We start from the raw sequence: 66,658 nt of genomic DNA, 5'->3' as shown, positions 1-66,658 counted from the left end.
AGGAGGAGAGGAAGATGAAAGGGAGAAAGAGAGAAGGAGAGAGGGTAGGAAGGGGAAGAGAAAGAGGAGGGAGAAGTAAGGGAAGAAGGAAGTGAAAGGAAGAAGGAAGGAAGCAAAGAAGGGAGAAAAGAAAGGGAAAAGAAGGTGGTGTCAAAGCAGGCGAGGGATGGTAAACAAAGCAACCCAAATGGAATATTATCATTCTATAAATGGAACGACAAACGTATAAGAACCATGAATGTAAAAAAGAATAATAACTATGTGAATATATACCTATCGTATATAGAGAACAAAAAAAAATATTTTTAAAAAAAGAAAACAGCTGGGTTGGGTTTGGAGTTGGGAGTCTGGTGGGGGCCACATGGTGGTGCAGAGGGAGCGGTCAACCTGCCCTCATAGTGAAGGCAGAGAAACCGGAGAGCCCCCTCAACTGCCCATCAGCTTTGCTGAGGCCACTGGGCCAGTGGGCAATCAGATCCCATCCTGGCCCAAGTTGGCATTTTCCCTAGGCTGGTCACTCCCCTTAATCTTCCGAGCAAGGAAGAGACCTTTGAACGTTATGCTCCGATCTTCCAAGGAAGAGTAATTCATTAAATGTACAGTAAATATACCGATAACCAGGAATCGATAGCACCCTCTGCTTCAGGGAAGGAAGAGGCCACTGGGGAAAGGTGTGGCCCCTGAGTTCCCAGGGTCTCCTTTGCGTGGAAACGTGTGGCCGCCTGCTTAGGAAATCTGGGTTTCTAGGGCATGCCAGGGTTTGTTTGTGGAGGGCGGTGACCCACACGGCTCAGGGAGCTCAGGTTCCCTCTCTTGGCACCGCTGCAGGGATGGGCAGGGGAGCTGTGCACGTCGAAAGGCCCCACGGCTCCACTCTGTGGGATGGCAGCTACCCCCGTCCCAGGTTGACAGAAGCCCAGCAGGCTGGTGGAAAGAGTGGCATGTGCCTCTTGTGGGAAGACATGGTAGAGTTTAGAGGTTTATTTCATTTGTATGCCGCCCTTTTCCCTAAAGGGACTCAGGGCAGCTCACAACTCAAACAAGGGAAGGGGGATACAGACAAATTAACAACAACACAAAACAATACATAATTAAAAATGCGCAACAATCATACCATTCGAGATAGGGGCAACGGTTCTTTAGCCCCAGGCCTGTCGGAACAACCAGGTTTTAAGGGCTTTGCGGAAGGCCTGGAGGGTGGTGAGGGTGCGAATCTCCACGGGGGAGTTCGTTCCAGAGGGTCGGAGCAGCCACAGAGAAGGCTCTCCTCCGGGTAGTCGCCAGTCGACACTGGCCGGCGGATGGAATTCGGAGGAGGCCTAGTCTGTGGGATCTAATCGGTCTGGTGGAGGTAATTGGCAGCAGGCGGTCTCTCAAGTACCCAGGTCCAATACCATGAAGGGTAGGAGGCAAGGAAAGTAGCCACTCTCATGGGGCAAACACCCCCCCCCCAAATTAACCAATGATGAGAAAAGCCCGGCCACCGATGAACAATGGGGCAGATGAGCTCAGGGATATTCCAAGCCCTCCTCGGATTCCCGTTGTGGGTGCCAGGAGGAGCAGAGGAAGACCTGAGAGAGTCGGGGAGGGGTCCCAGAGGGAGGACCCAGGCACACTGCTGGAGCAGCTCCGAATCCTTCCGTCCTCCCTTGGCTGCCCTCGGGCCTAAGCAAAGGGCCAGCCAAAACCATAAAGCCACAACAGAGCACAAACAAGTCTGGGAGAGTTCCTCTCTCTTCCTGGAAACTTGCGGGATGCTGAGCTTGCAAGAGCAAAGGCTGAGGCAGGGGAGGGGAAGGGCGCAGTTTGGATGGGGGAGATTTGCCCAGTGGCTGGGTGGGTGGGCTCCCTTCATTTTGACAAACAGGCAGCTCCTTGCTGCAGCCTTCCCCCCCCCCCGGCTCTTTGGGCCACCCCTTCCTGGAGCAACCAGGTGTAATCTTGGCCGAGGAGAGCTTCTTCCCTGCACCCAAAACTCCTGGTTGGGGGGAGCTCCAAAGCCCCCCACCCCACAAGGATGCCTGTGCAGGAGGAAAGGAAGTACCTGGGCCCGTGGGACGCCCTGCGCCCTCCATCCAGGGGGCTTCTTCCCCAGTAAGAGCACGTGCTCTACATGGGGCTGCCCTTGAAGAGCATTCGGCGACTCCAGCTAGTCCAGAACGCGGCCGCGCGAGCGATTGTGGGTGCACCTCGGTTCACCCACGTAACACCTATCCTCCGCGAGCTGCACTGGCTACCTGTTGATCTCCGGGTGCGCTTCAAGGTGCTACTACTTATCACCTATAAAGCCCTTCATGGTAGTGGGCCTGGGTACTTGAGAGACCGCCTACTGCCAATTACCTCCACTAGACCGATTCGATCGCATCGATTAGGCCTCCTCCGAATCCCATCTTCTAGCCAGTGCAAACTGGCAACTACCCGGAGGAGGGCCTTCTCGGTGGCTGCTCCGTCCCTTTGGAACGAACTCCCCGTGGAGATTCGGACCCTCACCACCCTCCAATCCTTCCGCGCTGCTGTAAAGATCTGGCTGTCCCGGCTGACCTGGGGTTAAGATTATAGCCCCACTCGAATGGTGTGATTGTTGCGTTTTTTCTCTTTTAATATGCTGTATTGTTTATTGTTTGTTGTTTCCCCCCTCCCTTTTGAATTGTGAGCCGCCCTGAGTCCCCTTAGGGAAAAGGGCGGCATACAAATAAAGGCAAAAGTAAAAGTAAAAAAAGTAAAAAGGGCTCAGCCATGTTTACCCAGGAAGGCGAGTCAGATTTCTGCTTACATAACTGTACTGCTTGTGCTGCCATTTGGAGCCGGGGAGGGGGGGGGGAGAGAGAAGGGGGGGGGCTGGTCTGGGGAGGCAGATGTAGGTCACCAACAATCTTGGGCTGGAGACTTTTTGCAGCCACCTTTCCCCACCCCTTGAGCTGACTGGGGTTCAAGGTGTGTGTGTGTGTGTGTGTGTTGAATGGGCCCAGGCACTTGCTCTGCAGTCTACTTCCTTCCCCGTGTACAAAGCCCAAAGCTGCTGTGTGTGCACCCCGCTGCGTTGGGGGGGGGGGAAGGCAGGGGGGGAAGTGGAACAGAAATATATGACCAAGATTTTCCATGCCTTCCCTTGCAGAAGACTTCCTGACGGGTGACCAGGGACAAGAGGCCAAGGGGTTTTGGCTTCCTCGGAGTCCACCAATTCTTTTCTGCATACCATCAGGCAGGGGGGAAAGCTCCAGGGGAGCTCGAAAACGGCCCAGAGCCCAAAGCCTTTGGCTGGATGCTAGAGGTCATCCAGGGGCCCGGGAACGTTCTCCTTCCAGCTGGCACCTGGCTACACTGCGAAGAGCGCCTGGTTAATCAGCGACCTGTTTCCAGGCGCCTGCAAACAACTCTCCCTGCCTTCTCACCCAGCCCCCCCACTAAACCTGAAGGGGGGGTGGCTCAGAACCAGGGTCCCAAGGTCCCCTCTCTATGGCCAGCTTTGTGGGACTAGAAAGCACCAGCAATGGGAGATTGAGATTGAGAAGTTTATTTAGATGCCGCCCTTTTCCCTGGGGGGACTCAGGGCGGCTTACAACTCGAAAAGGGGGGGGGGGAAACAAACATTTAACACATAGGACAATACGTCATTAAAAAACACAACATTCGTACCATTCGGGTGGGTTTCAGTCTTTAGCCCCAGGCCTGACGGGATAGCCAGATTTTGAGGGCTGTGCGGAAGGTCTGGAGGGTGGTGAGGGTACGAATCTCCACGGGGAGATCGTTCCATAGGGTCGGAGCTGCCACCGAGAAGGCTCTCCTCCGCGTGGTTGCCAGTCGACATTGACCGGCAGATGGAACTCGGAGGAGGCCTAATCTATGTGATCTAATAGGTCGCGTGGAGGTAATTGGCAGTAGGCGGTCTCTCAAGTACCCAGATCCACTACCATGAAGGGCTTTATGGGTGACAAGTAGCACCTTGAAGTGTATCCGGAGATCGACAGGTAGCCAGTGCAGCTCACGGAGGATAGGTGTTATGTGGGTGAAGCGAGGTGCCCCCACAATCGCTCGCACGGCCGCATTCTGGACAAGCTGAAGTCGCCGAATACTCTTCAAGGGCAGCCCCATGTAGAGCACATTGCAGTACTGGATGGAAGCTGAGATTATCAGCAAGTCTAACCTGAGTCTTAGGAGGGGGAGAGGAAGAAGCTTAGATGGGTATGGGTACTATGGCAGCTACCCCTTCCTAATGAATCTGGTTCTTCTCCACTAGGTTAATAGCAGGTGTGTGTGTGAGAGAGACAAGAGACAGAGGGAGGGTTTTTATCAGAGGTGGGTTCCTACCATTCTCATCTATTCGGTAGAACCGGTTCGTCAAATCTACCGAACCGTTTAGAAGAGGTTCCACCAGTGGACCCGGAAAGCAGGCCACACCTACAGAAGAGGTTCCAACATTTTTTGAAACCCACCACTGGCAAGGATCTTGTAACTTGACAGCTTTAAGACTTGCATGCTTCAATGCCAGAGTTTCTGAATAGCTACTTGGACCGACCTAAGTACTAATTCATAATTTCATATCCGGTCACATGGGCGGCAAGCCACTCCCACAAAGGAGGCCACACCCACAGAGTAGGTTCCAACAATTTTTTGAAACCCACCCCTGGTTTTTCTCTCTTCATTCTTAAACATTGTTATGCAGCGGAATAGATTTTAATGTGACACTATTCCCAAGAATCGCTTGGATCAGATCACCCCGGAAAAGTGATCGGCCTCCCAACTGGGGTGGGGGCAGGGTGGGGCGCTCTGGAACTTAACCAGGGTGTTAACCTAGCCATTGGCTAGAAAGCAGAAGCCGAAAACAGGAAATAGAAGTCTTTGATGGTGTTTTCGGTTTCTTTCTTCTTCTTTTTTCCCCCAACTAGTATTGAATAAAAATTAACCAAAGTTACTAATGAGTATCAAACTTAAAAGTACAATGTAAATATAATGGCGATACGTACAATTAATATGGTTACAAGGGTTAGTACTACTGTTATTACATTATTAGAGAAGTTAAAAGTCTATCGGGATGCAATGGAGAATGACGAAGGCTGGAAGAATCGATTTATCGACCACTTCTGGCAAAAGCTCCGGCGCTTCTCTGAATTGTGCAGTGCACAATGTCCAGTCGGAGGCAGGGTGGATGGGCAGGTGGGAGGGGAGACCTGACCTTCTCCAGCACAGGGTTCCAGGCAGACCCGGATTGTTGTTGGGGGCAATATGCTGACTCTGTAAACTGCTTAGAGAGGGCTGAAAGCCCTATGAAGCGGTATATAAGTCTAACTGCTATTGCTATAGACCCACCGTAGCCTTTTCGCTGCATGCAAAGCCGGGCTAAAGGGCTTTGGATACTGTAGGCAAGCGAACCCGTCCGCTCCTACCTCTTTAAGCGCGCTCTCTTACCGAGTGACCAAACGGGGCCATTGCGAGCAATCCTAAGCAAGGCCCAGCTGTGCGCTCCCCAAAGGATGCGACTGGGTGGGGCTGAGATCGTTATCTCCCAGGATGCCCCAGAAGAAGCTGCAACTGTCCGAAGAAGCCAGCTCCTTCCGTGCGTGGGGGAAGCGAGCTTGGTCCGCCCCAGCATCAGGACGCGCCCTCCCCGCTCATGGCCCAAAGGACCCGGAAGGCAAAAGAGAAGCTGCCCCCGGCGTAGAAGAGGGTCGGCACAACCGCTCGCAGGAGCGCTCAGCCTCCAGCTCAAGGAAGCTGGGCGGCCACATCAGATCCCTTGCCTTCTGCCCTATTGGCCCAGGAAGCTTCTTGCCAGCTGGTTGCTGCGGCGACCGGCCTTTCGTTGGCAAAACAAGCCGGCAGCGGCTGAGGGGGCGCCGTCGCCCAGTTCCCCAGCGCTGCGGAAGGCGCGCCCCCGCTTGGCTCCATGGAGCCGGTAAACAAACACGCGCCGCGCCCATGGGCCCGGCGGATGCGTGGGGAAGTGGAGTAGCGAGGCACGGAACCCGGGGCTCGAAGGGGCCACGCAGGAGCGGCTCGAGAAGGACCGTTTGTAGGGGGCGAGGTGGAGATCGGGGGCAAGCCGCTAGTTCCCAGGGCGTGGAGGAGATCAGCCTCTATATCTCCCAAGAGGAGAAGGGGAGAGGAGAGGGGAAGAAGAAAGGAGGAAGGAGAGGAGGAAAGAAGAAGGCAGAGAAGGGAGGATGAGAAGATGGAAGGAGGAAAGTTGTTGCAAAATAAGATGGAGGCAAGTAGGGATCCAAACTCTTATTTGTGTGTGTGTGTGTGTAAAATGAGTGTAATGATGAATAGATAAATGTTAAATAGCAATTTTAAGAATGTATATCTGTGAATGAATTTAAAAGGGAAAAAATAAAACTATTTGCTTGTAAAAAGAAATTTAAAAAGCCTCTGTATCTCCCAGGCGCCATTCCTGGTCGCTGTTTATAGCAAAATGTGTTTGATGATGTGTGGAGATGCCCGGCTTCCCCAATTTAGCCATCCCGAGCAGGGCACGGGCTGCCTTACACCACACACAGCTGCGGATCTTGCTCCATGGGTGGTCAAACAAGCCGTCCCATCTCTTTCCTGGGCACCAAGCCTGGAGCCCCCCCTTGGCAATCAGAAGTGCTCAGGGCCCCCCCAGGGAAGCGCCTTTCAATCTTCCCCATCAAAGCCAAATGCTGGGATGGCCTGAGTTTTGCAAACCACCAAGCGGTGAGCTTGAAGGTGTGCAATCCGGCCACGAAAGGCTGAGCTGCTGGAAGAGGGAAGGTGGGTTTGAAACTGCCCATCAGGATCCCCGCCTCTCTCTAGAACCCACCTCTCCAGTGGGAAGTGGGCTCAGAGATCACCAGCCACCCAAAAGAGTGTTCACAGCCAGTCTTTTGTGAGAAAAAATGCCTTTGCAGCTGGCAAGGCCCTACCTACAAGCATCCAGGTGCCCATAGCAACCTGGCTGGCTGTTTCCATGGCAGCGGTGGGCCAGCTGTACGTAACCCCCCCCCCAACCCTTGAGCCTGCAGGATGCTGGCCTCTGCCTCTCAGCTCAATTACCCTTCAACCCAGCTATGTGACCAAGATCAGGTGGCACAGTGGTTAGAGTGCAGCACTGCAGGCTACTTCAGCTGACTGCAGTTCGGCTGTTCAAATCCCACCGGCTCAAGGTTGACTCAGCCTTCCATCCTTCCGAGGTGGGTAAAATGAGGACCCGGATTGTTGGGGGCAATATGCTGACTCTGTAAACCGCTTAGAGAGGACTGAAAGCCCTATGAAGCGGTATATAAGTCTAACTGCTATTGCTATCTTGTCCTGGGGAGTCCTATTATTATCTGTGTTTTTGCAGGGACTGAGGGGGGGCATCTCAGCTTGGGGCATCTCTGATCCAGCTGCTGCCTCGGTCCCACCTCACCCAACCCAAAATGGCAGCGGGCTGGTTACAGCAGCTTTGCAGCGGCGCATATCCAACTAATTCCACTGAGCAAGCCAAAACTGGGTTGAGCAAACCACAGTCACATTAATCATAGCCGTTTCCATGAATACAACTGCTTGCACGAATGCTGAAAGGTGGCTGCTGCTCTGCACCAGCCACCGAAATGTGTGCCAATTGTACATGCGCGGCACACGCAAACACAAGGTTTTCAAATGGGGAATGGGGCAAGCTGGGGCCTAATCAGGCAGATAGTCGTTGGGAGATTCTCCTAGTCACTGGAGAAACTGGTTTCTTCCCAGCCACACAAAGCTTGGTGGTAATGGGGAGATGGGAGAAAATTGGGATGCCTTTCCCAAGCGATGCTTCTATTGCTCCAATCCACAGCCCTCCCATGCTTGGTCCCACTGCCACTGTCTAACTACACATTTATGCACACCCCCACGGGAAAGACGACCAATTGGACAGGTGTATACAACAAAATTTATTGCGTTATCTCGCTATGCACCCATCCTCAGGGTGCACTACATAAGCAAGCTTCCCCACTCCAGGTGGGATGCGAGAGCCCACCTCGTCTAGCTCCCCCTGGTGATCCTCTTTTGGTGCCCATCAACAGATCCAGGGGCTGCAGGGAACATCGATAAAGTGTCCCCCCACACACAGGGGAGGGCTGTCGTCAGTATACAAAAGTCAGTGGACACACCCCAGCAGGAGAAGCCCCCTCCCTCCTGGCTTACAATACTCATTCTAGCTTGTCAGAAGCCTGCTCAGGCGGTCTGGGAGTGAGAGGGCCAGTGAGGCACAAGGGTGAAGCCTTGCCAGCCCACCAGGAGCTCCTGTTCCTATCCCAGGAGAGGTGGGGGGGGGGGCTGCCTTTCCTCTGCGCTGCTTGAAGAAAACCTCCAGCGGGGGTTCTTGTAAACCAGCTGTCTTTGCCCCCCCACCTTTAGCAGAGTCTCTCCTCTAGGGGGCGCTCTCGTGGGGAAGCCAACCCGGGGCCTCCTGCAGGAGCAGCCCCGGGGCCCATTAGCAACTCCAATACAGCCTTGCTCCTTTTTTTTCCTCTCTCGGGAGAGTCTCTGGGCCAACCCAAGGAAGGGGCCCGCAGGTGAAGGGCCCCCTCTGGAGTCCTCCAAAGGAGATGCCAGGAAACCACATTCGCTTGGAGATCAAGTTGTAAGAGTTCTGTGGCTCTGCCCACCCCATGGACAGAGCCACCTTACACCGCAGAGCTCGCCCTGTGTTGGGCCGGGGCAGCGGCCCCTTGGCTCGTCCTGGTAGACGTCTTCATCTCGGGGGTCCCTGGAGCCTCCAGGCAGGGCAGGTGGGAGCGGAACTTCTGCAGCTGCTCGGGGCTAGCCAGGTTCTTCAGCAAGTGGTTCTCCCGCTCCAGGCGGGAGTTCTTCTCGGCGAGTTCTTTGATCTGCTCCTTCAGCACTTCCACCTCCTCCCGCACCGCGAACATCAGGTGATTCTTAACCAGGTCCTGGAAAGGAGGAGGAGGAGGGACACAATCCCCGGTGAGTAAACACCAGTCCAGCTTCTGCGCCAGGTCCGCCCACCGCCGCGGCGCTGCCAGACAAAGAGCCCGGAGCGGGCCTCGACGGCTCGAGTCCCTCCCGAAAGCGCCGGGATTCTTGCATCAGAGCGCGCGCCCGCGAGAGCCGCGGCGGGTCTGCAAGAAGCCCCCCACCCCACCCTCCGGGAAGAGGGGAGGCCCGTCTCCTCTCGCTAGCCCTACAATTAGCCTCCCTCCCCAAACTGAAAGGCTGGAGCTTCTCCGCATCTGCTCCGTTGACTTCCTCCCTGCGGAGCCCCGTTTCTCTCGGGGCAGAGCGAAGGGAGCGCGGCGCCCCCCAAGCCTCCACCAAGGCGTGTCCTGGCCGCCCCTTCTTCCACCCCACCCTCCCGAGACACTCACCATGGCCTGCTCGATCTTGTTGTCGATGGCGACCACACTGGCCCCGGACGCGCTGCAAGAAACAAGAGAAGAGCGCCGCCGTCAGCATCCCGGACAGACGGGCCTGCCCGGCTCCCCCGCTTCCCCAGCCCCGACAGCTCCTCTCTCTCTCTCTCTCTCTCTACCTGTTGTCTAGCTTGACCGACACCACGTCCGCCCCCAGTAAGGAGGAGAAGAAGGAGATGGAGAAGTTGTGCAGCTGGTAGACAGCCACCTCCATCGGGAGCGGGTAGAGGCCTGTGCTCATGGCGGGGGAACGAGCGCGCGGAGAGCCCGAGGGAAGAGGACGGACCAACAACACAACAACGCCGCGACGGGGGGAGAAAGAGCTGCGGCTATTTCGGCACCCGCCCGCCTTATATAGGGCGGCGCTCCCCACGTCACATGGGCTCAGAGGTGCTATGCAAATGAGGCCACGCCCTCCTGCCGGGACCGCGCGCAGCTGCGCCCGGGGGCTTGGCTGCGATCCAGACGCTCCGGCCCCGCCCCGCATTCGCCAGCCCCCCCCCCCCCCACCCCCGCCGGAGAGACGCGCAGCTCTTTCCAGCTGCATCAGCCGCGGGGGAGCTGCAGTCCCCGGCGCAAGTGAGGGGGGGGCGGCTGCAAATTGGGGGCCAAAGCATCTGTGGGGCACCCGGTTGAAGACCCTGCTTGGCGCTAAGCTGCCCCGCGACGTTAGCGGAAGCAGCGCTGCTTCCCTTTTCCCGTTTCTGCGGCTGCAGACCGGGCCCCGCTTGGCCTTAGTCCAGGAAAGCGGAGAGCTTCTTTTGCAGGGCCGGAATGGGGTGGGGGGCGCAAGATGGCTTCAGCCTCCTCCCGTGTGGACTAGGGAGGCATGTCCCGCGCTTGCAGGAGGCCCTACGGGAGAACGCAGCTCTCCTCCCCTCCGCAAAGGGAAGACCCGCTTATCCACCCCTCCCGGATTCCCACGTCCGACCTCTTGCAAAGCCCTGGCAACCGCTGCCGCCGCCCCCCCCCCGCTGCCCCCTTTAACCTGCCTTGGCTGCTAGCAAAGTCGTTGCAAAAATGGAGGCTTGAGTCAGAAATGCAAAGCGTTGCTCAAGCGCAGCAGGGAATTAGGTCGAGGTTGGCAGTTATGTAAGAAGCCACCCAAACATGTTGTTGTTGCGACTGGGCGAGGGCAGAGGGCGGGGGTGAGCCAAGCAGCAGCGCTCTGATCCGTGAGGGAGACCTGTGCGCCCCCTCCCACCTCTGCCTGCAGGAAGAGAGAGCTCCCCCTGGCTCTGTGGGTCTTCAAAAACTTGTCTTCTCCCTTACAGCCGCCTCCTGGCTCAGGAAGCAGCAGTGGGCAGGTGCAAAGGGGAAGGGAGCCCCCCCCCCCAGGCAGGCCACCCTCGGATGTGTGGGGGGGTGTGCATGGCAGCAGGCACAGCTGCCTCTTTCCTTTGGCACTGCAAGAGGAACTAAGGGGGCAGGTGAACAGACCAAGGCCTTTGAGTTCTCTGCAGGGCAGGACACCCCTCCTCCCGGGGTGGGCATCTGTGCTCGGTGGCCTCTGGCAGTGAAGGGGCAGCTCCAGGGAGGTGGGGGGGGGCGAGGTGATTTTCCAGGGGGAAGCAGCGGCTGTGTGCCAACCGTTATCAAACCAGCCTCTCTTCCCCCGCTTGTCTCAGAGCGAGGACTTGCTGGCGGGCTCCGTTTCCAGCTGCTCGGCGACCACTCCCTTTGATGGAGGCCTTGGCAGAACTCCCAGTCCTGGGCTTACTGGCACGCCAGCGCATGGCCTGGGCGGGGCATGCAGCACATGGCTGCCTTGTGCTCGCGCTCTCCACAGTCTGGGAACCAGAAGGGATCCCCTTCCGCCTCCACACTGTTCAGGCTACGAAGGGGGGGCAGCAGGCCCACCCTCTTTTCTCCTGGACCCCTGCAACTAGGTTACCTAAAAGGAAGCTACTCCCTCAGGAGTAGGAGGTGGGGCAGGGGGAGTCCCTGTTTCAATCCTGTTCCTTCCAAGGATCGAAAATGAGACTCTTAGAAAGGGCAAAAAGAGCTCAAAGGGGGCTACCTAGGGAGCATTGCACATATGCTGCCCGGGAAGCGTTTAACACCCCCCCCCCCCATTGCTAAACTGCTGAATGGGACCTACTGACTGAGCTACACTATCTTGTCAGCAAAGGTGTAGTCTTAAAGGTTTGTTTTCAAATCAGAGCACTGGACATCTTCCCAGGTGTTGTTGTTTACACTGGAAGTTTATTGGTACCACTTGAATACACCTGGATGGTGGCACATTTTGGCTGGTGGGTTTCTGCAGCCCCCTTCCTGGTGCCTGGAAGATCTGTGCAGCTTCAGGGCAGGAGTGGGGGGGGGGAGCACATCCCTGGAGGAGGCTAGCCGCCCCTTCATGGGAGTTCCTGAAGGGGAAATATAAAGGCCGGGAAGGAAAGGGGCCCCCCACAAGAGAAGTGGGACTGTGCTTCTGTTGTCTGCATTCACACACACAATCGCATGCTGCTCACCCTCGTAATGCACCCTCAGCCACAAATCATCGCTTGCCAATCAGATGATCTGGCTTAGCATAGGATGGGACTGCGAATCCAGGCTCTGGATGGGATCAGCACTCCCTGACTTTCAGCCACTCTTTGGGGCTCAGAACTGGCTTATGCAGAAGAGCGCCCCACGTTTTGATGAGCTTCTCGTCCTGGATCATATCACAACGCAGAGTTTGTGGTGGTGGGGAAAATTCTCCCTTAGCAGCTACCAGCCCTTGGCTGCTCTATCTGCTGGCCCACTAAACTGGCTGTGAAATAAGGAGAGCATTAGGGGGGTGGGGGGGCTCCTGGGGAGCAACGAGAAATGGTCCTCTCTGTCCAGGCAGCTGGCAGGCCTAGAAGTTGCCAACTTCCCTGGGGACAGAGCAGCAACAGCATTGTGAGTTGTGGGGCACTGGTGTTGGAACCATGTTGGAAAAGGGCCTGAGGAAAATGCCCACCTCCCCGCTGCTCGCCCCTTGCAACGAGCCAAGATTTGTAAAAACTACTTTTCTGTACTATCTTTTGGCCGGCCTCCCACCTCCCCAAATCCTAGGCCATCCCAGCTTCTTCCCTAGGAAGTAGCCGGCATTCACTTCTGCTTCTGCTTGACTTTTAAGCTCAACTGGCATCCATAAAGGGCTCCATGCTTCCATGCACGTATCCAAAGGCACGGAGCTTTTGCTGTTTTGCTTCCCCCCTGAAATCCATGTGGGCTCCATGTGGAATCAGCATTCCCATTTCGATGAGCCCCCATCCTGGAGGCTTCAGGGATGAATGGGTGATGAACACAAGGCCAGCTCCTCCTAATGGCTCACCAGCTGAGTGGTCCCTTCTCTGGCACCGCTGGTCCCATTCCAGTTAAACCTGCTTTGTGGGTACCATGGTGATGGGCTCTTCATTCAGCTGAGGGGATACTGCAGAGTCCTGTCCCTTTGGAATAATGTGGGCCCCGGGAGTGGTGCTCACCGCCCCTCCCAGCACAGTCCAGGCAAGAGAGCTGGATGGAGAGGGAACGTGGGAGATGCATCTTCCAGTTGGGTGCCCAGTAGAAGAAGCAACACAGATGGCCATGTATTTCCCCATGTGGAAGTCCAATTGCCTTGAGCCAGGTACCAGTTAAGGCCACCGTTACCTTCCCCAAAAGTAGCTATGCCCGTTGTGCTAACGCCTGCAACACACTCTCCCATCTCACATCTGGACGCCTGCCATCCTCACAGTCCCTGACCGAGAAAAGTGGATAGGACAACTCAATGCTCCCAAACACACCGCTCCCTCTGAAGGGAGCAAGCAACTGTCCTGTCCACCTCCATCGCAACCACGGAACTTCCACGCCCCTTGACTGCAAAGCCTCTGCCCATCTCCAACTCCCCATCTCCCTTTGATCCAATTCGGCCCTGGTAGTTGTCGTCGTCCTCAGCGGTACCTGAGGGGTTCAAAGGAGCCCAGTCAGGGGTTGCCACCAAACCAGCAGAGGTTCTAAGCCTCTGAAACGGAACCACCTGTTCTGGCCCAATTTCCCGAAGCACTGCTTGGTGCAGGGAGAGACTCTGGGCGCTGCTTAGGGAAACGGGACCAGAAGGCCGAGCAGAGACCGAATGCAGCCAAGCTCCATGAGACAATGAACCCAGGAGCCGTACCTCTGGCCTGAAGGTCTGCGGACAGCTGGGTCTCTCCAGAATTGGCAGCCCTTCCCCCTCTGCAGGGACCTTCTCCCTTGCACGCCCTAGAAAGGGCAAAAGAAGGGGGGTGGCACATTTTCCTGCCAGGTCCAATGGTTGCACATTTGGGAGGAAAAGTTGCCAGGATCTTCTCAGGCAAAGCAGAGGAAGCAGGAGAGGCCCTGCTCACCTGAGCAGCCCCCCACACAAACAAACACAACCGCTGGCCGACAAGCTCATCCCAGGACACTCCCTGTGCCCGCCTGCCAGCACAATCCCTGGCCGGCCCATGCGATCAATGGAGGGGGGTGGGCAATGCATCAGCTCTCAGAGGAAACACCTGAGAATTCTCAGGTGCCCTGAGGGTTTGAGGGAGACTGACCCCCAATTGGGGGTGGGGGTGGGGTGCTTGAGGCAGAGGGGCAGCCCGACTGGAGCCTGTCCTCTGCCATTTCCTTCACCCCATCTGCTCCTGGCAGACCAGAGGGAGGGAGCCTCGCCCAGCCTGCCAGGCGCACCCTGTCACGAGACGACCTGCCTCCCCCGCAGTAGGCAACCAACACAGGACCTGCAGAGATGCCCCCCTTTTTTTCCTGGGAAAAAGGCCCTGCCCACTTCTCTGCAATGATGCCCAAGGCGGGACTGTCTCTGGTCAGTCACAAGCCGCCCGCAGGCGCTCCCAGGGCAAAGTCCTCTCGGACACCTGCCAGGTTCAACTTAAGCTCCCGCCTGGGATCATCGGGCCGTTTCTTCCCCTTGCACAGGCTGATAGAGATGGGGAGACCGGCCTATTCTCAGCGCCCCTGGCTGCCCACGGGTGGTAGGCCCGGAGCCCGGGCAACGCCGGCCCCTGTGCCCTCCCCCTCCTCACCCAGGCTGCATTTGCAGGGCAAGCGAATAGGGAGAAGTCCTGCGCGGGGCCCCAGCGAGGAAGCCGTCAAAAAGGACGCAGAGGTCTGCACGGCTCTCCCCCACCAACCCATTTGCCATCGTTCCCCCCTCCCCGGGCAAACAGCCCCCCACACACAGCCGCCGCTGCCCCGACAATCCCCTCCCCGGCAGCCGCCCCCGCTCACCTGTGGAAGAAGAGCAGGATGGAGAGCAGCGTCTGGTCGACGTTCCGGTTGCAGATCCCGCGGCTGAGCAGGTAGCGGGGATCGCGCACCACGGGCTCCAGGGAGCCCTGCCGCATGAGGCGCCTCAGCTCGGACGCCGCGCCGAAGCTCTGGCACGCCAGCTGCTCCCGCAGCTGGAAGAGGGGGCTCAGGTTGCGGTTGTAGCCCAGGGGCCCGTTGGCCAGGTCCAGGCAGCAGCTGCAGCAGTCCAGCCCCACCGGCGAGCGGAGCTCCTTCAGGGGGGAGTTCGACATTCCGGTCGCGAAGCTGGCGGCGCGGAAAGCTTGGGCGGCGCTCGGGGGCAACACCTTCTGGCCAGGTGTGTGTGTGTGCGTGGGGGGGGTCCGCCTCTGCCCCGCGGCCTCGGCTACGTGCTGGATCGGTCGGGACCTCGCCGCTCCCGCTGCGCTCGCCTTCGCGTTCCTCTCTGGACTGTTAGGTCAGCGCTCTCAACCCCCCTCCCTCCCCCCGCCTTTGCCTCCCTTCCTCTCCCGGTCCGCCTCCTTCCTTCGGCGCCGGCCCGGATTGGGGAACGCTGCTCGGTCACCGCCCCCGGGCGTCTTCAGCCGACGCAAGGTCGGTCTGCGGGGCGGAGCCTCCACAGCGACGGGGGGGGGGGGAGGAGCGTTGGAGGGAGGAGGTGGGCAGCGGTGCGCGCTCCGTCTGCTCCTGCCAGTCCCGGGCGGGCGGGCGGCTGCGAAGGCTTGGTTGGCCAGCCGGGCGTCTCTCATCTTAACTGATCCCCGATTGCTTTCGGCCCCCGGTGCCCGTCCCCCCCCCGCCAGGTTTAGGAGAGGAGCGCTTGCTGCTGGGAGCTGGGATGAGCGGGTGGTGCCCACAAGCAGGCAGGGAGCCCTTGGGAGGCTCACCTGTCCTTAGGACTCTGGCATTCAGAGACCCTGGCCACGGGGGGGGGGGAGGAAGGGGCACCGCAGCTCACGTGCTTGGATATGCGTCAGAATATCCCCCCCACCCACTCACACACACATAGGCAAATTTCGACATCCCCTCCGGTGACCCGCCCAAGCTCAGTGGGGAGAGGCAGGGCGATGGTTGCCAGACTTCACGGGAGATGCCTACGGCGGCCTCTTCCTCTTCTAAGGCAGGGGTGTCCAAACTTGGGAACTTTAAGACCTGTGGACTTCAACTCCCAGAATTCCACAGACAGCATAGCTTACTCTCTTGTAATCCCTTCCTCTGCAATCTCTCCACTTAGAAATCAGAGGTCTTCAAACTAGGCGACTTTAAGGCTTGTGGACTTCAACTCCCAGAATTCCCCAGCCAGCATAATTTACTCTCTTGTAATCCCTTCCTCTGCAATCTCTCCACTTAGAAATCAGAGGTCTTCAAACTTGGCAACTTTAAGGCTTGTGGACTTCAACTCCCAGAATTCCCCAGGCAGCATAATTTACTCTCTTGTAATCCCTTCCTCTGCAATCTCTCCATTTTACATCAGAGGTCTTCAAACTGGGGAACTTTAAGACTTGCGGACTTCAACTCCCAGAATTCCTGGGAGTTGAAGTCCACAAGTCTTAAAAGTTCCCAAGTTTGGACACTCCTGTTCTAAGGTGAAGCCTGCTGGGGCATGCAAGTCCCTGCAAGGGTTTCTGCTGTTTGCACTTGGCTTCCCTGGAATCCTAGCCCTGCTTCCCTGGCTCACGGTTGCTCCCTCCATGTCCAGCAGGGGGCCCTCAAGCCCCGAGTCCCAGCCTGGTTCCTTTGCCCAAACTGCAGCTAGCAGCTCAGAGGCAGCCTTGGGGGAGTCCCTCCCCCCCCCGCAGCCCAGGGGTGAAATTCAGCCGGTTCTGACAAGTTCTGGAGAACCGGTAGCGGAAATTTTCAGTAGTTGGTAGAACCGGCAAATGCCACCTCCGGCTTGCCCCAGAGTGGGTTGGGAATTTTGCAGTATCCTTCCCCTGCCACACCCACCAAGCCATGTCCACAGAACCTGTGGAATAATTTTTGAAATTTCACCACTGCCCCAGCCTATGCCTTTGCTGTCCCCACTTCCTGCCCTCCAGCAAAACGGTTCCACCACAAAACTGCGGTCGACTAACGCGCGCTCGACGAAACCGCGTACCTGACGTCATCACAGTGCGACGAAAAAAGCACGCTGTGAGCGGTAAAGCTAAAATTAACGCGTAAACCTAAACCTAACCCCCCCAAACCTAACCCTAAACCTAACCCTAACCCTAACCCTAACCCTAACCCTAACCCTTAACCTAACCCTAAACCTAACCCTAAACCTAACCCTTAACCTAACGCTAAACCTAACGCTAACCCTTAACCTAACCCTAACCCTAACGCTTAACCTAACCCTAAACCTAACCCTAACCCTTAACCTAACCCTAACCCTAACCCTAACCCTAAACCTAACCCTTACCTTAACGTGAATCGGCTTGCTTTAAAAGCGCTTTTTAAAGCGCCCTTTTTTCTCTGCGGTCGTTGTTGTCGCGCTGCTGATGACGTCAGCGACACGCTTTAATCGGGCGCGCTTTAGTGGACCGCGGTTTTGTCGTGCCACGCAGCAAAACTGGAGGAAAACCAAGGAGGAATATTTGTAAACATGGGGAATATTTGCTCTACATGGGGCTGCCCCTGAAAAGTGTTCGGAGACTACAATTAGTCCAGAATGCAGCCGCGCGAGTGATACTGGGTGTACCTAGGTACACCCGCATTAGACCTATCCTCCGCGAGCTGCACTGGCTTCCTATTGGTCTCCGAGCACGATTCAAGGTGCTGGTTATCACCTTTAAAGCCCTACATGGCTTAGGACCCAGATATCTTCGAGACCGTCTTCTGCCGCATACCTCCCTAAGACCGATAAGATCACACAGGATAGGCCTTCTCTGTTGCCACTCTGGCCCTGTGGAATGAGCTACCCCCAGAGATCCGGACCCTACCCACCCTCACGGCCTTCCGAAAAGCTATTAAGACCTGGCTATTACGGCAGGCCTGGGGCTGTTGACCTCTGGATTGAGGTCCAGCCCCGCTTAGATTGGGTGCATGTTGTGTCTTTTAAAATTTGTCCTGTTTTATCTGTTTTTAATTTCTTTTAATTTCTGTTGCTCCGGGATTGGGCGGCCTATAAATTTAATAAACAGTTAACAGTAACAGTTAACAATGGACTTGGAAGTTAATTTTAAGAAAGTTATAACCAGATGGCCTACAAAGGATGTGGAGAAAGAGAGACATCGGCTGTACTGGATAAGACCGAGATCGAACTGAATGTGGATTTTAAAACGATGAGCCAACAACGATCAGGAAAATATGCTTATGTTAGATATTCAAAGGATGCCGATTGACGTGTTAATAATTAAAAGGGACATATGAATAACAAACTAGAAGAGTGATTTGGATAATGTTTCCCTACTGGATTTATATATATAAAAAAAAGATATGTAGTTATCTCTGCTAACCTTTAATGGACTTTGGCTGTACCAGGAACGATGTATTAGGGGTCTGTTTACGATTAAGAGATGAGAATGGAAAGAAAGGGGTTTGCTGCATTTTCAGAGAAGATTATGCTACAAAAATTGTTTCCATTTGTTGTGATAAGAGGGAAGTTACTTCTTTATGCTTCCTTTTTCCTCTCCTGTTTTCTGCACCTTTTCTTTTTATTCCGAGATAGTTTTTTTTAATCTGTTAAATTGTAATTTTACTTGGGGGGGGGGGATCTGGGTTACTTCCAGCACAGATGCTGGCCCTGCTTTAGCGTTCTCTGCCTTGCTCAGCTGCCTCTCCTGGCTGCCAGGGGGCAGCAGTGCAGAGCGGGCGAGAACCAAGTGGGTTTTGGAGATGCAGCTTTCTCAAACGCAGAGAACCACCCAGGTGAGACCTGAAATAAAACCACTCCTTTAACCTTTGTTCTGGACACTGCATGCAGAAGGCAGTCCCCTTCTTGGAAAACAAACAGAAGGGAACAAACTCTTCCTTTGGCCCAGGGTTAAAAAGGGTTACCAAGCCAAGGTGGAACACAGAATCGGAGTTGGAGGGCATCTCTGGTATCGCCCCTCCAGCCTGTTTTTGTTTCTTTTTTCTTTTTAAAGATTTTTATTAACAAACATGTAAAATATACACACACACACACAATTAGACATACACCACATTTATACAATACAGTGTGAACAGGAACTTCCTGTTTTTTATATTAGCAATCATCAATCGATATTGATGATTGTTCCATCCGAGTTCCATCTGCCAGTCAGTGTCGACTGGCAACTACGCGGAGGAGAGCCTTCTCGGTAGTAGCCCCGACCCTTTGGAACGATCTCCCCGTGGAGATTCGTACCCTCACCACCCTCCAGACCTTCCGCACAGCCCTCAAAATCTGGCTATCCCGTCAGGCCTGGGGTTAAAGAATGTAACTCACCCCCACCCGAATGGTATGAATGTTGTGCTTTTAATTATGTATTGCTCTTATGTGTTATTGTTTGTATCGCCCTCCCCATGAGTTGTGAGCCGCCCTGAGTCCCCCCAGGGAAAAGGGCGGCCTATAAATAAATTTTCAAATACTCAAATACTCAAATATCGCTCACCTTATATTATTTCCCCTTCTATCGTATTTCATTTAGATTTCACCATTCTTAACCCTCTTATTTTACTCATATAACAGTTCCATACAAGGAAAACCGGTACAAAATGTTTTACAGATGGCACCTGGCACCATCAAGGTTAGCTAAAATCTCAACAAATACCTCCCCAAAATTCTGGAAATGCGAATAAATACACGGAACATATTATCATTTATGGTGGACCTGTGAGGAGGCAACAATTTTTTTGGAAAAGGATCAAAAATTGGCTGGAGGCAATAACGGGGGTTAAAATAGAATGGAAACCTGAAGTTTTTTTTTATTAGGAATTATGTCGGTGAAATACAAAAAAGAAATCCAGTATTTAATACTACATATACTTACAGCGCCAAGGATTGCCTTTGCCCAGAAATGGAAAAACAAACTAACCCCAAATGAAGATGAAATAATAAGAAAGATTATGGACTGTGCCGAAATGGATAAACTAACTAAAGAAATCCAGGGAAAGGAAGAATCAGAATTCTACCAGATATGGGATAAATAGTATAGGTGGATGGAGGAAAGAAACAAAAATCAATGAAAGAATATAACAACACTCAATAATAGTTCTTTTTTCTTTTTATTGAAAATTTTAAAAAAGCTTTTACAAATATTTACCTCCCCTCCCACACTCTCCCCACCTGAACCCTGCCCCCACAACCTTTCCCCCCCCCCTACTTCCCAGAGCAAATACAGGGTATAAATCTTTAACAAACATATTCTAAAATAAACTAACAGAAAGTTAGTATCATCTTTCATTTGTGCTTTAACTCCTCTTTTGTTAGGCTAACTCTAAACAGATTATCTCGTTCCTCGTTTTTTCAGTCATAAACTATCTGGAATTTCTTAGTCCCGTATTTATTTTGAATATAGTCAATCCATCTTCTCCACTCCAGTTTATATTTCTCATCTGAGTGATCCTTAAGATATGCTGATATTTTAGCCATCTCTGCTAAGTTTGTTACTTTTAACGTCCATTCTTGAATTGTAGGCAAATCTTCCTTCTTCCAGTATTGCGCCACCAACAGTCTTGCTGCCGTTATTAAGTACAAAATCAAGTTAGTCTCTATAACAGAACAATCAGTAGTTATACCTAACAGGAATAACTGAGGGGTAAACTTCATCCTCTTTTTAAAAATATTTTGCATAATCCACCATATTTTTTATCCAGAATGCTTTAACCTTTTTATAAGTCCACCATATATGGTAATATGTAGCATCAACACAATCACATCGCCAGCATTTAGGTTGTAAACTCGGATGCAGGCAAGCCAGTTTTTTAGGATCTAAATGCCATCTATAAAACATCTTATAAAAATTGTCTCTTAGATTTTGGGCCTCAGCCTGTTTTTGAAAACATCCAGTGATGAAGCCCCCATAAGGCCAGGAGGCAAGAGGATCTCACTGTGGGGAAACTTCTCCCTTCTTCTCGGTGGTCTCTCTCTTTGGCCAGCTTTCGTCCACGGCTTCTCCTCCTCCTGCCCTCTGATGCCCTGCAGAATAAGCCCATCCCCTCTTTTGAGAGCCAGCGTGGGGTAGACAAGAGAGGCAGAGGGAGGCTCTGGTTCAAATCACTGAGTGATGCAGGGGAAAAAAACGAAGCGTAAAGCGTTGTTCACGCTGTTTTGAGCTTTTGGAGAAGCGGGATGGAAATCAGAAAAGATATATTGGCATTTGGCAACATGCCTGCTTCTGCTTCTTAGAGCATGCGTGACTCAGGGGCGAATCTCGAAACATCTCTTGCATTGGCACCCTTCTCTTTTTGAGGGGAAGCGTTGGAGATGGTCCAACCCTTGTGGTGAGAGACAGAGGGAGAGGTCCCATCCTTTGGACCCTGATGGATCCCTCGGCCCGTCATGATATACCGTATTTTTTGGAGTATAAGACACTCCGAAGTATAAGACGCACCTAGCTTTGGGGGAGGAAAACAACGGAAAAATATCTGCCTTCGCCTCCCAGCAATTTGCCTCCTTGCAAACAGACAGCAAACAGCACAGGCAATATACACTGTTTGTAGTGTTACATTTCAAATGCTGTTAAAATGGACGTGGCTTTCTGGAAATAGAGTTATTCTCTGCTATTTAAAAGAAGACACAATAGCACTGGGCCTCTTCAGATCGAGCATTTATTTTAAAAAGCTTCTTCGTTTTCTTAAGCTGTCTAGAACAATAATAATTGCTTTTAGTCTTTAATCTTTAGTCTTTAAAAAATAAGTCTAATAATTTGAACATTCTATAGGCATTTATAGTTATTAACTTACCTCCTTGCAGAACACAAACAGCCTGATTAGCATAAGGGAAAAAAATACCAGCATTTTGCCTCCAGGAGCAAACAGCAAGTTTCACTTTCGGTTTAAAGTGAAAGTTAAAATCATCATCATCATCTGTTTCAGGCTATGGGGATTGCTCTAGCCCATTTGCTGGCTGGGGAATTCTGGGAGTTGAAGTCCGGACATCTTCAAGTTGCCAAAGTTGAGAAACACTGCTCTAGCCTATTGCAGCCTCCACAAGCCCCATTTTCCCCCTTTGCTGCAAGGAGGTAAATCGCTAGAAGGCAGAGGCCAAAAGGTGGGGGGCCGGTGGGTGGGTGGGGCTACATTCAGTGTATAAGACGCAGCCAAATTTTCATCCCCTTTTAAGGGGGGGGAAGGTGCGTCTTATACTCCGAAAAATATGGTAATCGACTGGCATCTTCTGGGCCCCCTGCAAGGTTGGGGCTGGAGGTATTGTTCCCCAACAGGGACAGTGGTGACAGCTCTGGTTATTTACCCAGCTGATATAGTTGTGTCTCTTTTTGGATAGAGATCTTTAGTTGAGAGACCGCCTGCTGCCAATTACCGCCCAAAGACCTATCAGATCCCACAGACTAGGCCTCCTCCAAATTCCATCTGCCGGCCAATGCCGATTGTCGACCACCCAGAGGAGGGCCTTTTCTGTGGCAGCTCCGGCCCTCTGGAACGATCTCCCCGTGGAGATCCGGACCCTCTCCACCCTTCAGGCTTTCCGCAAAGCCGTCAAAACCTGGCTGTTCCAACAGGCCTGGGGCTGATGAGTTCCCATCCCCACTCGAATTGTGTGGCTGTTGACTGCTTTTAAATTGTTTCAGTATTTTGTTTCTCTGTTTTTATTGCTTTTTGTCTGTATCATTCCCTTCCCCTTCGGTTTGTTAGCCGCCCTGAGTCCCTCCGGGAATAGGGCGGCATACAAGTCTAATAAACCTTGAAACAGGAGGGAAGGAAGGAGAGAAGAAAGGAGGGAAGGAAGGAGGGAAGGAAGGAGAGAAGGAGAGAAGAAAGGAGGGAAGGAAGGAGGGAATGTAGGAGAGAAGGAAGGGGGGAAGGTAGGAGGAAAGGAAAGGGGAAAGGAAGGAGAGGAGGAGAGAAGAAAGGAGGGAAGGAGGGAAGGAAGGAAGCAGGGAAGGAGGAGGGAAGGAGAGAAGGAAAGAAAGGGGGGAGGGAAGGAGGGAAGGGGGAAGGAGGGAGGGAAGGAAGGAGGGAAGGAAGGAGAGTAGGAGAGAAGAAAGGAGGGAAGGAAGGAGGGAAGGAAGAAGAAGTAGGAATGTTGTAAGATAAGATGGAGTTATGGGATGGTAAGAAAGTAATCTCAAGTATTTAATTTTTAAAAAAAAAAAAAACCTTGAAACCTTGACAGGAGGGGAAAGAAGGGCTGAAGCATTGGCCACCCATTGTGGGGCCTCCCAGGACCCTTCCAGATGGCTTCATATTGCTGTGCAGTTGCTGGGAGGGGTCATCCATAAACTGAGGGGTGGGTCTCCTGCGACAACTGAAGGTGAAGGCAGATGCTGGTGGTGGTGGCTGGAGATGGAGGCCCCAAATATGGGGGAAGCCTAGTGACCGGCAACAGAGGGCGTGGCAAGAACCCGACTTACCAGCAGCTGATGGTCATTATTCCACATTCATTTATTTGTATCCTCCCTTTTTAATTTTTTTAAAAATAAATAATCCAAAGTGGGGAAACATATCCAGCACATCTTCCTCCTTCTCTTCGCCCCCCTCACCCTGTGAGTTGTAAAGGCCCCCTTTGGCGTCTCTCAGCACCAGGAGTTCCCCCCCTTGAACATTGTGGTGGCTGCTGTGGGAGTTGAGCATTGCTTGCCACATAGGCCTGGCAGCTGAAAAACGGGAGAGGGCAGGAAGGGCCCTGGGCTTGCTGCTCCCAGCTCATCTTGCCCTGGGCATTCCTGTGCAGACCAGGCCCCCCCTTGGGGGGAAAGCAAGAGATGGGCGGAAGGGGCATTTCAGGAGCAACCTGGCAGGGCAAGAGAAGAGCCAGGGCAACTCACAGGAGGCTCCTCTCTGATGTTGGAGGGAGGACTGAGACTTGCTTCAGAAGAGCGGGCTCAGCTGTGAAGGCTATCTCGCTCTGGTGCCAGCTGTCACCAGACGTGCCAGCTCTTCCTGGTACTGCGGGCTGCTTGTCCGAGGCAAAGGCTCCAAGACAATTGACCATTCTCTAAAGCTGGCCTCTGACCAGCAGCAGGAGGAGGAGGAGGCCCAGTCCCTCCTGCCCTCCAGACCTGATGTCCAGGGGGGTCAGGGAAAGGAGAAGGAAGAGCCATGTTGGTAGAAGAGGGCGTATCAGGGGCTGTTTGCAGCATCACCTTCAAAGGAGACCCTTTTCCTCCTGTCGGAAGGAGCCCTGGGCAAGGCATCCCACCGCTTGGCCTTCTCTCCAGCAGTGTTCCTTTCTGTCTTTGGCCCATGGCCGGCCAGCAACAAGATCAGAGCTGCCCTTCCCAGGAACCAGCAGGATAGTTCAGGACTCTCCTTACCTCCATTTCAGAGGTGGGTTCCTAGCGGTTCGCACCGGTTCAGTAGAACCGGTTCGTCAAATCTACCGAACCAGTTAGAAGAGGTTCCACCAGTGGAGCCGGAAAGCAGGCCACACCTACAGAAGAGGTTCCAAAATTTTTTGAAACCCACCACTGGAGGAGAGAGATACAGAGAGAGAGAGATACAGAGAGAGAGAGAGAGACAGACAGACAGACAGACAGACAGACACAGAGCGAGAATCACATAGAGAGACACGGAGGGAGGGAGGGAGGGAGGGAGGGAGAGAGAGGCAAAGAGCCACACACACACAGAGACAGACAGACAGACGGGCAGACTCACACAGAGAGAGAAAGAGAAGGAGAAAGAAAGGAAGAAAGAAAAAAAGAAAGAAAAAGAGAGAGATGAAAGAAAAAAGAAAAAAAGGGACAGAGAAACAAAAGGAAGGAAAGAGAGAGAGAGAGAGACAGACAGACAGACACAGAGCGAGAATCACATAGAGAGACAAGGAGGGAGGGAGGGAGAGAGAGGCAAAGAACCACAGACAGACAGACAGACAGACAGACTCACACAGAGAGAGAAAGAGAAGGAGAAAGAAAGGAAGAAAGAAAAAAAGAAAGAAAAAGAGAGAGATGAAAGAAAAAAGAAAAAAGGGACAGATAGACAAAATGAAGGAAAGAGAGAGAGAGAGAGAGAGAGAGAACACATGGCTGGCAAGCCACTCCCACCAGGTCACATGGCCAGCAAGCCACTCCCACAAAGGAGGCCACACCCACAGAGTAGGTTGGAAACTTTTTTGAAACCCACCACCGCTCCACTTCCCCAAGGTTTGGGGAGAGAGAATTCACTGCCACCTGGTCTCTGCTGTGGAAAGGAAATGTGGCCCGGAGGAGCTCAGAGCCACATCAGGCCCCCACCCAGCCTGGAGCCACAGTCTCACCACCACCCCGCGGGGCAGAAATCAACCAGCTTCGAGGCTGCAAGGAGGTGGCACCTACAGAAGCCAGTTTCAGAAGTGGCAACCCCAAATGTCCCCAAGCTGGGAGGAGTTTCCAGCCCATTGGGAGTGGGGGGGGGCAGCGCTCCCATTTGGCTCCTGGTCTAGTGGCACTCCTTGCCACTTGGCCAGTGGGAGTCTTTTACCCATTGAAAAAAAAAACACCACGACTTGAAATAAAATCCCCACGGCACTTTATTTCTATAGGAAAAGCAGAGGGGTTTTTAAAACGGCATTGTTTTCAAAATCCCATTTGGTCCCTGCAGACAGGGAAGCGTTTCTACGTGGCAAATCCCGCAGGCAGACAAGCTACAGCTTTCTCAAGGTGATGGGCGGGAAGCTGCTCTCGTCTGCCGGATGCTCCACTCCTGGGAAAACCATGCTCGCAAGTGGGAAGATACGTCTCCGGTCAACAAACTGGGAAGGAGCAGGGGAAAAAAACGTGGTGCAGCTCAGGTAGAGGCACCACGGGGAGATGGGGGAAAGAAAGGGCCAGCAGGCAGAGTTCAGGCGGGCCGCCAGGCCCAGACCTTTTCCCGCAGCCATTTCGGAAACATGCGGAAAGCGGAAGTGTTTTGGAGGATATTCTAGCCGGGCTCGGCTGTTATTCCTGAGCTCTTTCTGTTAGTTACCTGCCTTCAATGTTTTAAATTCTTACCTGCCAAGAGTTGTTTGGCTGATGTGATCATAAATAAGCGTGCAGGGCTGCTGCCAAGGGGCTCTCCCAGAGGGCGAGAGAGCGGGTGGCACAGCTCTGGAAGAGGAAAGCTAGGCGGCCCCCCCGCTGGGCAATGCTCTCCTGTAGAGGGCTTGGCAGGGTTTACGGGCGAGGCGATGGCTGGAGCCCTAAAAGGGGCTGGCAAAAGAGGGGCTGGGATTGTGGGCCTGCCCTGGTTGGCATTGGAGGTGTGGGCTAGTCTGAGAGCTTGCAACTGATGGAGCCATGGAACCATAGCAATAGCAGTTAGACTTATATACCGCTTCATAGGGCTTTCAGCCCTCTCTAAGCGGTTTACAGAGCCAGCATATCGCAACCCCACAGTCTGGGTCCTCATTTTACCTACCTCGGAAGAATGGAAGGCTGAGTCAACCCTGTGAGATTTGAACCGCTGAACTGCAGCTAACAGTCAGCTAAAGTGACTTTGCATTGTCCATTGACGGGCCCTGGGGGCGCCATCCTCGACCAGACTTTCCACAGTCTCTTTAAGGGGGCCAGAGGACCGCCTGGAAGGGGAGGATATTAAGGTAAGGGGGTTGAATAACACCTTAGACACCTTCAACAGGTCCGTGACAGGTCTGAATGCTGGGCGGGTGCAAATTGAAAGATCTGTGCTGCCTTTGCAGATCCTGTTTTCCTGAAAATTGTCCTGACTCTGGGTGTCGGGCTGGATTGGCATGTGAAGAGGAGGAGGAGGAGGAGGAGGAGGAGGAGGAGGAGGAGGAGGAGGAGGAGGAGGAGGAGGAGGAGGACATATGGAGCGCAGTCCGAACAAGGGCAAAGCCCGGGTTGCAGCTGCTCAAAAGCCGACGCAATCTTGGGCTGCCTGAAGGACAGCGGTGTCCAGAGCACAGGAGGCCATTGTTCTATTGGACCCTAGGCTGCTTTGCAAACCGGGAAAGAGTCACGGGGGCTTCGGAGGGTGGCTCCCAGGGCAATCGGGGCTTGGAGCCGAAGCCCTGCCAAAAGCTCTCGGAGCAGCCGACCGCCGTTGGCTTAAGCAGACCACCAAAGCTGCTTCCGCCTTCTCCCTCGACACGGTGGAGATGCCCTCTCAGGAGGGATTTCCTCTCGGGAATTGTCGCCGAGCAGTGTGAACATCTTGCAGAGATGCTGTTCCCCTTGCGGGAGGTTTTCAAGTAGGGAGGGGCTGAACCACCTCTAAGGGAAAGCTGAGCAGAGGCCTGCGCTGGGCAGGGGGACGGACCGGGTGACCCACAGCTTCTCTCTTTACCCGTCCGCTCTTTCGTCCTTCCAAGGCTTCCTGGACCTCAGGGGAGCAACCCAAATCTAGCAAATGAAGGACAACCCCACGACGGGGTCCTAAATCCTATCCTGCTGAGCGGGGGCCCATTTCCCACACCTCCCCTTGGCGCACCTGAGCGTCATGCAGAGTTTGCCCAATTTCTCAGCGCGGCGTTTGGGAAAAGGAGTCGATGTTTGTGCGTTGGTTCTCCGGGCCAGGAGCTCACAAGGAAGCCGCCAGCAAGGCAGGTCCCGCTCACGGCTCAGGGGGCCGCTTGGTGGAGTACTTTGTAGACCACCCAGTAGAAAATGTTGAAGACCAAGAAAGTGAAAGGGAAGACGGCTCGGGAGACGGTGTCGATGCGCTTGGCCCGCTCCACGTAGCGCCTCCGGAGGATCTCGCCTTCTCGCAGGAGGGCGGCCGGCGCCGGCGGGCTGTAGATGGGGCTCTCCATGGCCATCCCACTTTTCACGTGCTGCAGGCAATGGCCCAGTCCATAGCCCTGGAAGTAGAAACGGCTCTCACGGACCAACTCTTCTTCCTGGGGAAGGGGAGGGAAGAGTAAGGGAGGGTTATTGGCTGCTGGCCAGGATAAGACGCCAATGCCATATAGTTGAGGACTACCGTAAATTTCAGAGTATAAGATAAGACACACGTTTTTCCCTCAAATAAGAGGCTGAAAATCTGGGTGCGTCTTATACACTAAACACAGCATTTTTTGCCTCCTGAAGGCCCTCCCCCTTCACCCAAATGGCCATGCAAAGCCTTTAGGAGGCTTCCAGAGTGCTCCTGGGGCCTGGGGAGGGCAGAAATGAGTGAAGAACAGGCCGTTTTTTGCCCCACCCCAGGAGCACTCTACAAGCCTCATAAAGGCTATTCATGCCCTTTTTTCCGGGGGAAAAAACGGGCCCGTTTTTGGGAGGTCTGCAGAGTGCAAAAACCTTAATTTGCCTCTTCAAAATCTCGGTGCATCTTATACTCTGGTGCGTCTTATACCCCCCCGCCCCAAAATACGGTACATTTGTGGGCACGGCTGAAGCTGTGGAACCTTTCCAGCTGAAGCTGCCTTCCCTCCCCTCCCCCTTCGTCTCTTGTGACCGGGGGAGGCAAGTGAGACGTTTTCCGAAGTTGTTTTCCTGGCCTGGGCTCCAGTCCCCCTGATCTCATGGTTGCTCTTCTTCCTTCCGGAGGAGAGCCTTCTCGGTGGCTGCTCCGACCCTATGGAACGAACTCCCCGTGGAGATTCGTACCCTCACCACCCTCCAGACCTTCCGCATAGCCCTTAAAACCTGGCTGTCCCGACAGGCCTGGGGCTAAAGACTTCAACTCCACCCGAATAGTATGACTGTTGTGCTTTTTTAATGATGTATTGTCTTCATGTGTGTACTTGTCTTGTCCTTCCCTCCCCCTGAATTGTGAGCCGCCCTGAGTCCCCTCAGGGAAAAGGGCGGCATACAAATAAAGTATATTCTATTCTATTCTATTCCTCTCCTTCAGGGCCGTTCCCTCACCCCTCTAGCTCTGTCTCCGCACCGGAGGGGCATTTCCATGGCTGCCTGTCGCCAGGTCCATGTCCCAGGCTGAATTATTTCCCCTGCGAGTGGCTCACAGTTCCTAGCATGGTCTGATGTCCTCACAGGCAGCACTTTTCTCACATGCTCCCCCCTCCCTTTAGCCTGCATCCACAAACCACAAACCCCCCCACCTTCCGCTGCATCCTTTCTGCCTGGTGGGGAAGGGCTGGGAATGGGATCGGCCCAGGCAGCCTGCACATCTCCCCTCCAGCATGGAAGTTTGGAGGGCAGCATCAGATGGGAAACGCCAGATGCTGCTGAGTTGATTTGGTTTCCGGATTGCCCCTGAATTCGAAATGCTGCAGCCGGAGCAGCAAAGGCTCAGCTGCTGGTCCCTTTATGATGCCCGCTTTCAAGGCTGGGGTCTTGAGCATGCCCGCGTCTCCCCCCACCACCACGACAGCCTCTGAATGCCAACCTCCAACTTCTCTTTCATGGGTTGAGGCTCTGCTGCTCAGCTCAGCTCTGGCCACCTTCTTTCATGGGGGCAAAAGGGGGCACCCTTCTGCAGGAAGAGGCGGGCCAAGGGCTCTGCTTGAAACTGGCTGGGGGGGGGGGCTGCAGCTGTTGGATCAAGCACTAGAGGGCAGCTCCGATCTCCTGGCACAAAGGCTGCAAAAACACAGCTGCCGCTCGACGGGAAGAAGCGCAGATGGACTGGCGCAGACCCCAGGGGAAGCCCCCTCGCCTTCCCAGGTGGCCTCAGCAGAGGGCCTTCCTGAACCGATGCGGCCGAGCAGCCCTGAGGCTGGGCGAGGGGCAAAGCAAGGGAAGAGCAAACAGCCAGCACGAAAGAGGGCATCCTTTAGTCACCCCTTGTTCCAAAAGATGCTGTCCTAAGCACCAGCAGTTTCCGACTGGCTTAGCAGAAGTCGTCCAAGGGAGGAGGGCTTGGCTTGGTAGGTGCTTCTCCCACCCCCCTCCAACCAATCTCAGAGGCCCCCGGGAGCCCCCTGCCCAACTCTTGCTCACCATCCTCTGCCGACGTTGGCTCCGCCGCAGGCGCAGGAGTTCCTTATGCTGGCGCGAGACGAAGTTGACCGCCGCGTATTCCAGCAGGGCGGCGAAGACGAAGAGCAGGCAGACGGCCATCCAGATATCGATGGCTTTGACGTAGGAGACCTGCCGAGGAGAGAGGTGTTGTAATATAGTTCCTTGTGTAGGTGTGGGTCACCCATGGCCCAGTTCATACCAGGGCATGCAGAGCCACGCTGAACCACACAGGAGAAAACAAACTCCTAAAACGCCATAACATCCTGATAGTGCATAACATAACATTCTGAGATGTGCCCTACCAATGACGCCCAGGATTTGACCATATACAGACAGAACTTCTCTGAGCAGATTAGAAAGTGTACTTTTACAGGCTGTTTTTACTCACATGCTATTGCTCCTCCTGCCTTTGTCCTATCTCAATAAAAGGGGCTCTCAGACCCCCAATCTGGGTCGCTCCATCCTGAGAAAGATCGTGTCCTGTCTTTTCTCCACATTGGCCTCATGGACGAACCACGGGAACGTTACAGAGAGGCATGGGCAAGACACTCCCCAGGCCTTGTTGGCTGTTGCCTAAGCAACCCCCTCCCCAATTTCGGCACCGCTTCCAATACTTCCGACTATCTATTCTGTTGCAGCCCACCCACCGAAAGCACCGAAAGCATTTCTCATTTGGCACAGCAAGGCATGGTCCCTCCCTCATGCCGGGCAGACACCCAGATGCCACAGCAGTGTGATGGTTCTCCTGCGTTGAACATTTTGTAGGGCTCTGTGTTGCCTTGCAAGGACCAGGCATGCTTCTCCCCCCCCCCCCACCAGCTGCCTGGTCTCCAGATTCAGCACCCCAGAGTTAAGGACAGCGCCATTTCTTCACCATTGTGGTTCCTCTGTGGAACTACATCTATGCGGAGGGAAGCATGCAGTGGGGTACCCCAAGGTTTGGTCCTAGGCCCAGCGCTCTTCCACGTCTTCACAAACACTTTAGATGTGGGATTACATGAGGAGCCCATCAAATTTGCAGACGACACCAAGCTGCCAGGGATAGCCAACACTCCAGAAGAAAGGCTTAAGATACAGAAGGATCTTGACAACTTGAACATGGGGCGCTAACAAAATGAAATTCTGTGCCGATTCAGGCAAGAAAAACCAAATACACAGGTATAGTAGAGGTGGTACCTTGCTCAATAGTAGTAACTGTGAGAGGGATCTTGGAGTCCTAGTGGACAACCATTTAAATAGGAGCCAGCCGTGTGCAGCAGCTGCCAAAAAAGCCAACACAGTTCTAGGCTGCATCAACAGAGGGAGAGAATCAAGATCACGTGAAGGGTTAATACCACTTTATAAGGCTTTGGTAAGGCCACACTTGGAATCCTGCATTCAGTTTTGGTCGCCATGATGTAGAAAAGATGTGAAGACTCTTGAAAGAGTGCAGAGAAGAGCAACAAAGATGATTAGGGGACTGGAGGTTAAAACATATGAAGAACGGTTGCAGGAACTGGGTATGTCTAGTTTAATGAAAAGAAGGACTAGGTGAGACATGATAGCCGTGTTCCGATTTCTCAGGGGCTGCCATAAAGAAGAGGGAGTCAAGCTATTCTCCAAAGCACCTGAGGGCAGAACAAGAAGCATTGGATGGAAACTAATTAAGGAGAGAAACTATTTAGAACTAAGACATCTCCTAACAGAATAATTAATCAGTGGGACGACTTGCCTCCAGAACTTGTGAATGCTCCAACACGGGAAGTTTAAAAGAAGGGATCGGACAACCATTTGTTTGAAATGGTATCATGTTTCCTGCCTGAGCAAGGGGTTGGACTAGAAGACCTCCAAGGGCCCTTCCAACTCTGTTATTCTGTTCTGTTCTAAATTTTGCACTGACACGCAGCTGCCAATAATAGGCAACACCCCAGAAGACAAGGGCAAGACCCGAAGGTGAGAAAAGTAGGATCTTACATTTAGGCAAGAAAAGTCAAAATAGAAGAGGTGACACCTGTCTCCACAGCTGTAATTGTGGGAGGGAGTCCTAGTGGACAACGCCTTAAATAAGAGCCAGGGTGTACTTCAGCTGCAACATCCCCCCCAAAAAAAAACCAGTGCGGTCCTAGGCAGCTTTAACACAGGGATAGTATCAAGATCACATAAAGTAGTAGTACTGTATTATGCTGCACCGCACTTGAAATACTGTGTCCAATTTTGGTCACAATATAAGAAAGTTATTGAGACTCTAGAGCAGTGTTTCTCAACCTTGGCAACTTGAAGATGTCCGGACTTCAACTCCCAGAATTCCCCAGCCAGCGAATGCTGGCTGGGGAATTCTGGGAGTTGAAGTCCGGACATCTTCAAGTTGCCAAGGTTGAGAAACATTGCTCTAGACAGAAGGCAAAGAACAGTGTCAAAGATGATGACACAAAGATGGAGGCTAAAACATGAAGAACAATTGCAGGAACTGGGTATGTCTAGTCCAGGGGTCGGCGAACTTAAAGACTCAAAGAGGCATTTGGACCCATTTCCCACAGAAAAAAAAAACACCGGGAGCCACAAAGGTCCTAACCGGAAGCCCCCTGTTCAATTCTGAAGCTGACCAGAAGTTCAGCTCCCCCACCATAGAGTCTCCTCCTAGCGCGGCGTCCTTTTTCCTCTACCTGTCATAACCGAAAGCCCTATCAATTGTGGAGACAACTGGAAAACCCTCCCCTTGCCATAGAGTCTTCTCCTGGCACACTGTGCTTCTCTCCCTCCCCCGCTGGAAGCTCCTCTCAAAATTGTGGCGCCAACCGGTGACGGAGCCGCAGCAGTGGGAGGGAAGAGCCACATGCGGCTCCGGAGCTGCAGTTTGCTGACTCCTGCTCTAATGTAACAAGGAGAAGGATTAGGGGTGACATGATAGCATCTTCCAATATCTTGTCACGTAGAAGAGGGAGTCAAGCGATTTTCCAAAGCATCTGAGGGCAGGACAAGAAGCAACAGATGGAAACGTATCAACGAGAGCAACAACCGGAACTGAGGAGGAATTTCCTGAGAGGGAGAATGATTAAAGAGCGGAGAGGCTTCCCTCCGGAGATTCTGGATGCTCCATCAGTAGAGAATTTTAGGAAAGATTGAGTAAGGAGCTTGGGTAATGAAATGTCTTCAAGAACACAACCCAGATCCGAGAGCACCAAGGACCACTCAGATGGGACAGCCCTTAGTCCAGAATGATCTGAGGTCTCCTGCTTAAGCAGGGAGTTGGATCAGAGGCTCCTTCCAACTCCGTTCTTTGGCTATGCTGTCCCCCAAATGGAGCCAGCGATGGCTGCAGGGACGTCAGCTGCTTCTGGATAAATAGAAGGGCCAGACTAAGCCTTCCTGGCATTCGTTGTTTTGCCTCCTAGGAGCGCACACTTACATTCAGAGGTCGAGTCCCCTTCCCCCCCCTCTCACACCAGCTGGCATCTGATGTTCCTCAATAAGACCCCCCCTTGGCTACTTGCCAGAGGTGGAGTTCAACAGTGGCTTTTCCCCTTGGAAATATAAATAGCCTGAACAGATGGGAGGCAGATGTTAGAAGAGATGGGGAGGGAGCTCCCCCCATCCCCAGCAGCAGAGAAAGAAGGAACGGGACTTCGCCAATGCTCAGATCCAGATGGGGCTGGAAATCCCGGAAGGAGTTTTTTCTCCTCCTTTCGGTGAGCCAAAGACAGAAAGATTCCTTGTTAGGATGTCTGCAGTGCTGGGCATCTAAAGCTTACCTATACCCATTTTACCCAGTCCAACCACCCCCCGAAACCCTTGGTGCTGCTGGCCTTAGGAGGCATACTGAGGGGCTGTGTTGTTCCTGCCTCGTTTGCTGCGTAAGAGGCATCGCAGTGCCCGCTATCCATTGTGCGTGTGGCACAAAGAAGAGGATGACGTCCGCGTGGCTTAATTCCTGGGCTTTGTGGCGGACTTCTGAAGATGCACAGAGGGTCTCCATGGTAGCCATTGGGTACGTGGCAGAGGTGGGTTCCTACCAGTTCGCACCTATTCGGTAGAACCGGTTCGTCAAATCTACCGAACCGGTTAGGAGAGGTTCCACCAGTGGACCCGGAAAGCAGGCCACACCTACAGAAGAGGTTCCAAAATTTTTTGAAACCCACCACTGACACACACACACACACACACACACAGCACAACGGGGCTGCCCAGGAGGCGGAAGCTGCATCGCTGCACCCTTACTCACACACACACACAGACTCACACAGAGAGAGAAAGAGAAAGGAAGAAATAAAAAAAGAAAAAAGAAAGAAAAAGTGAGAGAGAGATGAAAGAAAAAAAGGGAAAAGGGACAGAGAGACAAAAGGAAGGAGAGAGAGAGAGAGAGAGAGAGAGAGAGAGAGAGAGAGAGAGAGAGAGAGAGAGAGAAAGAAATCACATGGCTGGCAAGCCACTCCCACAAAGGAGGCCACACCCTCGAATATTTTTTGATGGTACGTGGCATGTCCCTACCTATCCTGGCTCCCTTGTAGGTCATTTGGTGGGATAGCAATAGCAATAGCAGTTAGACTTATATACCGCTTCATAGGGCTTTCAGCCCTCTCTAAGCGGTTTACAGAGTCAGCATATTTGCCCCCAACAATCCGGGTCCTCATTTTACCCACCTCGGAAGGATGGGAGGCTGAGTCAACCTTCAGCCGGTGGGATTAGAACCGCTGAACTGCAGATAACAGTCAGCTGAAGTGGCCTGCAGTACTGCACCCTAACCACTGCGCCACCTCGGCTCTTATGGGGAATGGGGAAGGTGGTCTCTCCTCTTGCCAGGGCAACCTTCCTGGGGTATGGACTTAATGCCCTCCAAAAGGTAGTGTACCAAAGAAGGGACATGTGCGAGGACAATAATGCTCCTTCCTTCAGCTCAGGGGTGGTGCATGGAGACACATAGGATCTTCTCTCGGTTTGAGGGAACCGCTGGAAGCAGCATAGAGGGACTGATCATTGGAGGGCTGTGATGTGACTTCCCCTCCCACCTCTAGGTGGGAATGCTGGGAAGCCCTCGGAAAGCCAACTCGCTTCCTGCCCGCCCAGAGACACATGTGCTGGGAAGGTGCTTCAGGATCCCCTGCCGTGGGCCCTGACCTTAGGCAAGGATGCCCGAGACCCTGCACTCTGGGTGGTCATTGTCAGCACCGTGGTGATGCCGAGCCCAACCCGGGCAGGCGCAGCATCCATGTTGATCCAGAAGGAGACCCACGAAAGGATGACAATCAGCAGGCTTGGGATGTACATCTGGATCAGGTAGTAGCCCATCTGCCTCTCCAGGTGGAACTTCACTTCGATGCAGGTGAACTGCCCTGGAGGGAAGGAAGAGAAAGGGCTGAGCCACAGCAGAGCCCGCCACCCGTGGACCCCCTTTTCCAGAGGGGCACCTCGAAAAGCAAAGAGCAGACTCCCAACACGGGAGGTCATGCTTGGTAATGGACGGGTGCAAGAGATGGGGTGGCTGATGCGTTCAAAGCAATGGACTCTCTGGCAGAGCTGCTGGGGATAGATAGATAGATAGATAGATAGATAGATAGATAGATAGATAGATAGATAGATAGATAGATAGATAGATAGATAGAAGTTTATTTATATGCCGCCCTTTTCCCTGGGGGGACTCAGGGCGGCTCACAATCCAAGAGGGAGGGGGAGACAAACTTTTTAACATATAAGACAATACATAATTAAAAAACAACATTCATACCATTCGGGCGGGTTACAGTCTTAGCCCCAGGCCTGACGGGATAGCCAGATTCTGAGGGCTGTGCGGAAGGTCTGGAGGGTGGTGAGGGTACGAATCTCCACGGGGAGATCGTTCCATAGGGTCGGAGCTACCACCGAGAAGGCTCTCCTCCGCGTAGTTGCCAGTCGGCATTGACCGGCAGATAGAACTCGGAGAAGGCCTAATCGATGAGATCTAATAGGATGTTACTGTGGCTTTTGAAGGGGAGAAGATAACCGATGTGGTCTAGGATTGGGAGGGGGGGGGCAAAGCAAGAGGATACCCAGTTCTGTCCAAGCCACGATAGCAGACAGAGATAGTCAGAAGCGAAGGGCGGGAGTAGCAGCGTTGCTGGGTAAGAGGCCTGCCTCATCCTCCAGCTCTCGGGGCTCCTCCCCGAGGCCAGCGAATCGGGTCTCGGGAGCTCCAGTTGCTGTTACAGGATGCCAGGTTAGCTTGCAACAGCTTGCCACCTGTATCCACAATCTGATTGGGGATAAACTCCCCTGGGGCTTGGGTTTGGCCCGGACCACGGTCTCAGGATAAGATGAGGCAGCAATTATCCTCCCATGAAGGCCCAATGGCTTTCCCAGGCTGTGCTCGGCAGATAATGGAGCGAATGGGATTCAGCCGCTTCGCACCTATTCGTGAGAACCGGTTGGCAACTTTCTAAGCAGTTCAGAGAATCGGTTGTTGGAAGAAATCTCCTTTTGTTTTTTTCCCCACTTTACAGGGCTAATCCTGTAAGGAAGGCAGGAAGGAAACATTCTGGTGTTGTTTCTAGCCTAATCTTTGTTGCCCTGCTTACAGAAACTGCCTCTCCGGTTAACCCTTATTACCATTGTAACAGCTAAGGCGAAGCGCCCGTCGACCTGAGTGACATTGACTTGGCCACGCCCACATGATCACATGACCAACAAGCCCCGCCTATCCAGCTGATCATTAGGGCAGAGAACTGGTTGGTAAATTATTTGAATCCCACCACTGAGCGAGACCCTCTGACCCCCACGCGGCCGGACTCTGTAAAATCTGGTTCTCTCCCCAAGCCTTGGGGTGTTTGGTTTGTCAGAAGCTCTTTTCTGTTTGTGTGTGTTTCCTTTTTGCTCTCTTTGTATCATATAAGAGCCAAGGTGGCGCAGTGGTTAAATGCAGCACTGCAGGCTGCAGCTAGATCAGCAGGTCAGCGGTTCAAATCTCACCGGCTCAGGGTTGACTCAGCCTTCCATCCTTCCGAGGTGGGTAAAATGAGGACCCGGATTGTTGGGGGCAATATGCTGACTCTCTATAAACCGCTTAGAGAGGCCTGAAAGGCCTATGAAGCGGTATATAAGTCTACTGCTATTGCTATATTGCTATATTGTCTTATGCAGTATGCTTGCCTAGAGTTGCGATAAGAGTCACAGAGCGAATGGATGGATGAATGGATGGATGGGAGGTTGAATGGATGGACGAAGGGCAACATCATAGTAGTTTTCAAGGCAGTCTGCAAACGGGGCCTTTTTAGCACTGGGAGAAGTGCTGAGCCTCTTCCCACCAGGCAGGTCTGCTCACCTGTGTTGTAGGATTTGGTGCAATAGCCCAGCTCTTTCTCATCCCGCAGGATGAACTGAGGGAGCGTCAAGCCCTCGGCCACCTGCACAGCCTCCTGCTCCTTCTCCCACTCAAAGATCAGGTCATTCATGGTGTAACCAACTGCAAGGCAAGCAGAGACAGGCATACTTTAACTTTACTTTAATAAAATTTGTATGCCGCCCACTCCCTTGGGACTTTGGGCGGCTCACAGCAAGACAAAAGAACGTATAAAAAGATGAAAACAAAGATACAAGTTGTTAAAAAATTCCACAACATCCATTCCATCTGAGTGGAGCTGGATATCAATCAACAGCCCCAGGCCTGCCGGAACAGCCAGGTGTTGGTGGCTTTACGGAAGGCCGGGAGAGTGGTAAGGGTCCGGATCTCTACAGGAAGATTGTTCCACAGGGCCGGTGCAGCTACAGAGAAGGCCCTCCCCCGGGGGGCGCCAGCCGGCATTGTCCGACCGATGGCAGCCAGAGGAGGTCCAACCTGTGTGAACTTGTTGGTCATTGGGAGGCAGTAGAAGGAACCCGGAGAAGAGGCAGAGCAGAGCCACCCCCCACTCGGCCTAGAGCCAACCCTTCTCTTGCTCCCCCCTCCACCTTTCATGGTTCCTGCAATGGAGAGGGATGATGTCCATCTGCGTTCCATTGCTCAGGTTGTCTGACGTGCCCAGGTCACACGGTTTCCAGCTCCATCTCTCTATTGGGCCTTCCAGATCCCTCCTTAATGAACCAGCTAGACAATGTTGGCTGGCGGCGCCTCAGAGGAGGGCCTTCTCTGTTGCCGCTCCGGCCCTATGGAATGAACTACCCCCAGCGATCCGGACCCTACCCACCCTCATGGCCTTCCGAAAAGCTATTAAAACCTGGCTATTAAGATTAAGATTTAATTTATTTGTATGACGCCCTTCTCCGGGAGGGACTCAGGGCGGCGAACAATTCAAAAGGGGAAAGGGGATACAAACACAATACACGTAATTAAAATACACAAGAGTCATACAGCCATACAAGTCGAGAGGGGAGGGGAACTCATCAACCCCAGGCCTGCCGGCACAGCCAGGTTTTGATGGCTTTCCGGAAGGCCTGGAGAGAGGTGAGGGTCCGAATCTCCGCGGGGAGTTCATTCCAAAGGGCCGGAGCTGCTACAGAGAAGGCCCTGCCCCGGGTGGTAGCCAGATGGCATTGGCTGGTAGGAGGCCGACCCTGTGCAATCTAACGGGTCTGTGGGAGGTAATTGGCAGCAGGCGGTCTCTCAAGTACCCAGGTCCAATACCATGAAGGGCTTTATAAGTTACGACTAGCACCTTGAAGCGTATCCGGAGACCGATCGGTAACCAGTGCAGCTCGCGGAGGATAGGTGTAACGTGGGTGTACCGAGGTGCACCCACAATCGCTCGCGCGGCTGCATTCTGGACGAGTTGTAGTCTCCGAATACTCTTCAAAGGCTGCCCCATGTAGAGCGCATTGCAGTAATTATTCCGGCAGGCCTGGGGCTGTTGACCTCTTGACCGAGATCTAGCCCCTCTTAGACTGGGTGCATGATGTGTTCTTTTAATCTGTTCTCTTTTGTTTGTCTTTTTAACCTTTTTCTTAAAATTTTATTTCTGTAAGCCGCCCAGAGTCCTTCGGGATTGGGCGGCCTATGAATTTAATAAATAGAAATAGAAACCATCTGGAACTTTTGGGCTACCCCCCATCTAGCTGCAGCTTCAACCCAGGGAGTTCTGAGTTTGTGCAATGCCCTGAATTATACGCCAACCACCTTGCAGAATGGTTAAGCCCCAACCATGAGGCCAACCAAGATGACAGTTAATGAAGCTCAGCGCAGGGTGCAAATCCAACCGCTGCACCTAACCGTACCGTCTACGACTCCTTGTACCTACGATTAATTCCCACTGCCCATCAAATGAGCATGAGCACCAGGAAAGGTGGCTCGCGTGCAGCACCAAGGACTCTGTGGTTGCTATGGTTCAATAAGAGTACCTACAGCTCTCCAGCTGCATGGTGCATGTCTGAATGTCCATGGGGAAGTTCTTGAGATCCATTGGGCAGGAGAGGATGAGAGTCAGCCTAGGGGGAAGAGAAAAGAACAGAGTCAAACAGGACACGCTGAGCCGTATTTTCTGGGTAGTTAGGCTGGGCAAGGTGGGGTTGAAGCCGATACCTAATGCTATACAGCACTCCCCCGTTTCTGAAAATCCGCAGAAGCTTGTTGTCCGTAGTGACTTCATGGAAGTTGGCTCCCTTCTCGTTGGCAAAGAACAGGTCTGGCTTCCAGATGGAGTCCAGCATGGAGGGGTCCAGGTCAAGAGAGTCGTCGGGGTATTCCCAATAAGTTAGGCGGGGGTCATTCCAGTGCTGTCGCAGAAAAACATTGACCCGATAATCCTGGAAGAGCCCAAGAGAAGCCGTCACGGGGGGGGAGCCAAGGCCGGCCTGTTGGCAGCTAGGACAAGAACTACAGCAAAGGAGGGGTGTTTTATAGCAATAGCAATAGCAGTAGACTTATATACCACTTCATAGGGCTTTCAGGCCTCTCTAAGCGGTTTACAGAGAGTCAGCATATTGCCCCCAACAATCTGGGTCCTCATTTTACCCACCTCGGAAGGATGGAAGGCTGAGTCAACCCTGAGCCGGTGAGATTTGAACCGCTGAACTGCTGATCTAGCAGTAGCCTGCAGTGCTGCATTTAACCACTGCGCCACCTCGGCTCTGTTTGATGGAGGGGGCAGAGAGGGGCTTGGAAGGGGCTGTTGCAAGTTAGCAGAAGTGGGCCCAGCCAGCCCAAGGCTACTCGTTGGCTCTCCTGTCGCTCTTGCTCCTCCGGCCCTCGCTTGCACCCCTGGTCTCCAACTGCTACCCTGAAAACGGTCCTCCGAGTAATGCCAGAGGAACCAGGGAGAGCTGGCGCCTGTCGACTGGGCCCCTCCCAAGCTTGCGGCTTCTACAGGCCAAAGGTGCCGCAGTGGTTTGGCTGGGTTCGGAGAGGAGGCTGAGAAGGGCGGGAGAAGCCTTACCATGGTCGTTTCTGTGACGGAACCAAAGCTGTTGATGAAGATGTTGCACGTCACATTGACGGGTGGGCCTGGGAAGACATTAAAAGAGGACTCACGGCTGGCATGTCACAAAGCTATAGCAATAGCAGTAAGACTTATATACCGCTTCATAGGGCTTTCAGCCCTCTCTAAGCGGTTTACAGAGTCAGCATATTGCCCCCAACAACAATCCGGGTCCTCATTTCACCCACCTCGGAAGGATGGAAGGCTGAGTCAACCTTGAGCCGGTGAGATTAGAACCGCTGAACTGCAGATAACAGTCAGCTGAAGTGGCCTGCAGTACTTCACCCTAACCACTGCGCCACTTCGGTTCTATGGGAGTCTGAGGTTGGGTTCCCACTCAGATAAGGATATAAGGACCGTTCGGCTGGATCAGACCAAGGACTGTCACGGGGGAGAAGCAAATGGCTCTTCCAATCAGAAGACATTTGTCCCACCTGCAATTCAGTGGTGGGATTCAAATAATTTAACAACCGGTTCTCTGCCCTAATGACCATCCGGGTAGGCGGGGCTCGGTGGTCATGTGAGCGTGTGGGCGTGGCCAACTCAATGCCATTCACATCAATGGGCGCTTTGCCTTAGCTGTGACAATGGAATCAGGGTTAACCAGAGAGGCAGTTTCTGTAAGCAGGGCAATAAAGATTAAGCTAGAAACAACACCAGAATGTTTCCTTCCTGCCTTCCTTACAGGATTAGCCCTGGAAAGTGGGGAAAAAACAAAATGAGATTTCTTCCAACAACCGGTTCTCCAAACTGCTTAGAAAGTTAACAACCGGCTCTCCCGAATAGGTGCGAACCGGCTGAATCCCACCACTGCTACAACTGTAACCTCAGTTCCCCATCCCAGACTGGATGTCAGGTCTTCCGAAGCAAGAACTTCCAGTAGAGCACTCCCATCCTCCGTGAATTCACCCAATCTCTCCCAACAGCCATCCGTGAGTTTATCCCCTGTGGGAAGTCAAAGGCCACCACCGCATTTTGAGGGGAATAAAATTCACAGCTGGATGATGTACTGAAGGAAGAAATGCCCTCTTTTGGCCTCCAGTGTTACATCTGCTCCCAGTCAGCTTTCTAAGTGGGGTGGGGGGGTTCTTTCCAGGTGCTGAAAAGATGGAGAAGACCAACTTCTCTCTGTCCAGTGGTGGGTTTCAAAAATTGTTCGAACCTACTCTGTGGGTGTGGCCTCCTTTGTGGGAGTGGCTTGCCGCCCATGTGACCAGATGGGAGTGGCTTGCCGCCCATGTGACTGGATATGAAGATGCCGACGACACTTGTCAGAACCACCTTAAATTACCTCCCACACAGCACTGGCATGCATAAGAATAGGATGTAAACTTTTAAAAGGCATCTTTGGTTTGCGTTAAAACAACTACAACACACGCAATGTTCTGATTGCACCACAAACACAGTAGTCATCCTTACCTTTCACAGAGGCACTGAGTTTGATAAATATGAGCATGATAGTGTAGAATAATCATATCCAAGGACCAGTGGTGGGTTTCAAAAAAATTTGGAACCTCTTCTGTAGGTGTGGCCTGCTTTCCGGGTCCACTGGTGGAACCCAACGACCGATAAGATCGCACAGGGTGGGCCTTCTCCGGGTGGCGTCAGCCAGACAATATCGGCTGGCAAGTACCCGGGGGAGGGCCTTCTCTGTAGCCGCTCCGACCCTATGGAACGAACTACCCCCAGAGATCTGGACCTTACCCACTCTCATGGCCTTCCGAAAGGCTATTAAAACCTGGCTCTTCCGGCAGGCCTCCGTCTGTTGACCTCTTGACTGAGGTCCAGCCCTGATTAGACTGGGTGTATGATGTGGTTTTTTTTAAATCTGTGTTTCTCATTTTTAACTTTTTAAAATTGTATTGTTGTAAGCCTTCGGGATTGGGCGGCTTATAAATTCATTCAATTCAATTCAATTCAACCTCTTCTAACCAGTTCGGTAGATTTGACGAATCGGTTCTACCGAATAGGTGCGAACTGGTAGGAACCCACCTCTGTCTCTGTCCAACCCCACCATGTCATCCGTGTTTCCTACACCCCGATTCCACTTCCGCTCAGTTGCCTTGGTTGATGTGATTTTTTTCTTGAGGTGGAGAACCCCTGAAACAGCAGGATGGGAAAACAGGCTGGGGGGGTCTTCTGAATGCAGAGACTCCTGATTCCCCTCACAGGTCTATCACATAAGGACCCTGATTATCCGCGTCGTGACCCATCAAAAGCGCGGAGGACAAAATCACGCTCAACGAAAGCGCGCATGTGATGTCATCACAGCGCGACGAAAAAAATTAAAAATTGAAATAAAATTAAAATTAAAGCAAGCCGATTCACATAAAGGTAAGGGTTAGGTTAAGGGTTAGGGTTAGGGTTAGGTTAAGGGTTAGGGTCAGGTTTAGAGCGTTAGCGTTAGGTTTAGCGTTAGGTTAAGGGTTAGCGTTAGGTTTTTCGTTACGTTAACGGTTAGGTTTAGGGTTAGATTTAGGGTTAGGTTAAGGGTTAGGTTTAGGGTTAGGTTTGGGGGGGTTAGGGTAAGGTTTTAGCTTTATTTTTACATTTTTCGATCACAGCGCGATGTTTTCGTCGCGCTGTGATGACGTCAAATGCGCGCTTTCGTCGAGCGCGATTTTGTCCTCCGCGATTTTGTGGTGGAACCTATCCGCGTCTCCTCAAGATCTCAGGCCAAGGTGTGCAGTAGCTCTCTGGGACCGTCCTCTTGGGGGAGTCAACAAAGAACGAAGCCCAGAGCCTTCTCCCTACAAAGCAATTGAGCCACAACCACACCGCGAAGCCAATACTGCCTTCTCAGCCACCCCCAGCACCCTCCCCAGTCGATCCCAGGGAGAAGGAAGAGGAGGAGGAAGAGGAGGGTTGCAGTGGTGCAACCGCTCCTCCGTTCCTGGGTCATCATGTTTTCAGAGCACCTTTGTTAGCCCGGAAGGGAAACACGAAGGTAACGCAAAGGCCCAGCGGCTCTTTTCAAAGGGCGCTTCCCTCCAGGAGAGGTCCAGGGAGCTTCCCCTGGAAGGTGCTTTCTGCAGGAAGCCGGCCTCTTCCTTTCCAGAAGGAAGCAAGGCAGCCAGGAAGCTCCTCCCTCCTCCGGGGCACCCCCTGGCCCTGCCAGCTCCTGATTTCCCCCACAGGTCTGTCACATAAAGACCCTGATTATCCGTGTCTCCTCAAGATCTCAGGCCAAGGTGTGCAGTAAAGAATCAAACAAGCCACTACTTTTTTTGGTGCGTCTGTAGATAAGATGGATTTGATTATTGTTCCTAATAAATGGATTTGAAAAGGAAGATGGATGCCTTGGACTTTATTTTTTGGGACATGTTACTTGGAGGCTTGACGATAGATAGATAGATAGATAGATAGATAGATAGATAGATAGATAGATAGATAGATAGATGGATGGATGGATGGATGGATGGATGGATGGATGGATGGATGGATGGATGGATAGATGATAGATGATAGATGGTAGATAGATAGAAGATGGATGGATAGAAAGAAGATGGATAGATAGATAATTGGGATAAAGAAATAGATAGATAGATAGATAGATAGATAGATAGATAGGATAGATAGATGATAGATAGATAGATAGATAGATAGATAGATAGATAGATAGATAGATAGATAGATAGATGGATGGATGATATATAGATAGGTGATAGATGGTAGATAGATAGAAGATGGATGGATAGATAGATAATTGGGATAAAGAAATAGATAGATAGATAGATAGATAGATAGATAGATAGATAGATAGATAGATAGATAGATAGATAGATAGATAGATAGATAGATAGATAGATAGATAGATAGATAGATAGATAGATAGATAGATAGATAGATAGATAGATAGAAGAGGAATCTTCTCCTCTTGAGAAGATTCCTCAGAAGCTGCTTCTAGGTGGGGCAAGCCCTTCGCAGGCTGGAGAGGAGATGGGAAAGATCTCTCTGTCTCAAGGCAGGCTCTCAATTCACCGCTGCCCAGAGGAATCCAGGCGGCCTTCCAGCGGCTTCCACCTTACCTTTGAAGTTGGGCCTAATGCGTGCGTCGTAACCTGAGGTCCGGCCCATCAGCTTGTCTAGGAAATCGGAGGGAGACATCGGCTGGGGGAGACTCTGCAGGGCCGACTTGACTTCTTTCCCTGCCACGAATCTGGGGGTGGGGGTGGGGTGGGGGAGGAGAACAGAGCAGATATCAGTCTGGCAGTCGTTCCACACAAACACGCCTTCTTCATGGGGTGCACCGCAAGCAGGAGGCCACGTGTGTTACCCTATTTTAGGGTGTCACGCAAATCTAGAACTTTAAGTTTCTCCCAGTGTGTGTGTGGGGGGGGGGTTGCCTTCCCCTTCTGCAGCACGCGGAGGGATGTTGGTAGAGATCACCTGTAGGGAAGGATCCCAGGCAGATCCAGACGGGGATCGGGTACAGAGACAACATTCCCCGCCCCCTGTCCCCGCAGTTGAGGGTTTGTGGGTCATAAAGACTGCCATGGATACTACATTTGATGATGGACTCATTTGTCCCGGTTCCACCACAAATGCGCGAACGGCAAAAGCGCGCCTGACTAAACCGCGGTGACAAAACCGCGCCAACAAAACCGCGCAACGAAGGGGCGACGAAGGAGCCCTGAAGCGCGCTGACAACAGCGCGCCGACAGAAGCACGCTGTAACCTAACCCTAAACCTAAACCTAATCCTAAACCTAACCCTAAACCTAACCCTAAACCTTACCTTAACTTAAATCGCGCTTCTGTCGGCGTGCTGTTGTCGGTGCGCTATTGTCGACGCGGTTTTGACATCACGGTTTTAGCGCCGCGGTTTTGTCAGCGCGCTTATGACGTTCACGCTTTTGTTGGGTCAGGATTTGTCCCAAGCAGAGCAAATAAATGAGGAGGGCCCTGGAGTATGAAAACACTCATTTCGGGCCTTCAACAGAGAAACAGCTGCAAGATTCCCTCTCAATAAATTTGCCCCGAATTCAGAGGGCAGAGCTTGGCTTAGTCAAAACGCTTCAACCGAAGTGCCACTCAAGAGACCGCCGAAACCAATCAAGGCTGCCAATGGAATTGCGTCAGCTTCCTTCCTTCGGTTGCCCCCAGAGCTGCAGTCCTGGCACTCTTCTGCCATTCCACAAGGCCCTGGAGAAGCTCTCGCATGGTATCGGTGGGGGGGGGGGATGCTCTTCACGGCCCACAGAGCCCCCTTTTCCTACTACGGGGTTGCAAGGATGTGGTGTCTTCCTTCATCCCATGTGCCCAGGCAAAGGAGGTTTCCTCCAGGTTCTGCCCCCCCCTCCGTTTGACACACAGATCTATCCTCAGCCTCTGAGATGAAGGAAGTACACCTGGCCATTTCTCTCTGCCACCCCGACCCCAGCACCGGGGTCCATAAATTCTTAATTGTGGTTTTTTCTAGCAGTTTTAGGAGGCCTAAGACATTCCTTCTAAGACTAACCTGCTCCCACTTTGTAATCCTGGACAATTTACTTTTAACCTCTCTGGGAAGAAAACGTGGCTTGTTAAAATAACAAAGACCATGTACTTTTACAGGCTGTTTTTAAGCAATAGCAATAGCAGTAGACTTATATACCGCTTCATAGGCCTTTCAGGCCTCTCTAAGCGGTTTACAGAGAGTCAGCATATTGCCCCCAACAATCTGGGTCCTCATTTTACCCACCTCGGAAGGATGGAAGGCTGAGTCAACCCTGAGCCGGTGAGATTTGAACCGCTGAACTGCTGATCTAGCACACGCTATTGCTCCTCCTGCCTTTGTCCTATCTCAATAAAAGGGGCTCTCAGACCCCCAATCTGGGTCGTCGCTCCATCCCGAGAAAGGTTGTCTCCTGTCTTTTCTCAACATTGGCCTCATGGGCGAACCACGGGAACGTTACAAAACCGTGGAAAAGTTTTCCAATCACAAAAGCAGCAAAGACTCTCTGGAGATCCTGAGGGGAACCCGAAGCACAAAAGCCACAGACCTTCCCACGACCAGCCAAACCCAGCTGGGTCAGGATCCAAGTGGCCCCAGCGAGCTCTGGCCCACAGAAGCTGAAAGGGGGCACAGCTGGACCTTGTGTGGGCTAGAAGCTCTTCCCTCTTTGGGGGGGCCAAAGTGTGGCGCCCATTCATCCCTTCAACCTGGAGACAAAGGCTCAGCTGAACCTCAAATGATGCGGTCTAAAGAAACGCAAGAAATTAATTTAGGAGTAAAGGCCACCAACCTTCACGGGCAGTCGAGAAGCCGGGAGGGGAGGAGAGGGGTGGGCGAAGGCGCCCTCGGGGGAAAAAAAACAGCCGAGGAGAGGAAGAGCCGCTTCCTACGTCGGGCAGCCCATCTTTACGGAGCGCCCCGGGAAACTCCGCTGCGCCGCGGCGGGGAAGCTCCAGAGGGAGTCGGAGCCCGCCGCGCGCGGGATTTCCCTGCGGGGACATCGGAAACTTCTCGGCTGCTCGGGGGAAGGAAGGCGAGGAGCCTTAACCGCTCCCAGGCTCAGGAAGGGGGAAAAAACGCCCGCGCCGCACGTGTGCGGCATCCCAGCCGGCCCCTCCAAGGAGCCCGCGCTCCCCCCCCCCGGCCGAGGCAGACCCCCCCACACACACCGCTCCACTCACCCGAGGAGAGCGCCCTGCAGGAGCAGGAGGGGGACTCTCCCCCCGTGGGCCCGGGCCATCCTCACGAGGCCAAAGGGGCCGCGGCCGAAGCGGGTGGACGGCGAGATTCGCGGGGCTGCGAATCCGGGGGCTCGTGGGGTTCTCCAGTCCGGGGAGACGGGCGAGCATGTCCCGCTGCTCTGTTTCCACGCAGGATTGGGCGGCGGCGGCGGCGGCGGCAGCGGCAGCAACAGTCCCGAACCGAGGCGTCCGGACTTCGGCCAAGCCGGCCTTGCCGGAGCCCGAAACGCTTGGCTCACTTCTCCCCGCCTCCAGCAGGGAGGGCGCTGCCCACCCACGCGAAGGACAGCCCCGACGGTCGACGCTCGGCTGTAGGTCTGGCAGCCTCCTTCCGGGAGCCCACGCCGGGCTCCTTGGCGGGCGCTCAGCCTCGACGACGCCCGCGGCGGCAAACTAGACAGCAGGGGCAGGTCCAGAGCGCCGCTTCTTGCCCGGCCCGAAGGAGATCGCGCGGGCAAGGCTTCCTGAAGCCCCCCCACACCCCGCAGTTCGGAAGACCGAGAAGGCGCCTTCGCTGCTGGCTGGCGGGGCACCAGCGAGGCTGTGGCGAAACTCTTGGTTCACCTCCCAGGAGGAGCGCGGGATCCCCGGAGTCCCGCCTGACCGAGGGGCTCAAGCGTCCCCCGCGGAGCGGACGGAAGAATTTCTCCACTAGACCGTCTGGAAGGCTTTTCTTCCCTTTCCACACGTTTCGTTTGCCCGGGTGGTGGACGGACCGTCTGAACACAGTGGCTGCCTTTTCAGTGCCAAAACCCGAGTTCAGAACTTGCTTTCCCTCGATCCCTTTCTGATGTCCTGCTGTGTTACTCCTTGTCTCCTTCAGCTTCTCCACTGCTCAGCTTAGAGTCCCTAGTTGAAACTAAACGGTAACATATACAGCTGGAAGACTCTGCCTTGTCAGCCCTGGGGAGTAAAACGTCCAGATGTGTCTGCTTCCAAGCTCCTTCAAAATAGAATAGCGTGGCCCATTCCAGATATCTGAAGGGAGCTGATTCTCAGCCTGTTTCGATTTGGGAGGGCTGAGCCATTCGGTGCTCTGGCAGATTGTGCCGAAACGTTGGTCAATTCTGCCAAGGATATTGCCATCCTACTAATGTATGAAGGTGCAACAGCCTTTCTAAACGGCGGAGGAGGGAGAAGCGAGCCACGCCCACCCTTGGAGAAGGAGGACCATGATGGCGAACCCATGCCAGAAGTGGAACCCAGATCCCTTCTTGTTAGGATGCCGCCAACAGCTGGTGTTCTGGTTTCTGGCTGGTCTTTGAGGATGCTGGAGCACCAGAAAACAGCCTGAAAACAGCCCCAAAACGGCCTGAAAGTGGCGTAGAAAACCACCTGAAAACGCGCATGTGTGCGCCCAGCCAGCTGGAGTTTGGCGTTTGGAGTTTATTCCATTTGTAGGCCGCCCTGCAAATCCTACCACAAATTTCTGAGGGGCAACAAACACTTCCCCACCAGCAAGAACAGAATGAAGGTTTAATGCTGATTAGTGCTTTACTAGTCTTAGCATGTAGTAAGATAAAGGAATTTCAACTCTTAGCTCTTGGATCAGGGATGAGGAAACTCAAGCCAAATTGATACTTGCAAATTTTGCTGTCCAGGCTAACTCAGATGGCTCTGAACAGAAGAATCATATGGAGATCCTGAACTTCCCCCCAACTAGATAATTTACCCGTCTCTTTCGCTGAAGAACAGAATACAGCAAGAACAAGAGAGCTACAGTTTCCCAAATATATTTTACAGCAGTGCTTTTCAATCAGTGGTTGAATGTCTATGGAGATTATCTCAGTCATCCTGGTCATGGTTACCCCAAAGGTGTTTTTTCAAGAGGCAACTGGACTTTAGGGAGGGGAAATTACAAAAAGTAAGACAAAGACAATCAGACAATACGAACAATTTAAAAGCACAACAGACACAGCAAATTCGAGTAGGGGGGGGACTCAACCCCAGGCTTGCTGGGACAGCCAGGTCTTCACGGCCGTCCGGAAGGCCTGAAGGGTGGAGAGGGTCCGAATCTCCAGGGGGAGCTCATTCCAAAAGGCCCGGGGCAACCTTGGTCCTTGGGTTTCCAATGCTCTGGCACCCATACATGCACCCATGTTACGGTTTGGGTACTTGGTGCCGAAAAGGATCGCCATCACTGGCGATGGAAGGAAGACAAGTGCAAGGCAACTTTCTGAGGGGATCTGGAAGTTCACAGCCGCCTCCCTGCTTAATGGGGGGAGACCTCGAGGTCTGGCAGGAGATGCCTCGAGCGAAAGCAGAGAAGGATAAAACTGCCCCATCCTGCTCAGTGGGCAGAAGGTGACTGGGGGGGGGGGGTTGGGAACGGTTAGGGCTGGGATGGCCAAAGGCCCAACTCTCTGCTTGGAATTCAACCCCCCTCTGGACCACCTGGCCACCCCCTCCTAATCATCCAGGTCTCCAGGGAGGGAAGAGGTAATAAGAGAAAAATCACTCCCGAACCACAGGGGACTCTGAGGAGAGAGCCAGGAGCAATTTCAGCAGTTCAGGTGAATTCCAAAAAAGATTTGCAGTGCTGTTTGTTCCCACTGCAAGGCTAAAATTAGCAGAATGACAGCAGGGCAATCATTTGTCACTTGGGAGGTGGACCAGCAACTCCGGCTCAAGGTGACAACGCCAGGGGGGGCCACCTGCCGCTCTGTGCCCCTCCCTGCCCTTCCAGCCTTGCAGTTTAGTAGGAGAAATGCTTAAAGCTGGGCAAAGAAGGGGCTTTTTAAATGGGGCAACGGCCCAGTGGCACCTGCAGTGCCCCGCTCTTCCTCTGCACTGCCTAAGTAGCCAGTCTGCGGAGCAGCAACGCCAGCCGCTTCTCTTCGGCTGCGCCTCATGGTTGAAACCAGAGGTGGGTTCCTACCAGTTCGCACCTGTTCGGTAGAACCGGTTCGTCAAATCTCCCGAACCGGTTAGAAGAGGTTCCACCAGTGGACCCGGAAAGCGGGCCACACCTAAAGAAGAGGTTCCAAAACTTTTTGAAACCCACCACTGGAGGAGAGAGATACAGAGAGAGAGAGAGAGAGAGAGAGAGACAGACAGACAGACAGACAGACAGACACAGAGAGAGAATCACATAGAGAGACATGGAGGGAGGGAGGGTTGGAGAGAGAGGTAAAGAGCCACACAGACAGACAGACAGACAGACAGACTCACACAGAGAGAGAAAGAGAAAGAAAGGAAGAAAGGAAAAAAGAAAGAAAAAGTGAGAGAGAGACAAAAGGAAGGAGAGAGAGAGAGAGAGAGAGAGAGAGAGGGAGGGAACACATGGCCGGCAAGCCACTCCCACAAAGGAGGCCACACCCACAGAGTAGGTTCAAAAATGTTTTTGAAACCCACCACTGGTTGAAACTTGCGCCAAAGAAGGCATTAAAGCTCTCTCTCTCACACACACACACACCCCATTCCGCCTGCACTGGCCTCCAGCCACGGGGAGCTACGGGTGCGCCTGCCAACCCTGAATAAGACCTTGCTTAATGTCAGGCGTGCTTCACTCAGTAATCCAAGAAAGAAAACCCTCCAACTCCATTTGAATAGAGATAAAGGTACTTTTTTACTGGACCTGAAATGGAAACAGATAAAGTGAAACAAGATCTGAACTCTACATGTATCAAACGTTTGCCCAGGATTCCTCGCCCCAGTTACCCCAACCCCATGTCCAATCTGCAACTCCCAAAGGTGTCAGGTGGGGTGCATCTTCAAGTAGCCTCACTCAACTGCCATGCGCGAGATGGTTGACCTTGACCAAGCCAAAACACGAGCCATCAACATGCACACCCTTTTCCATTCAAAAAGGCAGTTGGAATTTGGTCATCGGTGGAGACCTGTGGCTGCACTGACCACCATCTCCCTCCCCAGAAGAGGCAGAGCGGGATCGTGTTTCTTCTCCGAGCAAGCCCCCTTTTGGGAGTCTGCTGGGTGGCAAAAGATAAGGCTGGTCCTTGTCCCAAGACTCTCTGACTGCTACCAGCTGCTCCATTTGCCTCTTTCCCACGTTGGCACCACGTTGGTCTTCGGTCTGCAATGCCAGCTCTCTGCTGATGAGGAAGGACCCGGAGCACGGAAGCCCGTGGTGGGAATCCCACACCTGCAGCACTGCTTTTCTGCAGGATTACCTGAAGAAGCACCTCTTGTCCCACCTGCCACTTGGAGCTCCACACCGTCCAAAGGATACTCTGGCCACTGGAGGAGAGGACTTAAAAGCACCATGAAGTATATGGAGAACAATAGCAATAGCAGTTAGACTTATATACCGCTTCATAGGGCTTTCAGCCCTCTCTAAGCGGTTTACAGAGTCAGCATATTGCCCCCAACAACAATTCGGGTCCTCATTTCACCCACCTCGGAAGGATGGAAGGCTGAGTCAACCTTGAGCCGGTGAGATTTGAACTGCTGAACTGCAGATAACAGTCTGGGTTCGGCTCCGAGTGGGGAAAAAGACACTGGAGACTTGGAAAGATGGTTTTAATCGTGGACAGGACCCCATGGCTTGAGCCCTGAACAGCAAAGGGGATCACATGCTTCAATGTTGGTGGAGAAAAAGAGAAGGGAAGGACTGAGATGCTGAGTCCCTGGTTTTATGCCCTCTCTGGCCTTTGATCTTGAGCTTGTATTCTGATTGGTTGTCAGACTCCCATGCAGGGGGCAACTCTCTAGGCTGCGTTTTGAATCCAGGTTTGGTTGAGTTCTCAGATGCCATGTGGCGAGTTGGGTAAAGGGCCAATATTGTCATGCCTTAATCCCACGCCCTTGGAGCTGAAGGGGAGAACTCTTTATTATGTAAAGGGACTAGCTTGGCCTTCTTAATGGCCCATTGACAAAGTGGGGATGGGCAGGAAGCTACAGGGAGCTATTCTGTCTTTTAAAACATGTTTCTTCCTTTGCACATCCAGAGAAACATTCTGCCTTTTCAATATTTCCTAGGATATTTCATTTTTTTCTGGGAGAGGGCTGGGTGATAACTTCCTACAGTCGCATATAATTACATGTATGCTATTACATAGCCAGCATCATTTTGTATTATTAAATGTTTACATCCATTCATCTTACCATTGACTCCCAAAAACCATTATTGGCTCTTCTGCTCTCCATACACCATATTTGTACCTTATCCATCGCTTGCTTCTTCCTCTCTCCTCCCCCTCCCTGCCTCCTTTCTTCCCTCTGTCATCCTTCTCTTCTCTACTTCCCCCTTCCTCTCTCCTTCTCCTCTCTCCCCCTTTCCACTCCTCATTCCTCTCTTCCTCTTTCCCCCTCCTTACCCTCTCTTCTATTCCTCTCTTCTTCCCTTACCTCTCTCCTTTCCTTCCCACTCTTCATCTCATTTACTTGGTGTATTTCAGCCTCTGAGCAAGTTCCATTTTACGTTGATGGTGTTTATGATTCCTTTTCAATGTACATATTTAATTTTAACATATATATCTTCTTCCACGAAGGTGCTTTTTGAAGAGGCGACTGGATTTTGTTTTTCCTTGAAGACGTCCCTCTTCTCTTCTCAGAACGGAAGAAGCTTCTTGGATGAGGAGTGAAATGTCTTCAAAGAAGAATGGGAGGGAATGTAAAAGTAGGAAAGAGGGGAGGAATGGGAAGAAGAGGGGAAGGGTAAAGGGGAGGAAGGGGAAGGAGAGAAGGGAAAGGAGAGGAGGAAGGAAGGAAGGAGAGAAGAAAGAGAAGAAAGGGGGGTAGGAAGGAGGGAAGGAAGGAGGGAGGGAAGGAGAGAAGGAGAGAAGGAGAGAAGAAAGGAGGGAAGGAAGGAGGGAACGTAGGAGACAAGGAAGGGGGAAGGAAGGAGGAAAGGAAGGGGGAAAGGAAGGAGAGAAGGAGAAAAGAAAGGAGGGAAGGAAGGAAGGAAGGAGGGAAGGAAGGAGGGAAGGAGGGAAGGGGAAGGAGGGAGGGAAGGAAGGGGAGTAGGAGGGAAGAAACAAGGGAAGGAAAGAGGGAGGGAGGGAAGAAGAAGTAGGACCGTTGTAAGATAAGATGGATCTATGGGATGTTAAGAAAGCAATCTTCAATTATATTGTCAACAGTAGGGAAAAATTGTTATAAATACATATTATTAAAAAAAAGAAATGTCTTCAAAGAAAGGCCTTGAAAAAGGACCTTTGGGGGGGGGGGTCTTAAAAATCCCAGTGTGGCGAGGCGATCTTGGCCAACACCAGGACACTTTTGCTCTGCCCTCCGTTCGGAGCTAAAAATACTCAGGTGGCTTCAGTGGGAATTGCCTGCAGGCTCCAATGAGCCAGAAACAGTCAAATGGGGCCTGAGCCAAGTGGGAAGCAGCTGCACTCAGAGACAGGAAGCTGCAGATGCTTCTGCCGATGTGGGATTTTGCTGGGACTTCTCTGAATCTTCCATCCCACCCCATGGCCTCTCCTTGCTGCCCTAGGGCAGGGGAAAGCAAACTGCGGCTCTGGAGCCGCATGTGGCTCTTTCATCCCTCAGCTGTGGCTCCCTGTTGCCAGTCGGCACCACAATTTTGAGAGGAAGTTCCGGTTTGGGGGAGGGGGAAGCAGGATGCGCCAAAAGGAGACTCTATGGCAAGGGGCGGGGTTTTCCGGTCAGCTCCACAATCGATAGAGCTTTCGGTTAGGACAGGTAGAGGAAAAAGGATGCCGCACTAGGAGGAGACTCTATGGTGGGGGAACCGGACTTCCGGTTGACAGAGGAAAAAGGATGCTGCGCTAGGAGGAGACTCTATGGTCTGGGAACCGGACTTCTGGTTGGCTCCAGAATTGAACGGGGGGCTTCCAGTTAGGACCTTTATGGCTCTTTGAGTATTTACGTTTGCCGACCCCTGCCCTAGGGAGATGGGATGGACCTACTGAAGCGAGGAGGTGAAGCTGGTGGAGAAGGAGGGTCTGATACCTCTCTTTCTGCATGACCAGGAGTCTGGAAGCTTCCTTTAGCATCTCCACTGGGTCCAGCTGCTTATTGCCTTCCTCTCCCAAAGGTGCTTCTTTCAAGACTTTCTGTTTTGGTTTTTTTAGGATGTTTCACTTCTCATCTAAGAAACTTTTTCAACTCTGACAGGATGGTGGGGAGTGGAAGAGCTGAAGAAGCATCTTGGATGACAACTTGCTGGAAGTGCCAAAAAGAAAACACAAGGGCCTTTCTATCATATATGGTGGAACTGCCCGGAAACTCAAAAGTATTGGATTAAAATTTGGAAATGGAGACAACAAATTGCAGAGGAACAAATAGAATATAAACCGGAACTTTTTCTGGTGGGAATAACCAATAGAATAACTATAGAAAGAAAATTAAATATATATGAATACACCTGTTGACTACAGCCAGAATAATGTTTGCCCAATGTTGGAAAGAGAGTAATATTCCCCCCAGATGAATTAGTGATTCAGACAATTCTATTTTTTTTCCCAGCAGATTTTTTTATTATTATTATTATTTTCCCTTCTACATCACCTTACAGTCATTACATCAATATTGTTATGTCATCATACCTGTACATGCATATAATATTTCACTTCTATATTTACACACCTTTATACACAGTTCTATATACATTTATATATATTGTTTTTTGGCTTAATTAATTTTATTCCTGTTTTGCAGCCATTTGTACCAATTGTTCCAAATTTCATAACATTCCGACTCTTCTTTATCTTTTAGTTTCAGTGTTAATTTGTCCATCTCTGCACAATCCGAAGTTATTTTATCACTAATTCGTGATAAAATTAGTGAATTAGTGATTTGGACAATTTCAGGGGGTAGGTTGTTCCAGAGGGCTGGGGCAGCTACAGAGTAGGCTCTCCCCTGACGGCACCCGGAGAAGGCCCACCCTGTGCGATCTTATTGGGCGGTGGGAGGTATGTTGCAGGTGGCGGTCACAGAGATATCCAGGTCCTAGGCCGTGTAGGGCTTTAAAGGTAATAACCAGCACCTTGAAGCGTGTTCGGAGACCAATAGGGAGCCAGTGCAGCTCCCGGAGGATAGGTGTAGATGTTATGTGAATCCACCCCTTATACCTCGGTCACCGAATGGATTGGTTGCAATAAATTATAACGGATTACAAGCAGTGGACCGGGGTTCCACCACAAAACCGCGGTAGACAAAAGCGCGCTCGACGAAAGCGCGTACGTGACATCATCACAGTGCGACGAAAACATTGCGCTGTGAGTGGTAAATTTAAAATTAAAGCGAAAACCTTACCCTAACCCCCCCAAACCTAACCCTAAACCTAACCCTAACCCTAACCCTTAACCTAACCCTAAACCTAACCCTACACCTAACCCTTAACGCTAAACCTAACGCTAACCCTTAACCTAACGCTAAACCTAACCCTAACACTTAACGTAACCCTAAACCTAACCCTAACCCTTAACCTAACCCTAACCCTAACCCTAACCCTAACCCTTACCTTTATGTGAATCGGCTTGCTTTAATTTTATTTTAATTTCAATTTAATTTATTTTTAATTTTTTTTCGGCGCGCTGCTGCTGACGTCAGGTACGCGCTTTCGTCGAGCGCGGTTTTGTCTACCGCGGTTTTGACGGGTCACGGTGGACCGGAGGGAGTGGAGGAAGGTGGGCTGTCCAGGAAGCTGGGGAGCCCTCTTGTCATGGAGGGAGTCCCGTCCCTCTGCTCCCCACTCCTCTTCTCTCTATTTTAAGTTTCATGCCAGCAGTGAAGTTGCCTCTCAAGGCTGCTTGGCAATGGGAGTCTGAAGAGCTCCTAGTTGCCATGGCAATCCGTAAGCCCCCAAGGATGGAGGAACCAAGAAGAAGAGGAGAATTTCCATGGCTGCCGTTGAAATAAGTCCGTCTTTCTCATTCCCCCATCTCACTTTATTTCTGCCGAGTATGTCCAGTGGTGTGCCAGGCTCCTGGAAGACGCAATTGAAAAGGGGTGTGTGTGTGTGTTTGTGTGTGTAATTTTTGTGCCATCTGGAGTCAAGAGGGAAAGGAGGGCATCTTAACCACCCATTCCCCTCCCCTCCCGGCTCTTTCGCCGAGATCGGCTTTGCTTATTAAATACATGGCTGTGACAGATGCCTTCAATTAAAAGACAGCCAGGTCCCCCTTCTCCATCCAGACAGGCGCGGAAGAGGAACATGGGGAGGGGAGCCTGCTCAAGGTGTAAATGTGCTCCCTCGAGCAGCCTCCTTCTTCCACTGGCCCACAAGCTGCCCCCCCCAGTTTCTGTTAGCAATAGCATTAGTTAGACTTATATACCACTTCAGAGAGCTTTCAGCCCTCTCTACGCGGTTTACAGAGTCAGCATATTGCCCCCAACAACAATCCGGGTCCTCATTTTACCCACCTCGGAAGGATGGAAGGCTGAGTCAACCCTGAGCCGGTGAGATTTGAACAGCCGAACTGCAGTCAGCTGAAGTAGCCTGCAGTGCTGCATTTAACCATTGCGCCACCTCGGCTCTTCCTGTTGCTCAGGAAGAAACCAGAGTGACTTTCGGTACATCTCGATACCTGTGAGACCGCCTACTGCCGCATACCTCCCAACGGCCGATAAGATCGCACAAGGTGGGCCTTCTTCAGGTGCCGTCAGCCAGACAATGTCGGCTGGCGGTTCCCCGGAGGAGGCCCTTCTCTGTAGCCGCTCCGACCCTATGGAACGAACTACCCCCAGAGATCCGGACCCTACACACTCTCATGGCCTTCCGAAAGGCTATCAAAACCTGGCTATTCCGGCAGGCCTGGGGCTGTTGACTTCATGACTGAGGTCCAGCCCCAACCAGAGTGGATGCATGATGAGGTTTTAATCTGTCTTCTCTGTTTTTTTTTAATTCTTTATATTTTTTAAGATTTCTTTCTTTTCTGTAAGCTGCCCAGAATCCTCCGGGATTGGGCGGCCTATAAATCTATTAAATACAATAAAATAAATACAATACAATACATCTGGAGGACTGGTAGCAACTGCCTGGATTTTAGGCAAGGATCTTTCTTAGCTATAGTGGTAGAGGCTAGCTGGCTTCATCTGCTAAGCAGCTCCCCTCCTCCTCCCTCCTCCCTCTCCCCTCCTCCTCCCCCTCTCCTCCTCCCCCTCTTCCCCCCTCCTCCTGTTCCTCCAACAATGGCCACTTGGAGGGTGAGCCTGGGTCCAGAGCTCAGCAGTGCAAAAGAGCCTGAAGCCTTAAGGCCGCCCAAAGCAGCCATGGGGCTGCTGACTGGACCCTTATGGGGATCAGAGAGGATTTGCAGCAGCTGGGCAGTTGGGGGGCAACCGGTCACCCTTTAGCATCCTGGACTGGGGAAGAGCAGCTCCCATTATGGGGCAAGTAGGGAGCCTTGAAGCTTCCCCCCCCTCCAACTAAGCAAGAGTGCGGGCAGCCCTATTCCTACTGCTGGGATTCCGCTGGGTGGCTTCGGGCGGAGGGGTCTGCTCTCAGTGGTCCCCCCTGCCATCCCAAGCTCTCCAGCCCCTGGGACCGAAGTCTTTTCATCAGCCGCTCCTGCAATGTGTCTCAAATTAATCGGTGTCTCATACGCCGCTGCCTCCCTCTCCCCTCCCTCCCCACATTATGACTTGGTCTTCCTCCAAGGAGGGAGGAGAAGAGAGAGAGAGAGAGGAGTTGACACCCAGAGGCACAGAGCTGTGGCCCATTCAGTGCAGAGGGGGGCACTTTGCTCTTCCTCTCCAGGGTGGGCCCATGCACACAGGAAGGGTGGGACCCCTTCTACTCCAGGGAGGGAGGGGAGGGGAATCCGAGGCCCCTGGGAAGGTCAGTGTGGACGGTCCTTAGTTCAGAGCCCGAACAACAGTAGAGGGACACTGAAGAGAGGGGGCAGATAAGTATGGCTGGAGCTCTCTTGATTTGGCGTCACAGAAAGGGTCTTCCTGCCCGCCTAAGAAGCAGGGGAGTCGAGGAAGGATGCCAGCCTGGGCATCCCGTGCCTTGGGGCAGAGTGGGGAGGGGGCGCTGCTCGCTTCTCCCTCCCTCCCCTCCACGTGGGTACATGGAGGCAGCTAGATTGCAGAAGGAAGCTTCTGGTCAAAGACCCTTCAGAGACCTTCTGCCCCACAGCCTGGACCCCACGGCCTGGATCAGCAGCACTGGGGGTGCCCTATAAACAGCAGCCGGTTCTGCGCAACGGCTGCTGCTGCCCCCTGCCGGTCGCAGATCAGAAACGCCGCCTCTGCGAAGTGCTGGCGCCCGACACGCGTCCCAGAGAAGGTCGCCGCCGGGATAAGAGAGGGATAGCGGATAGCGGGCAGGTTTTCCCCGCAGAGGCAACCAGAGGCTCCCGGAGAGCAAAGGGAGGCGCTGGGCTCGAGGACTCTGGGGAGGAAGGGCGGAAGGCAGGGAGGGAGGGAGGGGCAGGCAAGCAGGGCGCCCCTCCCGGGCTCCCCTTGGAGCAAGTATTGCTGTTAAACCGGGAGAAGGAAGGACAGAAGCAGTTCAAGTCCACCCGGATAAGTTTGGCCCAGATCTAGCATCTCCTTCTCCCAGCCACAGACAGGCACGGATGGCTGTCATGGTCCCTGACCCCAAATTCTTTTTCCCCCCAACAGTTTTTTATTTTTTTCATTTTCCTACAAATAACCCCATGTGTACTGTTACATAACCAACTTTTTAAATATGATTAAATATTTACATCAATTTGTCTTATCATCAACCCCCAAAACTATCATTGGCTCTCCTGTTCTCCATATACTCTATCCATCACTTTCTTCTCCCTCTCTCCTCCTCCTCCTCCTCCCTACCTCCTTTCTTCCCCCTGTTGTCCTTCTCTACTTCCCCTTCCTCTCTCTTTCTCTCCCCTTTCCACTCCTTCTTTCTCTCCTCCTCCTCTCCCCCCTCCTCTATCTCCTATCCCTCTCTTCTTCCTCTTGCCTCTTTTCTCTCTTCCACACTCTTCATTTCATTTACATGATGTATTTTAGCATTTGAGCGTTTTGGCCTGAATTCTTTTTTTTTTAATTGAAAACTTTTGGGAAAAAAAAAGGCTTTTACAAATATTTACCTCCCCCCACACCCTCCCCACCCGAACCCAACCCCCCCAACCTTCCCCTCCCCACCCCCCGACTTCCCAGAACAAATACAGGGTATAAATCTTTAACAAAGATGTTCTAAGATAAACTTTTAAAAAAAGTTAGTATCATCTTTCATTTGAGCTTTAACTCCTCTTTTGTTAGGCTAACTCTAAACAGATTATATCATTCCTTGCTTCTTCAGTCATAAACTATCTGGAATTTCTTAGTCCCGTATTTATTTTGAGTATAGTCAATCCATCTTCTCCACTCCAGTTTATATTTCTCATTTGAGATATGCTGATATTTTAGCCATCTCTGCTAGGGTTGTAACTTTTAATGTCCATTCTTGAATAGTAGGCAAACCCTGGTCTGAATTCTTGACAGCCCCCCCCCCCCTTGTTCTCAGCCAAGGTGGGGCCTTCCCATAGAGCAGTGTTTCTCAACCTTGGCAACTTGAAGATGTCTGGACTTCAACTCCCAGAATTCCCCAGCCAGCATTCGCTGGCTGGGGAATTCTGGGAGTTGAAGTCCAGACATCTTCAAGTTGCCAAGGTTGAGAAACACTGCCATAGAGCCACCCCTGCCAGGCCAGGGTTAGTCCCGGGAAATGTGATCTGGATGGATCGGGGGGGGGGCACCTGTTTTTGGGAGAAACATTTGGAGAGATGTTCACGATTTGTGGATGTCTTAGCACAAACTGCTGGCATTTCAAAGGAGGGTTTTTTTTAATAAAAGGAAGGGGTTTTTTTAAAGCCTTTAAAGATAACTCAATATAGGTAGATGGAGGAAAGAAACAAGAATCAATGAAGGAACATAACAAAACTCAAAAAAAATAATAGTTACGAGTAAAATAAGAGGGTTAAGAATGGTGAAATCCGAACGAAATACAATAGAAGGGGAAATAATATAAGGTGAGCGGTATCGATTGATGATTGCTATTAGAAAGAACAGGAAGCTCCTGTTCGTGCTGTATTGTGTAAATGTGGCGTACGTCTAGGTTTTGTGTGTGTGTGTATTTTACATGTTTGTTAATAAAAAAATAAAATAAAATAAAGATAACTCAAAAAGTTAACATTACTGGCTTATCAGAGGTGGGTTCCTACCAGTTCGCACCTATTCGGTAGAACTGGTTCATCAAATCTATTGAACAGAGTAGAATAGCAATAGCAATAGCAATAGCAGTTAGACTTATATACCGCTTCATAGGGCTTTCAGCTCTCTCTAAGTGGTTTACAGAGTCAGTATATCGCCCCCACAGTCTGGGTCCTCATTTCACCCACCTCGGAAGGATGGAAGGCTGAGTCAACCTTGAGCCGGTGAGATTAGAACCGCTGAACTGCAGATAACAGTCAGCTGAAGTGGCCTGCAGTACTGCACCCTAACCACTGCACCACCTTGGCTAGAAGAGGTTCCACCAGTGGACCCGGAAAGCAGGCCACACCTACAGAAGAGGTTCCAAATTTTTTTTGAAACCCACCACTGTGGCTTCTACTGTGCTCCCCCCCACCTCCCCAACAAGCTTGTCCCAGTGAGATATTGGGAGCTGGCTGCCTTTGCTTACTTTCTAGGGTAAAGGAGGGGGGGTGGGATACGGCCTGGATCACCCCCCTGGCTTCATGCCAGCTCTGCAGCTGCCTTATCTGCTTCCAAAGCCACTTGCCTTTTGCCCTTCCCCACCCTTATTTTGCTCCCTTCCCTTTGCTGGATTTACTCGGTGCGGGGCTAACTGCAAGCAGAAGATGGAGAGGGATCTCCGAATGCCACAAGAGACGGGGATTCCCGAAGGCCATTCAAGGCCCTCTCTCCCTGGGCCCATCCAGCCTTTTTGCCCACCACCCAAGAGGCTCATTGCGCAACACAGGTCCCCTGCCCCCAAACCTTGGCCCTTTCTACAGGGGAGACTGGAAATACAGAGAGTTGTTGCCAGGAATAGATGAGCCACAGAAAGACCATAGTGAAGCACAGCTCTCAGAGTTTACGGCAACTCCACCACCCCCTCCCCAATGTTTGTGGGGATCCCCAGAAGAGCCCAAAGCTGAATCCGGCTGCCTTTTCGGTCCCTCCAGTGACCAAAGGCTGTTGGGAGCCCCACGAAGGGCAAACTGGCTTGTGCCATGCTCAGAAACGCACACAGCCCCATCCAAAGGAGGGTTAAGAGAGAGGGGAGAGTCCAAGGGGTGGAGCGGACGAAGTGGGGGCGGCTCTTTAAGGGGGCTGGCTGTCAACCCAAGAGCCCTTTTCTTTGCTGGTGAACAGGACAGTCAGCAGAGGGAAGGAAGGAGAGAAGCCAACAGGGCACCACGAAGGGTTCTTCTAGCTGAGCAGAGGCCGAAGGGGAAAAAAACCAAAGGTACCTTGACTCGCATCCTGAAACTATGGGTAAGTCTGCAAATCCGAGGAAGCCTTTAATCCTTCTCCAATAGGGGGAGAACCTGCAATTAAGAAGCTGGGCTATATTATTACCCCATCGCCCTTCAAACACAGTGCTGGGCTGAAGGGTTTAAATGCCCTTTCTTCTGGGCGCTTGGGATTTTTAAAAAAAACCGACTTAAAATTTTAAAAAGTGCCGTTTTAGCACCCCAAAAAACGTCCCGAAGAAAGACTGGCGAGCTATTTAGGGAGCGTCTCCCGAATCTCCATCCAGGTTCGGCATTCCTTCCAGCGGGGAGTTTGAACCTGATCCCTTTTCCAGGAAGGGGGTCTTTGAGGCGGTGCCAACATCTCCTTGGAGGTCTGGGGGCACCTCAATGGAGGGTCCGAGGGAGCTGTCCTCAGGGAGGCTGAGAAGTGTAGCTGAAGCTGCAGAATGGAGGTGTGGGGGGGACAGGCAGGAGGCAGGGCGAGGGTCCTGGGTGAGGGAAGGGAAGCCGGGGAAGATATGGGTGGGTAGTTAAGCTTTGTGGGTATTTTCGGTTCTAAGAGCTCATAGAAGGAGGTTGTCATGCTCTCTAGAATGGAGTTCTTTCTGCAGGGAGACTCGGGCATCTTCATCGCCATCCTCCTGCCGGAATGGGCACCCCTATTAACCCCTGCCAGGCCTTTCCTCTCAGCCCCTTCTCTGCAGAATTAATTGATTGGAAATAGGATCTCCTTGACCTGAGCGGTTGCCACACAAGCCCCCCCCCCCATTGAAGAGGGAGCTGGCAGCTCTCAAGCATCTTCCAGACCTCCCAGGGCACCCGGGAGAGGGGGCTCTTAGCAGCTCCTGGCTTCGGCTTCTCCCTCGTACTTCTTATTTCCACCCCACCCCAGCCAGCAATTCCCAAGTTGCACAGGGATGCTTGGCTCTCCTCCTGCCCCTGCCAGGCTGCCTGAGGTGCGCCAAGGTATAAAGCAGAACAGCCAACATCGGCACAATATTAAATCGTGAATAATATGGCTGTCAAGATAAAACGGGCACCTAAAATTACATTTTTTCTGAATGAGAGCAGCTCCTGAGGGATTCCAAGTGGAGGAGAGCCCCCCTCTCACCTGCACAGCACCCCCTGTCCAGAAGGCAAGGGGTGGTTCTAATGCTTGCCTGGCTCCTGCAGGCAGTGTACCTGCTCCTAGCATTTCATAGCCCACTTTCCCCCCCTGCACAGACTCTCTCCTCCTTCCTCCCCCAGTATTTCCCCCCCCCATCCCTTAAAAGCAAGCCAAGCATGTGCCCCAGAAGGAGAAGACAGAGGAAGCAGAGATCACAGGTGCCCCCTGTAGGTCTGGGATACTTTACGACGTTAGATCTTCTCCTCCTACACCAGCAGCTCACGATGGGCTCATTGAATGCGTCCTGCCGCCTGGGATCAAGGCCATTCACAGCAATGCCTTCTCTCAGAGTGGATTTTGCACGGAGCAGGGAGTTGGCTAGAGCAGTGTTTCTCAACCTTGGCTACTTGAAGTTGTCTGGACTTCAACTCCCAGAATTCCCCAGCCAGCATTCGCTGGCTGGGGAATTCTGGGAGTTGAAGTCCAGACATCTTCAAGTAGCCAAGGTTGAGAAACACTGGGCTAGAGGACCTTTAATGTTCCCTGAACATTGGAGCGTCTCTGATCAGATGGGGCGATGCAGCGGGGGATCTATTTCAGCTCCCTAGAGCCAGCCCCATATCTGGGTGGGCCAGCCAAGGGCTCTTCTGCAGGGACAGTGCCTGACTGCCTGCCTGCCTGCCTGCCTGCCTGCCTGCCTGCCTGCCTGCCTGCCTGCCTGCCTGCCTGCCTGCCTGCCTGCCTGCCAGACTGCCTGCCTGCCTGCCTGACTGACTGACTGCCTGCTCAGCTGAGTGAACAGGGCTGCAATGGGCTCAGATTGAAAGAGAAGTCCTTGCGTGCAGGCTGCAGGCAGATTTTTTTTTGGGGGGGGGCGGTAGGGGATGAGGTGAACATGCCCCCCCCTCTCCAAGTGCTCCCTCTGGCTTCATCATGCTGCAGCTTTTCTACTTCGTTGTAAACACCTCCATTTGAATTGTTTCCCGGGGTTTCGGTTTAATTGTTCTTCATTTATTCTGCACCTGGCTGTCCGCACCCATTCTGGGGACCTGCTTCCACCCCAATTAAAGTCACGAGAAACCCCCGTCTGCAAATATCGGAAGGCTCGTTCGGCTTCCCGAAGTGGCTTTCTCGGCTAACGCGGGCGGGGAGCTTCCATCTGAGGACCACACGCGGGGTTCTAGGGGGAGTGGGGAGGGGGCTGGCGAGGGACAGCAGCATGAAGTCCAAAGGGCTCCTGGCTGGGGAGTCTTCCGTCCGATTGGCCAAAAGCCCCCCGCCTCCCCAGTTTCCCTGCTGCAGAATAAGAAGCTTCAGCTCCATTTCCCCTTTCAGTGGCTCTGAGCGTCCTTGGGTGGCAAGTGGCCAGGTGTGCAAGTCCCCCAAATTTCCCAGTGGGCCCGCGCCTGGGAAGTTTGGTTGCCCAGTCGGAAAGACTCAGTCCCCTGTTGATGTGGCTCCAGCCGCCTGGCGTTCTCTTGCCTGGCCAAAGATCCACTGGAAATCTCAGAAATCCCCAAGGCTCCCCAGGATCTCGGTGGAAGTGCCTGACCCCGCAGAGCCTTCCAGGCGGCGGCTGGACCTGGCAGTTTTACCTTCAGGCCTCTCCCTACCCTAAAAAGGCCTGGGAAGCCAGGCTCCTTTGGCCACTGTGTCTCTGGACAGTGAGAGGAGGTGACCAGAGGAAGACAGGTGAGGTCATGATGGCACTCCGCTGCCCAGGTCAGGGGTGGGCTCAGCAGCCCCAGTTCTCTGCAGGCTGAAAGATGCCTCCATCCCTTTCCCCAACACTTAGGAGAAAGCTCTGGATTGGCATCAATCCAGCCTCATTCCTCCTCCTCCTCCCTGAAACACTTTGAGGGTGTCCTTTCTTGGCCTCTGTCAAAACAGCCTTGGAGAAGCAGCTCCAAGCCCCCCCTTCCATCTCTGTCCCTGTGGCACCCACGCCTCCTCTCCCCCCCCCCCTGCTGGTACCAGCCAGAGCTCCTCCGGACTCAACACAACCCTATGTGTGTGTATGTGGGAGGGGGGGGAGAGTGTTGAGCTCAAGCCTTGGGGAGGCTCATCCTGCTTGTCTTCTTGTGTCCATTGTTCTGCCCTGGACACAAGGGTGGGGATTGTGTTCACACAAGAACCTCTTTCTGTCATCTTTGCCACCAACCAACCCCTGCCTTCCCCCCACCCCACCCCGCGCCCAAGCCATTATGTAAGCTTAGTGGGTTACCCCCGGAGGCTGGTGGAAAGCAAGGGAGGGGCCCAAGAGAGAAAGAAGCCCGGGGGGGGGGGCAAGAGAGGGGCCATGCTTTTGGCTGCCATGCTGCAGCTGTGGCTCCCTCTGGGCCACCAACTGATCCAGAATCTATCAGAGAGTGCAGAGGTGCTGAGACCACAAACTCTCCCAGTTTGGTTCCTAACTAAAAGCAGCACATTCATTTAATTGTATTTATTTGTTTGTTTGTTTGTTTATTAGTTTATTTATTTACTTATTTATTTACTTACTTATTTACTTACTTATTAATTTGTTTGTTTGTTTACTTATTTATTTACTTATTTATTTACTTAGTTATTTACTTACTTATTTACTTAATTACTTACTTATTTACTTATTTACTTATTTACTTATTTACTTATTTATTTACTTAGTTATTTACTTACTTATTTACTTACTTATTTACTTAATTACTTACTTATTTACTTATTTACTTATTTACTTATTTATTTACTTATTTATTTACTTACTTATTTACTTACTTATTTACTTACTTATTTATTTACTTATTTGCTTACTTATTTATTTACTTATTTACTTACTTACTTATTTACTTATTTATTTACTTATTTACTTACTTACTTATTTATTTACTTATTTGTTTACTTATTTATTTACTTACTTACTTACTTATTTACTTATTTATTTACTTACTTATTTATTTACTTATTTGTTTACTTATTTGTTTACTTCCTCATTTACTTACTTATTTGTTTACTTATTTATTTACTTATTTGTTTACTTATTTATTTACTTATTTATTTACTTCCTCATTTACTTACTTATTTGTTTACTTATTTATTTACTTATTTGTTTGTACTTTACAATATACAAAATGTGAGGAATAGAGGAGTGAGGAGAATAGAAAGCCACTTGGCCAAAAGGAAATGGGCCCATGAAAGCCAGCTGGGTCACTTAGGGCCAGTCCCTCTCCTTCAGCCCAGCCCACCTCGCAGGGTTGTCGCGGTGGGGAATCAGAGGAGGAGGAAGGCATCTATCTAGACTCGTTGTCTCGAGTTGTTTGTAAAAATAAGGAAGCAGGATGTCAACCGATCAATCTTCATGCTGGAAGCAGATCCAGCAGAGTTGGACGGATCCTTACCGATTTTATTAGTTCTTTGCTTGGCTGTTGAGTTTAGACACCAAGGGCAAAATAACGAAAATCCTCGAAGGGTCTGCAGCCCAGTGTTCTCACCTCCCCCCGAGTGGCCAAGCAGAAGCCCCCAGGCAGGCCAGAAGACGGTTGAGCCAGCTTGACCTCTGCTGCGCCCAGAGAGGGCTCCGTCCAGCCTCCCCAGTCACAATCCCCCTTGTGGGTGCAGGAGACCTGTCTTCACATATGGCTCATGGCTCCAAGCCCCGAGGTGGGCTCCCCAGCCAGACCCTCCATGTACCCCCTCCTCAGGCTGATTCCCATCAGCTCCAGAATGCAAGCCGTGCGTTCTGCCTTGTCTCCAGGCTACAGTGGCTCCTTCCTGGTCCTCTTGGAATTTGGATGGAGGAAGCCTTGCCTGGAGACCGCTTCCTCCCACGGGCGAAGGCCATCTCCATTGCAGGGGATGCCAAGGGTTTAGGTTTAGATCAGTGTTTCTCAACCTTGGCAACTTGAAGATGTCCGGACTTCAACTCCCAGAATTCCCCAGCCAGCGAATGCTGGCTGGGGAATTCTAGGAGTTGAAGTCCGGACATCTTCAAGTTGCCAAGGTTGAGAAACACTGGTTTCGGTTTATTAGATTTATATGCCGCCCTTCTCCCAAGGACTCAGGGCGGCGTACAACATTAAAAGAAACACATAATACAAAAGTTAAAAAGAAATTAAATAGAATATCCCAAACCCAATTAAAATTGACAATGACATTAAAAAAAATCCGAATTAAAATTAACAGTGATCAATAATTTGTTTTGTTTTGTTCAGGCCAGGCTGGCTTGCTGGAAAAGCCAACTTTTTAGGGCGTGTCGGAAGGACCGGAGGTCAGGGATTATACGAAGCTCCGGGGGCAGCTCATTCCAGAGGGAAGGCGCTCCCACAGAGAAGGCTCTCCCCCTGGGGGGGTTGCTAGCCGACACTGTCTGGCCGACGGCACCCTGAGGAGGCCAACTCTGTGGGAACGCACTGGACGGTGGGAGGCTACCGGTGGCAGTAGGTGGTCTCGCAGGTATCCTGGGCCTAAGCCATGGAGCGCTTTAAAGGTCATAATTAGTACCTTGAATCGCACCCGGAAGACAACCGGCAACCAGTGCAGGCCGCCTAAAAGGGGGTGTAACATGGGAGCACCTAGGTGCCCCCCATGATAACCCGCGCAGCCGCATTCTGGACCAGTTGAAGCCTCCGGGTGCTCTTCAAGGGCAGCCCCATGTAGAGAGCGTTACAGTAGTCCAGGTGAGAAAGGACGAGGGTGTGAGTGACTGTGCACAGAGCATCCCGATC

At 52.3% G+C, this 66,658-nt stretch overlaps 3 protein-coding genes across 4 annotated transcripts in view; 1 reads left to right on the top strand and 2 right to left on the bottom strand.

Annotated features, from left to right (window-relative positions):
* Positions 1-7,858: 7,858 nt before the first annotated feature.
* TSC22D3 (TSC22 domain family member 3) lies at positions 7,859-15,054 on the bottom strand. The gene is made up of 3 exons (XM_087727190.1): positions 14,574-15,054; positions 9,309-9,360; positions 7,859-8,873 (listed from the first exon to the last, which is right to left on the bottom strand). The coding sequence occupies exons 1-3, from the start codon at positions 14,864-14,866 to the stop codon at positions 8,607-8,609; spliced, it is 612 nt and encodes a 203-aa protein (XP_087583316.1). The 5' UTR covers positions 14,867-15,054; the 3' UTR covers positions 7,859-8,606.
* Positions 15,055-26,250: 11,196 nt separating this feature from the next.
* LOC106550618 (glycine receptor subunit alpha-4) lies at positions 26,251-46,758 on the bottom strand. The gene is made up of 9 exons (XM_087727319.1): positions 46,470-46,758; positions 43,881-44,011; positions 39,811-39,878; positions 38,958-39,181; positions 38,781-38,863; positions 36,768-36,908; positions 34,592-34,806; positions 29,480-29,629; positions 26,251-27,474 (listed from the first exon to the last, which is right to left on the bottom strand). The coding sequence occupies exons 1-9, from the start codon at positions 46,526-46,528 to the stop codon at positions 27,196-27,198; spliced, it is 1,350 nt and encodes a 449-aa protein (XP_087583445.1). The 5' UTR covers positions 46,529-46,758; the 3' UTR covers positions 26,251-27,195.
* A 13,964-nt stretch (positions 46,759-60,722) lies between these two features.
* Positions 60,723-66,658, top strand: part of PLP1 (proteolipid protein 1) — a 22,766-nt gene continuing 16,830 nt past the window's right edge. For both annotated transcript variants that reach the window (XM_087727000.1, XM_087726999.1), the window contains exon 1: positions 60,723-60,872. In XM_087727000.1, the coding sequence (XP_087583126.1) occupies positions 60,869-60,872 (4 nt within the window). In that variant the 5' untranslated portion in view covers positions 60,723-60,868. The remainder of the gene's footprint in view (positions 60,873-66,658) is intronic.

The sequence above is a fragment of the Thamnophis sirtalis genome, unplaced genomic scaffold, assembly GCF_051295495.1.
Source record: "Thamnophis sirtalis isolate CommonGarterSnake01/CBP01778 unplaced genomic scaffold, rThaSir2_p1.2 scaffold_13, whole genome shotgun sequence".
Lineage (NCBI taxonomy): Eukaryota > Metazoa > Chordata > Lepidosauria > Squamata > Natricidae > Thamnophis > Thamnophis sirtalis.
The sequence above is the reverse complement of the archived record's forward strand: the minus strand, read 5'-3'. Positions and strand labels throughout refer to the sequence as shown.

Bases quoted from the DNA above. Each gene is read 5' to 3' on its own strand.
- TSC22D3 (XM_087727190.1), bottom strand. From the start codon at position 14,866: ATGTCGAACTCCCCCCTGAAGGAGCTCCGCTCGCCGGTGGGGCTGGAC. The intron at 9,361-14,573 runs GTGAGCGGGGGC...TGTTTCTTGCAG, and splicing joins ATCCTGCTCTTCTTCCACAG to CGCGTCCGGGGCCAGTGTGG. The intron at 8,874-9,308 runs GTGAGTGTCTCG...CCTCCTTTCCAG, and splicing joins ACAAGATCGAGCAGGCCATG to GACCTGGTTAAGAATCACCT.
- LOC106550618 (XM_087727319.1), bottom strand. From the start codon at position 46,528: ATGGCCCGGGCCCACGGGGGGAGAGTCCCCCTCCTGCTCCTGCAGGGC. The intron at 36,909-38,780 runs GTAGGTACTCTT...CTTGCCTTGCAG, and splicing joins CACCATGCAGCTGGAGAGCT to TTGGTTACACCATGAATGAC. The intron at 27,475-29,479 runs GTGAGCAAGAGT...CCCCTTCCCCAG, and splicing joins GCCAACGTCGGCAGAGGATG to GAAGAAGAGTTGGTCCGTGA.